Source organism: Columba livia, chromosome 4, assembly GCF_036013475.1.
Source record: "Columba livia isolate bColLiv1 breed racing homer chromosome 4, bColLiv1.pat.W.v2, whole genome shotgun sequence".
In the NCBI taxonomy this organism is placed as follows: domain Eukaryota; kingdom Metazoa; phylum Chordata; class Aves; order Columbiformes; family Columbidae; genus Columba; species Columba livia.
The window spans coordinates 38,515,545-38,587,633 of record NC_088605.1 but is presented as its reverse complement, the minus strand read 5'-3'; the positions used below and the strand labels follow the sequence as shown (position 1 = coordinate 38,587,633).

Below are 72,089 nucleotides of genomic sequence, written 5' to 3'. Positions count from 1 at the left end.
CTGTGAATTTTTTTAACCAAATTGTAGACAGATGGACAGGCAGATGCAAATATGAATGACTTACTGCTCATTTCATTTCAGACAGCAATGTAAGCATGTGTGTGTATGTGTATGTGATATACAAAGTTTATATGTAGGTCCACATATTGTGTCTGACTGGTGTTTGGCATGTAACTGTGAGACAAACAAGTGGGACAGAGAGCTTAATTGTTTTTCTATACTTTTATATAATGATTCACAAAAGTGTTTAGTTATAAAAAGCTAAATCCAAATGCTTTTCCTTTTGCTAAAGCAGCTGTTCATAGGAAAAGTGAAAACAAACAAACCCAGCAACTTTTCTTTGATTTTACTGCAGGATACATGCTCAGTTGCTCTTCTTGTGATGAATAAATAATACCCACGGTGCTGTGTAGCAGTGGACCTTGCCCCTTTTTGTAGTTAACCAGTGAAAAAGGCCGCATCTGCTTATTCTCAGACATTAATGCAGCTAAAGGAATAAGACATCAGAGGCCTGTGAATGAGAAGGTTTTTTTAAATTTACAAAGCATTTGCTCCTGAATCCACCTCAGCCAGTTTGGGAAAAGCGCTTTTGGCACCAAGTCACCCTTCAGGGAAAGACTGATAATGATCACTAAAGACATACTACGGGCTCCTGCCCCACTCACTTCAAAGGCCTTCTCTCTTAATCAACATTAAATCATCATTTTGCCTTGGATATAGGGACAGCTGTACACAATCTATTTGTTTTAAAACAGATTAGGAATGGGTTTTCTGCCAGAGTATAAGCTGCATGATAAATGTACTTTAAAGACATAACTAGGAAAAACATTGCTCCCTTCGTTAGCTAGATCCGATACTAGCTGAGAACACACAGCGTTGTCCCAGGATTGGATCCGTACTCAGTTGTTCAGCAATCCCCAAGAGCACTCAGGAAATACGACAAGTTAAAAAAATCAAGTGTCTGTTGATCTTAGCTGTGCATTCTGTTGAGTTGTTCATGAACAACAATAGTAAAAGTCATAGTAAGTAGTGTAGGATCTTCTAGACCTTCTGCTTTCTTCTTCCTTTTCTTTAACCTTAGAGGTGCCCTATTTCATCCACTGACAGTCTCACAAGGTGACAACAAAGGCTTTTTATTACCCAAATAAAAGCTGCTAGTCAGATACTTGTTAAATAATTAAGTAAAAGCCCTAAATTACATGAAAAAAAAATCCCTTCTGTTGATCCATACTAGAGATATTTTTGCACAGTTGCTAAGCGTCTCTCCACAAGATGCCTTTCTTAGGTGGTATAAATACCCAATTTAAAAAAAAAAAAAAAAACTAGAAACAAGGCATATTTCCAGAATAGGATAAGATGTATTGGAAAGCAGTGGTTCCAGAAAAATATCTGGGAGTCAAAATGAGTACCCAAATGAACATCACTCCCAGTACAACTTTGTGGTGAAATGAGCTACACTGTTTTTCAATGTGCAGAGACAATATTGATGTTGGAATACTGTAATGAGGTTTTTTTGTCCACTTTTTAAAGAGATAATGAAAAATTAAAATAAGTGTATAAAAATATTACAATGGATGTGTCTCACAATGAGAAACTTAGAATGTCCAATCTGTATCATTTAAAAAAACCAAACAAAATGGCAACAAAAAAAACCCAGCAAGTTTGATCAGCAAAGTGATTATATGACACTAGTTCCTTCATGGAGAGTACACAGTTTGTAATCCTTTACGTATTAGATAAACACAAAACGTATTTCAGAGAGTGAAACCTGAAGTGAGACAAATTCAAATAAAAAATGAGGTCCAGCTTCTAAGAGGGACAAGTAGAAAAATCTGTCAAAAGATCTGGACCCTTCTGCCCTTGTTCCTTCTCTTGCTGTCTCCAAGACAAAACCAGCCATTGTTTTGGTGGGTGTGCCTTCAACAAGCAGAAGCTGCTTTAATTCAAGTTGTAGTCTGTTCAGAAAGAGCTGACTAAAATGTAATGTATTCTCAATTAAGAGCGATCTAACTAGATGGAGTGACCTAACAGTCTATCTTGAGCTGACACTTTCCTCTCAGATTCTTGGTTCAAGTACAGATGCCACTGCATGCCTGGCATTTTCATGTGGCTTCCTTAACTGAGAATTAATTAGAGACTTGTGTGAGTGAATTGACATGCCCAGGGGTGGCAGGAGTTACACAAACTGTATACATGCAAGGCATAAGGACTTCTGTATCTACACAGAATGACAATAGTGCCCACCTATAAAGAGGATATTGTTCATTTCTGAAAACACTCGTTGTTGTTCAGCCCCTTTTCTAAATCCAAGAAAATAAATTACTAAGAACAAAATTTCAGATTTTTTAATGCTTTTATGATAAATCACAGATCTGCCTAACCACTTCACCTCTCTTTAAATATTCATTTCAAAGCAAAGAATGTCTGTTCTTGATGCACTTATGGCAAAGTTCAGACCATTCTACTCTAAAAGAACTCTAACTGATCAATATTTCTCTCTATTATATATGGCAGTGCTATTTTGTGATAAAGATAATATAAGAGAAGCCAGCTTGCCAGAAAAGTGGAACTCAGTGTAACAAGGCAGATACAGGACCACTGACTTCAGTTTTCACATTGTGTTCATCACATGGTGGATAGGAAGTAAATGAGAAACGCAGCCTAACTACTTTATGTCAGTGCTGTCACAAGGAATATTAGACTTCCAAGAGGCTGCTGCCAGGCATGGGAATAAAGGGAGAAAAAAGGATAACTAAATTCAATTTTAGCTAGCAAACAGTAGAAGGTAACAGGTAAGCAAAGGGAGATGAGGATATAAATGGAATACAAACCCAGTACATTTTTTTCTTTTTTTAAATAGCAATTAAAGATTGCAGTGAGAAAATGCTGGTACATCGGAGCAGAAGGCGTCACACTGCATGTGGAAAAACTGTTCCTGGCTGGAAAAAGGCTTCACTAAGTAGTGCAATGCAGAAGTAGTATTCTGAGTAAAGGGAGGCCAGTGCCTTGTTCTCCCAGAGAACCTATTTCTCAGTGGATGAGATGCATCAGATGATCTAACTAGCAAGCAGGATCCGAGGAAGGAAAAAGCATATAAAATGAATCGCATGCATTTGAAAAACAACAGAATGCAAATCAAGGCAACATAAATTAAAGAGAGAGGGAGAAAGTTACTTTAGGGGTTTTATCCCCCTCCCCCCTGCTCACAGGATACAAGCTATTTCCTTTGACTTTGCAATAGTAATTTCAGAATGCTACTTCTGGCACTGTCTGAGCTGCATGTATTTTCAGCACTTGGCAAGAAGACATTTAGAAGATAGAGGTTGTTCTTTTACTTGGGAAAGGGAGTTAGACTTCTTGCACTGTGACAGTAGATAATGCATTTCTCCACTGAGGTCACTATTGCATAAACAGCAAATTTGGCATTTCCTAATTTTTTGCTCCTTGACTTTGCAATCTAAATAACTTTCTTCTCTTCATTGAGTAATTATCCACATGGAGTCCATTTTTATTGTGTGCGTGCTCATGGCTAGCTTCAGGCACAGAGAGCACATATAGTCCAAGAATGGACTACATGTGCATAACACATTTCAAAGAAGTATAGTTTCTGAGAGGTAAATAACTCCTTACTAATGTACATTTTGCTGTGCCATATTGAGAAAATTAAGATGGAATTCTCCGACCACTGCCAATGCAAATTACTGATCTTTTATAATATGCACTGGATAGACCCAGTTCTGATTTCTCAACAAATTTTCACTACTAAATAACTCTACAAGGTAATTTGAGACACCTGGTAATTTGATATGACTGAAGAATTGTGTTCCTTTTTAAAGTACATAAAGCTGACTAAATATTCAAAAATTAATTTCCAATAATGTATGCCAGTGTATTATATTTCTAAGATAACTATATCCTATGTTATAAAAAATGCTAAGCAGCATGACCAACAATAACGGCAAGTGGAAAGGCTATGGCTTTGATTTATGAAAGCAGTTATAGGACATACGAATAGCCATACTGGATTAGATCAAAGCCCCAGTCTGTAACGGTGACCAGTAGCAGATGTTATGGCAGTATAAGAAAGAGATGGTAACCCCCCCTTTTCTGTGCAGTCAGACACCATAAGTTTATACCACCAGGCTTTCCTGCAGAGGGGCAGATACGCAAGAGGTAACTGGCCGATGTCTTTACCTATTTGTTGACAGAATTCTCCGTCTTCCAGAATTCTGTCTCATGTTGTGAAAGATTGCATTCTTTTGACGGAAGATGGAAAGAGGTTTTACAGATCACTGGTATTCACTAAGTAAAGAATATCATCCTCTTCAGAGGACCTATGACATACTGAATGCCAAGATCAAGCAAAAAACCCAAAATGTAAATCTGACTTCGTCCCTATTATATCTAGCGAAACCGCTGAGATCACTGGGCGTCTGCCATCTTTCAGTGTCAGTATATAAAACTCACAGACCCAGCCAGATAACTGACCCTTATTGAACTGACAAATTGTAACTTTGATTTTTAGTTTTATCTAGTATTAAAGTTAAAAGTAAGACTCAATTTAAGAAAAATAGAACATTCAAAACGTGTACATTTTTAAACACTGAATTATGTAATTTCTTCCTTGTAGAACACACATTGTACTGGGTCATAAGAAATACGTTTTTTAGTAGTTTATGTATATCAGGGTTTGCTCTGTCAGTAACTACACTTTTGAAAAATAAGTAGCCTTAAAAAAATTCAGTTTCATTCATAGTTCCACTTTAAAGTAGTGGCCGATGACTACCAACGTGCTGTATCACAAAGCTTGGGGACTCAAATATATACCTGTCGGACACAATGAAGAAAAAGGGAGGAATCAAAATCATGCCTAAACTGTACCTAGTTTGGATCTTGCTCCTCTACAGATCTGATGAAGAGAATCTGAGCATGCAGGCTTGTTCATATCCTGAACATTATTATGTAATGAGAAGATCAGAGCTTCAAACCGCAGTGGAAGCACTTGAATTCATCGATGTATCTGGGTACTAGCTTAGAGGGAATATCAGGTTTTGTATAGAAATAGTACAGCAAAGTGAGTTGCTGTTCAAGTCTTTCAGTTCACATGCCTCCCTAGGCGAGAAAGAGTTAAACATGAGTTAGAGATGTATGTGAAAATATATGGGTGAAATAGGATAAAAAAAAAGTCTCTTCTAGCTTGAGCCACTCCATCTGTTCCCTTAATTCAGTGGCAGACCTTGACTGGACCCTGGGATCTGCTAGTCCCGCACTTCATACAACTTCTCTCTGTAAATTAAGTTGTTGGCTTGTGTTGCCGAGGGTTTAGGAAGGTGAGTGATGACCTTGGTTTGAGTATGTTTGTATAGAAACATGTCACTGCTGCATGATGTCTTTCCTCCAGGGACATAGGGCCCAATACTAACCATTTGTTAAGAAAATACCAAAGCTAAACATATCCAGTGTATGAAAGGATCCAACACCCTTGCCAAGTGTAACTTTCACTCATCTTTGAAACATCAATGTACACTATATTTTAAAGGTTATTTTTAGCACTTGTCTTTTAAACTGTTTCCCATCTGATGTTAACATCTTGCATCTTAAAACTAATATGAGTTATTTTTATTATTAAAATAGAAAATCTCTTTAATATATTGTAGTATGGCAATATGTTCAATATATGTTTTTAAAAGGAGATCTAAAATAGTATTTATTTTCAAGAATGAGGACATGTAATTCCAGAGAAGCCACACAATGCTTTCAAGTACTATGTTTCTTTATATAGAAAGATTAAAAATAAAATTTTAAGGAGGATATAGCTCTTCTTTTTCCATCCTCCCTGCAGTATTTTCCCGGCAGTCATCTAAGTTCCTGAGTTCTGGTGCATGTGTGTTGATGTTTTGAGTATTGATTGTGGTTGTTCAATTGTGTGAGAAAGTTGTGTTGTTAAATGACAAGTTACCTGCAGCACTTATTTTGAAACTGGATAAGGCATTCAGTCAGATCAATAGTTTTCCTTAGTTTGTGAAGTCCACAAGAAAATGTGAGCAGATAAATTTGGATTAGAACTCTATTTTTGAAGCCAGGTAGTCTTAAAACTGAATTCCTAACTGTGGATTTAGATCCAAACTTTAGGCATCTGAGTCTGAATATGTTGGCCTTGTTTAATATTCCTATTCGGATTGATTAATGTACAGTCAGGATGTTTTTCCATACAGCCAGTCTATAAACGTTACCTTTCTAAAGTTCAGCCCATACTTACTTGTTATATCTTTAAATAATTTGTCTTCCTTCCCTAGACTCTTTAAATATTTCAGCCTATTTTAGGTTGTGAAACAGTTATGAAGTTATTGATTCAGTGCTAGAGTTTCTCGCAGGTATGAAGGGTAGCTGGTGTGGGGCGGGGAACGGCCTTTGTTTAAACAGGAAAGAACAAAATCTTAACACCACCAGAGTCAATGGGAGCTTTGCCACTGGCTTCCATGTGCCCTGGATTTTACCCAGGGAGCCAGCTTTGGTCTTAAGTAATGTAAATCAAGTGTGACTGCACCAAAGACTGTGAGGGTGCAAAATGCAGAACTGGTATGGGAAAGGAAATCAGACCGAAAACATTCAGAAGAACTATGAAAAGCTGGTCAGAGGAAAGTACCTATATTAGAGGAGGACATATTTTAATGTTTTCTCCCTTGCAAAATTTTCTCTAACAATGTGTTTCAGGAAAGATGGCCTGTCATCATGTGGAACCATTCCTTGTGGATGCGTCATAGGAAGTACATGATAAGAATGCTGTATCTGTTGGTTTTTTTCCTCTCCCACAATGAATGGCTAAAGACGTCACCTAAAACTGATCATGAACCGTTTTTAAATGTCTTTTTTCCTCTACATGTAAACTATCTTTTTGTCATGTCTGAACTTCTAAAAATTACTAAGCCCTGCTCACTCTAACATAAAGAGAAACCACCAACACATTTCAGTTGTTTCTCTATTGCAATTGTGCCCTTTAATTTCTTCTATTTAAAGAATTATATTAGTTAGAAATGACAATGTAAGGAATGCGCTCAAGCTTGTAGGCTGAAAATAGTCTTTATTTACAACCAGTTTCATATAATTTTTTTGAAGCTGTCATGCCATTACTTTTCATGTAAGTCAAAGAAGAAAATAAATGTATTTGAGTAGAAGAATGAGAAGGTCGTTTCATTCAAGAAAAAGCCTATGCTTTATTCAGGCCAGCCCTGAAGAACAGAATAAAAGATTGGACAGATATCTGGAGAAATATTCCAAATGTTTTCTGGGTGAGCAAACACTTTTAATTTAATAAATTAATACTCCATTAAATAAACAGAATAAAATGTTAAGTGCATTTTGTTTTACACTGAGCAGAAAGAGGAAAACAACAAACCCTTTTAACAGCAGCCAAGATATTATTCCCAAAATAACTTCAAGAGATGCAAAAGGCCTGTGTCTTAAGAAGGCCACAGCTAGACCTCCTTTGGCATAGGTGAAATGCTCTGTGGGAGCTGGGTGCAAACCACCTGTACCCACCTCCTTCAGGAATACAACTCCACTTTGTGACAATTGTTAGACTTTAGTGGAACGATCCCCAAACCTTTAAAACTCTCTTAATACCAGAAATGTCTCTGAATTCGATCTTTTCCATTGAAAAAAAAAAATGTACTGAAGGGGTTTATGTGAAACCCAAGGTGGTGCCAGACAAGCTCCGGAGGTGCATGCTGGGGCTGATTACCAAGACAGATTTTAGTTTTACTAGCATGTTAACCTGTGAGTTGCAGCAGTTGAGGAGGTGGGCTCTGGTCCAAGAAAGGTTTGTTTCTAAGCAGACAATTGGGTGGGTGAGGTAGTCACCTCTGAAGCTGCCTCAGCTTTTTCTGCGGCAGAAACTCCTCATTTAGCAGAGACTCTACACCTGCTTGGAGAGGGAAGGTGAATCTCTACTTTACATCATTCCAGTTGCTACACAGGTTGAACATCTTTGCATGGTAGCTGGAAAACAGCTGTTCCTGCTGCTTCTCTATTTCTTGCTCTGTTTCCTGCCACTGCCTCTTGCTGCCAGGTCTGAGGAAGAACGAGATTCTCCTGGGGCAATGGTTAAATATAAGGCATGAGGAACCACTTGAATATATTTCCCTTTGTTTCTATTTCTCTAAGAATTCTGGTAGATAACAAAAGGAAAGAAGCAAAGAGGACAACAGGCTCCATGAAGTAGTATTTTGAAAAGAGATGATAGTACAAAAGGTCAGCATTATCTTGCTCCTCTTCTTTCTCTGGGTTCTGCAAGTCTGGCATTACTACAACAGATTTTTTACAATATGTTAGCTTACCTCAGTTCAACAACAAAAGCTTCTTTTCCTTAGGGCTTGTTACTGTGTTCTCCAAGACAGGGGAAAGGTGAATGGGCTAAACAAAGTCTGTTTATATGTGACACTTTAAGTGAATTTACAACCCTGCCTGAAGACCCAAATGAGGTCTTGTGTACAAGAGCTCCCTGTGTGGCTAGTTGCCTATTTGTCAAATATTTGAATTTTTAAACTGATTGATGCAAATTTGAGAAAATATTGGTTTCACCTGTGTCTTTATATCTTGTGGGATTTTGCTACTCTTTCTCCTGAAAACCTAGCAGTAAAGTAACATCTCTTATAATTCAATTTATTTCTTCTTACATTCATCATTTGTATTGTAACCTTGTTGAATTATTTTTTGCCTTGGTTAGTACCAGCATCTGTAGGGGCTGTGCATTTCCATAGCCACAAGGCCTGAGCAACCAGAGGGACTAAATCAAAGACTAGTGCAGGAAGAATATCTTGAATATCTTTTTGCTGTGTGTTTCTTAATGCTGACTGTAGACAAATATGAGAAAAACAAGTTATATGCTGAACACTTCAGTTTTATTTAAATATTTGGGAGTAAAATGGTATACCTGTGTTCACTACGTCCTTTTATTTTTTTTGTTATTTAAGTGGATTTCTGACTTATACAATTATGTCACCTCCAGATCCTCACTAGAATTAATTGTTCTGGTAAAGAATCAAAAGTGTGACCCTGTACTGCTTGCACACAGGAAAAAAATGGTTTGAAATTTTAAACCAGATTTTCTCCAAAAGTATTTTTAGGTACATTTTTGAGGGAAAGTGTGCAGATGTCAGTCAGTGTTCATGTACATGCCTGTGACTGTATTTGTTTTATTAAGAGTTTAATATTGCTTCTCTGTATTTCAAAGCTGTTGGCAAAGATGTTAATGAAAAAGATATATTTCTATGTCAAGTACATGACTTTGTAAACAGAAAACAGGCTGAACTTTCAAAATCCAGATTTGGACTCATTTTTTTCAAAAGCTGATAATTTATTCTCCTTTGCCCCCTTTTAGATATGAAATTAATGTGTGAAACTGGTGCAATTAGTGTCTGAATTTGTTACATCATTTTCCCAACCCAGGGTGTCCAAATTTGTATTCTGATGGACTTCTTCTCTAACAGATGATGAGAATGTCTCCTGGCAGGCTTTCCGAGTTTTCATACACTATGTTTTCGTGATAATTTTCTGTCTCTGTTAAGATTAAAGAAAATCCCACAGCAGGAATACTTAAACAGGTACTCCTCTGCTCTTTTCCTTTAGAATAAAATCCAAGTTTAGTTTTAATTTTATTACTCTCTCCCTTCCCTGTCTGGCAATCCCCTGGAGTAAAGCTGGCATCTGGGGCCATTAACGTAACCCCAAGATCTCATTGCTGTGAAGCAGAGGGAGACAGAGCAGAGGGAATGAGCAAGAGCTGGGGAAGAAACTCCTGTGGAAGGGGAGAAATCAGGTCAGCTCCCTCTGAATTTGTTTTCCTCCTAGGCTGTCTTGGGGCACTACATATGCAGAAAACCCCCCACCTCTTGAAACAGGGAGGGGAAAAAAGTAGGTTAGATCAGACATGCTGGTTTCCATTACCAAACCAAAAGCAGCATTTGGTCCTGCCTGTGCAGTCCTGGAGCTTTCGGATAAAATATCTATGTTCAGTAGTTGAACCGTGATAAGAAAGACAAGGAGGGTTTTCATCTCTGAACGACAACAAACCTTTGAAATTATATGTAAAATCAACATTAAAGCGATGTTGAATTTTATAAACCTTCAGTTTGAAAATGGAATCACCAAATTTATACTCTCGTATTTTTATACAATCTGAACTCTGCTGTCTTAACTCTGTTATATATGTGTGTTAGGATGTGATTTTTACCTTTGCTAACTCACAAGCTGTGAAAATGAGCAGCGTAAAATTTATAACATGGTGGTGAGTTGCACAGATACAGACAAAGAATTTTCCAGCATGTAAACACTTGTGCTAAATTTGAAACAATGACCTCTCAGTTTAAAATATTTTTGGATACGTAACTTAAGATGTAAGTTAAAGATGAATTTTTTTTTAAGTCCCCTGTAATAGTCACAGAGATTTTAGAACTTGAGAACAAAATGCATAATGCAATCAGAAGCTAAGTCAGTAGTAATTTGTTTTAAGTCTGTTAATGCTTTCCAAACTCAGAAAGTAATAATTTCAGCCGTCTGATTTCTGTAGCGACAACAGGGTGCTAAAATTTATTAAGCACAACAGAAATTATCACAATACGTTCCAACCATGCTGAAATAATAATTGAAGATAATTTCTCCACTGTATCTTGTTAAATAATGATCTTGGGAGAAAATATGGAGATAAGTAAGAGAAATTAACTTCATACAATACTAAATCAGTTGTTTCTTATTAATCTTACAGAAAAATGTAATGAAAATTTAAGAGTTTTAATGACCAATAACAAATTTTCTTTGCTTCCTTTTGATTCAACACTTTCTTAGTTGAAATTGATAGCTTCTGAATAGCATAGTGTATGTAATAGCAGTTTATTTAAGGGGTTTCTAATGCCACCTAGTGGCTACCCTCTCCTCCCTGTCCCCCTCTCCCCCCGCCCCCGTCCCGTACTAGTTCTTGAAAGATTTTCAGTTGTCTGGAGCAAATAAATTTGTTTACTGACAAGTGTGGGAGTGATGCAAATGATTTATTTTTTTTACACATACAAAGAAGAAAGACATGAAGCTAAGTTTGCTCATTATATCGATTAAAATTATTTCAGTAACCAAGATCTCTCCCAGCTGACCTAAATTCAGATGCATATAGAACTTGGTAATGAACACTACTTAGAAAAAGAGAAGGTATACAAATGTGTTTTTTTTCTTGTTGTTCAAAGCAGTTGATACGTATTTGACATGAATCTGTCTTGCTTGAGTTTTAATCTTATCTAGTTCTCTCTGATTTCTGTCAAATTGATTTATTTTTACCAGTGGAGAAAACCTGCTTCTACTCTTACAAAAAGAGTGAGGAGTTCATGTTGGTCTTGACAAGGTAGGTTGAGAGAAATGGTAAGAAACATGAGTTGTTCAGTTCTTGTGAGTCCTTCTCAATAATGGTAAATAAAAACCAATTTTCTGAGCGTTTGGTGTTGCACATTCGCACCTTATCGTTAAAACAGAAATACTTCTTACTTATGCTGATATAAAATCCAAGGGCTCACTGAAGCTAGTGGATCTGCTCATGTTTATGGAGATAAGATTTCCTCTAAATAAAATGAGAACCAAGTCCACAAACTTGAATAAAGTCCAGAAGTTTTTCTTTGTACCTGGTCTCATGTGGATAATACAGTACTATAATATAGATTATAATACATAACACCTGCATTTAAGAGCTCCTTGTGTCAGAGTTTCACTTCTCCACAAAACAGTTTTTTAAAATATCCTTCCTTTCCGCCATGTAAGTTGTTTTTGTTTGTTTCTTTGTTTCATTATAGGGTAAAAGATGAGATTTTTTTATCTTGGAAGTTCTATTTTAATGACAAGTAAAAACTGTAAGCGTTAATTTTGCCTCCCCTCCTTCAACAAAAATGGTGTGTTCTGAGTGATAACCACTCCTCGTTTTAAAACAAACCACACAGTTTTGTCTTGGCAGACATTCAGCTCTAGAAGACTTATCTGCTTGTAAAGTTTTCCTTTGCATACATGGTTACTCAGTTTAAATACATTTTTAAAGTATGGAGTAAACTACAGAATGGAAAAAAGTGTGAAAGCTTTGATATATATTGTATCTTTACTATGTGTGTATGGAGTTAACTCTCTCTTTCCTGGTAAATGACTCCCCTAGGCTTGCTATGTCTTTTCAGAGTCACAAGAACTGCCCATCTGAAACTCAGTCTTCCTGCAATTGGAGCCTCTTTTGAGGACTGCTATGAGCCTGACATGGGACTTGGACACATGCATTGATTTTCCCATTCGGTCAAAGGCTTCCTGTATAATCTTGGCTAGTTCACTTAAGCTCAGATTTTCAAAGTTATTAAAATACTTTAAGAGCTAGCTTTAAAATACTCTTCTGCCTCAGTTTTCCACCCATAAGATAACATGCTACACAGTAGCACTTCTTTTCCCCATCTTGTGCTCATTTATGGATAGTATTTAGGAAGAGCAAAGCACTTACCTGGATTTTGTCTCTGCAAATCCCTCTGAAAGACTGCAAGTTCTTGGAGTTTCTATCTGTGTTTTCACATGAGGATCTACTTCAGTGAGGATGAGGAGACCCCATACTGGGTTTAGACTTGGAGTCGTGGCCACGTTTCAAGCAGTAAAATAAAACAGGAAACCAATGTGAATGGTCATTCTTCAAACTGATTATGGCTTATTCACACTGAAAATTCTAATTGCAGAATAAGCAATTACAATGATCGTACCCTGAAAAATGAACACAGCTGATGGAAGAGACAGTACACTATGGTGACTTTATCAAGGCTGTCTGCCAGTCCTGTATCCATGCTTGCTCGACAGCTCAAGAACAGGAGCTAAGCTGGTGTCCTTGGAAACAGCAGTATCTCTCCAGCAATCACTGATGGAAAGTAGACCCAGTGAGAACCAGCAGTGGCTTGCCATTTCAGTTTTCTTACTTAAATGCCATTGATCTGTCTACCTAGATATGTGTGTACATGTGCATATGTATATAGATAGAAACACTTTAATGAAAAAAAAAAAGAATGTCCAGATTTCCAGTTCACAAGGCAAATTTTCAGTGTCCTCTTGCATTATTTCTTGAAGTGTTTCAAAGTTCATAATTTCTATAGGCTTTAGTAATCACATACATTTAAAATTCTGGTTTTGTTCTTTTTTTTTTTTTTTTTTTTTTACTTCTTTTATTCTCTCTACAGGCAATTTTCCACTGCATGCCCTGCCTATGGTAATGCAATAACAATCTTTGAAGCACACTTAAAGTGGTTTATCTATACCATATTCCAGATTGAGTGTTATCATTTTTTGCTGAGTGAATTTAAAAAGGGGGTGGGGAGTGGTGGTATTATTATCTTTTAAGGGGAAACACAGATTCCAAATGTAAGGTTTTTTCTCAAATAGCACAAGAAAAAAAAAACCCTCCTGGGTTATACATTTAAACTCATCTGTTGTGTTTCATCATTATGAAACGTACAAATACCTTAATTTTAGGTGTGGTAGTAGCCAAGTGCATAATTTGCTTGATTAAAGGCAGGAGTTAATAGAAATTTGAAGTCACTTTACAACTCAGTAATGACTTAAGTTTCCTGAGTGTTCTATGCTGCCAGTTTAAGCTGTGGCTTACAGGGTTAGGCACTTTTGCCAGGCAGCTGGTATACTGCTCCCGCAGTGTGGTCACACTCCAGCCAAACGTAAACTTTTCCAGTGTGAGCATTGCAGTGGCCACCTTTAAGCTACAGAAGCCTAAGAAAAATTTCTGTAAGGACATAACATAAAAAAACCTCAACAGCTAATTGATAGGGTGAGAGGGTCACAGGGGAATGCTGGTCACTTGGATACCCGAGATTGTAAATATCTTTCTGAAATATTATAACATTTGTAGGGCTACAGTGAGTGAGCAAAGAAAGAGAATAAGGCACATTGGAAAAGATTGAAACAGTCAAGGTACAGAGAAGTAAGTGCTTCTAGTTGCTCTCTAACAGGGTCTGTGATTAATGATGTTTTCTTTTCCTGAGTTTCCGGGTTGCCAGGGATATAGATGGTCACCACAGCAGCCCTCTGGGATGCACTAAGGCAAGTTCAGGAGTTTTGCCTCTGCATAGGAAGAGAACTGGGTCCTGTTCAGATCCTGGCCAGAAAGCTGCCCCCAGTACTGTAACCAGTACCATACTGGGTACTGCAAAGATTTTCTTAATGGCTTAGGATATTTTGAAAAATGGGAAAGATTATTTTATTCAACGAAACTGGACATGATGCTGGAATTTCACTTCTCTGCTGTCATCTGGAGGTGTAAAATCAATACTACAGCCACTTCTGAGATGTCTGTGTTACCAGTTGGTGGTGTGCAGTTTATGTCCTAGGCAGCTCTGGGCAGCAGAGTCTTGCTGAAGTTCATTTGGGTTTAGCACATCTGCTCGCGACTGAGGAGTTGGGCACCTCCCTGTCCTGGATGCATCTGCTCTGCGTGAGCTATTCCCTGCTCTAACAGTGTATCGAGAGGAAGATGAAGACCGTGACCCAGAGACAGAAAAGTGTTATCAGGCTTCCGGCTTCTACCTTCACATCTTCTCTCAGTACTAATGAAGTAGTACATAAAGTCTAACATTGAGCAAAGTGCATAATTTGAGTGAGTAGGCACCTGAGCAATCCCTTCCCTCCTCAATGAGGCACAGCATGTGTTTAAATTCTATTAAAGCCTGTTGGACTTAAACACATCCTTAAAGTTTGGTGGAGTTGAAAGGCAGACGTGGAAAATTAAATTAAAGAAAGGCAAATCTCCCTGTTAGCTTAGCAAAGGGCTGACTGCACAGCCTCTGCGTGTGGATTCTAGCTGCAGTATTCTACTTACAAAAACATCCTGATACAGATAAGTAACATCTATTAGAGAGGACTGCCGCGATTCACAGGTAGTTTAGGATTTAGTTACATCCTAATTGTCTACATTCCCCAGATTTGCCAAAGTTGCATACTGGGCACAAATGTGTTTTTCCTCCCACAAATTTTGGGCCCAGTGCCAGTATTTGACAGAGAGAGAAATGTCAGTCTACTCTGGAGATAGTTTGCATTTGGAATGGATCTTTTCTGGAAACTGCAATCCCAGGCTCAAGAGAAAAAAAAAAAAACAAAAAACAACTTCTTAGAAAAAAAAAAATCCCCCAAATTAACACCACCACTTATTTTCCACTAGTTGACAATTCTGAAACCTCCTCTGGGAACCGCAAGTCATGCTGCTGAGCTGGGGAAAAAAAAGGCACCAGTGCTATCAGGCCCCTTGGGTGCTGTACTGCTTTGCTCTCCGATGGCATGCAGTTCATTTCCTGACCTCTGGAGAGATGGCAGGGGAAAAAAATAAAAAAGAAAGAAAACTCTTAATGTTAAGGAACGTACATGCAGTTCAACTTGAAATATAGGGAAGACAGTCTTTCAAAAGTTGTAGCTGTATTTAGCATCAGAGTTCATGAGATCCACATGTCCCATCCTCTTTTTCTACAAATCCCAGAGGAGAAAAAAACATTTATTATGATAGCCTGGAAGGAAAAAAAAAAATGCCTGTTCATCAATTTCCCCCTTTTTTAAGAGATAACCACTGACTGTACCCGCATGTTATCTTTATCCTGAGGCAGCAAATTTATCATAATTTATTCTGGTATATTCTAAATTTACCATGTTGATTACCACTGTATAAACAACGTCTGGCATTTGCCTCAGCCAAAGAATTGAGGCTGGCGCTGATTTGGAGTAGAGATCTGTGGAAGAGCTTCAATTTACTGAAGTGGCTGTAATATCAGTACAAACACCAGAGATAGATAGCTAAGGATACGGTGGTTTTAAAAGCAAAAAAAAATAAGGATTCTTCTCCTATGTAATGCTAATGAGCCACTTACCGAAACGTATCTGTTTGGAGAAGGAAGTCCAAATGACACAAGGTTAAAGAACATTAGAAAGTGGTCTGCAAGTATAGCTGACTGGACTCTCTCATGGAAAAGCTGCTCTTAAGGCTTCTTAGGGATCAGTGGGTAAGGGTTAAGAAAATCTTTCTGTAATTACTGCATACAAATATAAGTAATGTGAAAGCGTTCTTGTAAGGTTGGACTAAAACCAGTCCTAATCTTGGGGACTAAAATAGATTTAAAAGGAGGACAAGAAAAGGGCAGGGAGAGCCCTAACTAGAGATAAATTTCTGTTTACAGGAAAAAAAAAATTATTTGATCAATTAGCCAAACTATGCATTTACTGAAAAATAACTGATATCAAATACAAGCAAGTAGGTGGAGCAAATCTTGTTTCTGTTCTCTCAAGCAGTTTCAAGGTGACTTTTCCTCACAGCTCTTCAACCACTATTTTAATTTATGTGGCAAGTTCTGAAATTAAAGTCTAAATTTATGAGCAAAACTTATAAATAACATGATGAGTTCTTTATAAAATAGCATATTCAGGATTTAATTTATTTTAATCTTTCTTGACAACATGTTTCTCTGCTGTCCTGTGCAGCATACTTACTCCAGAACTCGACTTCTGCATTAAGGCTATGGGTGAACTGTGCCTGGCTTTAATGAGGCAGGAAAAGTCTAATTGATTTACCTGGCCAGAATTTCCCTCTGGTCTTTTTTTATTTCTGTGAGACATACCCAGACAAGGTACAATGTATATATATTAGTTTTATTAATAAAAAGTAAAAAAACCCCACTGATTACAATATTCAACAGCTTATTCCTGGTTCAATTATGGGTTTCCTACTGTGAAAAAAAAAAAAAAAAAAAAAAGAAGACACTAACTTGCCATTTCAGAGCTCTAGCATTAGATTATTAAAATGAAAAATTAGCTCCTGCTATGTGTGGAGTGCACACTGTCATGATCTGTGTGAACATGAGAGCTTTTGGGCAAGAAGTGTATGTACAAGCTTAGCAAATGCATTTTTGGAAGCATCTTGGAAAGTCTGTCTCTAATATTCCGTGGTTTTGTTTGGAATTTTTTTATCTTTGTTTAATAGTGTTAAGGAAATCCAGACGTGAGCTATGTTTCTGATTTTCTAAGTTAAGATAGAAAGATAATCTCAAATTGTTTTCCTCCAGCTTGGCACTTTCTACTGATTCTGCTGTACACTGCTCTTCTTCCCTTACAGAGAGTGCTTAAATTTAATATCAAAACATGATTCATTGTTAAACAACAGTGAATGAAATGGACAAGGTTATTTACAGTGTTATCAATGAATGTACTTTTCTCTGTTTTCATAGACACAATGCATCCCAAGGGGATGTGAGGATGCTAATGTAGCTTCTACATAAGAGACAGTGTCAGAAAATTCTATTTGCCCTTAGACCACAATTGTCCTGAAGCTCACGTGTACCTTCAATTACTTGAATTACACAAGTGGTTTCCTAAACTCATGTCATTGATTGCTTTGTGGATCAAACTGGACTGAACAAAATCTTGCAGGACTCAGTATTAGAATGTATTTTTCATGTCTCAGTACTCAGTTCTGTCATTTCAGCCTCTGTTCAGCATCTTTGATTCAAGCTACCCACAGGTAAGCAACACAGTGTATCTTCCAAATGAGAACAACAGGAAAACACAGGGAATTTAGTGTAAATAAATAAATAAGATAAATTTCAGCACAATTCCAAAGCATCTTTTATGGCTGTTAACATGTGAGTAGTAAACTCATGGGCTTGACCCAGCTAAGTGTAGGAGTGTGCACTGAGCTTTGAGCATGTCGCCTCACCTGTAACATTACGTACTTGAAAGTAAGCACTGTGTTTCAATGCTTTGATTTCTAAAGTATAAAGTGTACAAGGTAAGGTGACTTACACTTTAAATCCAGAGAAAGTTGTTAATTTTGGTCTTTTCTTTTTACAGGATTATATTCTGATATAGAGCACTCTGCATGACATTGCAGTACTATGAAATCTGATTTTTTTTTTTTCCAGTATCTGTCAACCAGAAAATGAGGTGATTATAAGATGAGGTGAAATTGTACGGTTTTTTACTTTGAATTATTTGCTGGTGTCCTGAAAGAAAGCTATAAAGCCCTATAATTGCAGGCCAATCAGCCTCCTAACTCTGTATGTATGCAAGGTAGGAAAGAAAACAAGAACATCAGGATTCTGCACCAGCAGTGGTTGACTCCTTGGTCCCTTGCAGCACAGATTTAAATGTTTCCTTGTGGAGCATGGCCAAAGATGTTTGGGACAGTCAAAGGCAGTCATGGTAGGTGTTCATTAATCAGTCTTGCAACCTCCTCTGGCAGCTTTACTGAAGTCTGTGCAGCAACAGCACTGACTGTCATCTTTAACCTGTGAGAAGCACAAATTAAAATGAGGGTGAATCTCTGCAAATGTAGCTTCTCTATCTGTCAAGCCAAATAAAAAATAAAGGATTTTCACTTGAAGTGACAGTACTCTGTGCTCAGCTGTTGTTGCAATGTTTGATAAGCCATATACTGTGATTCTTTTATCCTCCTTCTCTGTTCCTGAATCTTAAACTAGGTTTTCTGTAAAGCCAGAAGTCGCTGTGAAGAATCCTTCTGCATGTTCTTTTCTGTGTTCTGTTATGAGTGGTTTCTTTATACAGTCCAAGATATCCATTTCTTATAATGCTAAGTACATGTTCACAGGAATCGATTTTGACGGAGCAATTTGGAATGTTAAATTTCTCTTAATGCCATCAGAATCTTCTGGGACTTGAAGACAGAGACATTTATTCCTACTTGATAGCTTCTGAATAATACTCTCTTTGAATATTGTATTTAAGGTAACCAAAGGAAAACACAATACCCCCTTCTAAATTGTTTGGAGGGCTTTTTGGCTGGAAGACAGAGACTGAGCCTTTGCTAATGTGTTCTTTAAAGCCCAGTATTGTGAAACCCAATATTTTATTGGAGAGTTCATAACAAACACCCTCTGCCAGGAAAAAAAAGCTGTGCTAATCCGTTTTGTGGTATAGCAGTTTCTTCTGTGGCTTTAGCAGCTAAGCTGTGTTATCCGTACATCAGCTTGGAAAGCAGTTTGAGATCATTCAGAACAGTATGGTTAAAAACAATATACTTAAAAGAATTCAGGTATTTCCATTTCATGTACTGCCATTTTCCTAGTAATGCCATTAGGAAAGGATCAAAGTTCTTTCACAAAATACAGTCCAGCCTAAAAATACATGGACATTGTCCTGTAATGTAGTCATTATTATAAAAATGTGCTAACCTTCATACAAAAGAATTTACTCTCTTTCCCTTCACAGACTGCAAGCTAGGAGACAGGCTAAAAAAAGCAGAGAAAATGGGTATACGAGTAAATTTAAGACATAAAATAGTCATAGACCCACTGCTTTTGACAAGGATATGTAATAACTTGTTAGAGACACAGAGACTTTGCTAGCCACAGACCCACATAGCATTGTGTGAGATGCAAATGGTAATCACTGCTGCAGGGCAGAGAAGTGCTTTTTGCTGTCTTGGTCATGCTGCTTTTATGTACATTGCTCTTGGAGTTCAGGTGAGTTGCTCTGGCCCAACTTCTCATGCAGACTCCTGGTCACCATCGAGGGACGGCACTGCCCCTTCCCAGGAATGCACCAGCCAACATCTTCCCCATGTCATAATGGCTCAGGGAAAAAGGCAATACCACTGTGGAGTGATTGTGCATTTACTTTGGTATTATGTTCTAGGGAGGAGAGAAAGAGCAGCTACTTGAGGATAACTGAAGCCACAGCTTAGTGAAAGGTACTGAGGAACGTTTGGCAGAATGTATGTTGAATGAAATACACAGCAGAACAAGATGTTAGATGAAGAACTCCTTAACACATTGTTCAACTTGGGAGCAAAATAAATGTTCAAAGAATAGGTTATTTTCTGCATATTGAGTACAAGCCACCATGCCCTGATGCACTGTAGTGAAAATGGTGGAGCTGATAATATCAGCATTTTGGGGAAGAAATTGTTACCAGAAGCAGTGGACATGATCTCTGTTTACAACTAGATTTATGAGATCGGGAGCTGAGAGAAATATCACAGCTGTCTCCTAGGAGACTCCTTTACAGAATTCTGAAAACGCATGGAGCTGATTTGGACATCCAAATTCTACTCTGGGTACTTCTAGAACAAATGGAGGGGAGCAAAATCTGAAGATGCTGTAAATAGAACTGGCAGTCAAACAGCCTATATTTCCTGTGAAAATCACTCTTTACATGAAAGCTGAAGTTCCCCCACACCTGCTTTGCATTGTTGACTTATTTTCTTGGAAGCTTTTCTTTAAATTTGGTCACTGAAGTTTAAGCAGCTGAACTTCTCAACTGGCTTGCCAGGGCAGACACAGACTCTTGAAGGTAGGAGTCAGGTTTCCCAGAACAATATCACCGCATCTGTTTAGTTTTATCCATATATTGCAACATGTTTCCACTATGATGAGTCTAAACATGAAAAAAAAAAAATCTCAGTCTGTTTATATTTTCAGCATTTAATTTAAACAAGATATTATGATGTCTTTGTATCTAAAATAAACACTTGCTGCTTTGACACTGCAAAATGTGATGCTGTAAACTAACTGGATCTTTTCCAGCTCTACCTTGTGTGCCTTGGTTGGCCTAGAATGAGATTTTAACATTACTATTGGGACTTCATTTTCAAAGTAATAAACAATTAAACAGTAGCAATGTAGTGGTGAGGAATTTATTTTACTGTAAGACTTCAGCTGGCTCAGGTTTCTGTTTCCAATGATTTTACAAGCAAACACTAAATTCCTTCTTTTATTTTTTCCTTGGATGACTTACATTCGAAACAGGGGAGGAAAAGTTCAGTATCATAATTTTATATAAGAAATTAAATTTTATTAATGATCTAATTATTAGATTCTTTGTTAATCACACAAAACCAGGCTTTTTTAAATCAATGGTCTCTCTGCTGCTATTTTCATCATACTTTCTGTTTAATGGAAATATAAGACAGAGGCTACACACTATACAAAGACTCACTAAGCTGTAAGTTGTTTTAGTTTGCTTGCAGGCAGCAAAACTATGGCCTGCAATACTCATGGAACAAGTAATACAATAATGAATGAGAGGAAAGCTTGGAGGGACACTTGTTAGGAATACTCAGTACTGACTTTCACACTATTATATACAGGGAATAGGAAAACGTATATGAAGAGCTGTACTTATCCTATCATTTTGTGCATTCTTGGAGACTTAAGTTCAAGGGTGCTACACCCTTTCAACTCATATTTTGTCTCTCCTCATTCTCAAATGGAAGCTATATGTCCTCCAATATATTAAAATGCCTATAGGAAGATTCTGTACAGGTGCTGCATAGTGTCTATGCTCAAGAGATAATATTTGGTCTTCAGTCTTGTGCTGTGCTAAATTTAATTCTAACTTAATATCCAGTCAGAATAATGAATGGACTCATTAGTGGAGAGATTCCTTAACTTCAGAAACAACAAAGGGCAAACACATGAGCAAAAAGAAAGAAAAACAAATTTCATTGTACAGGGAAGAAAAACCTTACTATCTCAAAGGTTCATCCCATACGTTGGATACACTGTTTAGTTTCAGTGGAAATATTAGACAATACTGGGTAGAATGCTGGAAATCCTGAGAATAAGTGGGGTTTTCTTATTTGAAAGGCTAATTTATTTGCTCTGCACGAGTTTCAGCAGCATGGGCCAGGAGAAGGGGGTGGTGAACCAGCGGTGCTCCCAGACCTGCCGCATGGGGATCGCTGGCCTGAGCTGCAGAATGGGCTGAGATGGTGCCTTTATCTCAAGCAGGGGACACAGATATAGCTGCTTTCAGGTGTCCTCCCCTAGTTACGTGTAAACATTACCCAAGTTATTTTATCTCCTGCTCCAGCCCTTTCTTACACTTGATCAAGTGCCATGAAATTTTAGCACACTTCATTCTTGCACAGCTGTGATTAAGCAACACGTGTCCCTGTAAGCCAAGATCAAGACTGTCCCACAGGTTAAAATGGTGTAAAATAATCCAGGAAGCCCATTCCCTCCTCACTTCCAAGCAGGCTTTTTTTGTGCTGCTTTCCCAGACAATTTTCCAAAGCGTCCAACTGTAGTGTCACAATTTAAATCCTCCTGCAGTTGGTGTTCTTTCCAATGACTTTAAAGAGCTTTGGATCAGGCCCTAAGTAAACAATGAGAATTTCCTCCACCTTAATTTATGTTTACTTTCCAAACTAAGCAGTTATGTCTTTCATCTTTATTATTTATATTTTTTTCATGACTCTATTTGTTATTTTAAGGAAGTGGTAATATATACAGCATCTATATACACAGAGTGCAATATATGTATATATAAATACGTGTATATATATATGTGTATATATATAAACACTTCCTGAAGTCCAGTGGATTGTCTTGGTGAAGGGCTGAATATATGACTGTGAGACACTCTTTAGAGTTCATCCGGAATACATAGTTGTTCATTATTTAGTAGACTGGATTCAAAGGTGTATTTAATATTAATTTAATATTCTCTTTTTTACCAGTGCAGGCCATAAATGGCTTGGAAAAGGTGCACATTCAGGCAGAAAAAAAAAGGCCCTCTTCTAGTATCTGGCTTGCTGCTTAAGTCTGCAAAAATCAGGAAATACTAATATATGTTCAATAAAAAGTTAAAGAATAAAGCCAATTATCTCATCTACTACCCAATGCAAAGCTGATCCCAACTGTACATTTTCTAGTGTTCAGTCCCAAAACTAAGTACTTTTAATTCATTCTTGTGCATGTGTACATTTGTGCGAGGGCCTTTCACTACAAAATCACATAACACTACAGATATTAGCTTCTCCCTTCCAGTTTCCGAATTAACTGTTGTCTATGAATGATATCATCACTGGCATGCTGTCTGTAAGCTGTTTTTGCTATGACATGAAGTGCTTTGCATCATACTGTACATTCTGTCACACACTAGCTTTCATTTTCATTTGTGAGTGGAAGGATAAATATTGCCTTTGGAAAGAGTGGCAGCAAAGAGATTGCTGTGGCTGTCATGCCCTCACAAAGCATTCTGCAAGATGTTGGCCTGGTTGCAGCCCACCTCCCTGGAGGAATGGAAACAAAGTCCCTAAGTTAAGGTAACCTCAGCTGAGATAACCTTACTTTAACTTCACCTCAGTTATGTTACCTTTGAGCCTCACAACTAATACAAAGGCATCTCCAGAGGAGAATTTGGATTCTGGGTGCCCTTCCCCACTGCTGGTGGAGATGGTCACAGATACCTCAATGCCTGTGGTTAGGTGGTGTTTTGGCAAGGTGGACTTTATCAGAGTTTTATGGTACTGAGAGAGGAATTATTTCAGGAAAAAAATAGTATCTAGCCATTATCTATGTAAATAATTGTAGCCAGGACAACTATGAGGATTAGAAGAGGGACCGTTAAGGTGTTACATAAAATCTTAAGTATATAGACCCATTGGCTGTAACTTAATGCTTGCTTTCATTTCTATACTAACCTTAATTTTGGAATAAATTAGGCCCACTTGTTAGCCTTTCCCCTTCTTTAAATGATATGCTGAAGTAGTACACAAAGCTCTTTTCAAGATTTTTTTCAATTCATACATATTTTTTAATAACATTTTATTGAGAACTCCCAAGTATATATTTTCCTAGTGCTAGCAAAGCAAAAAAGAATAAGGACTGGAAAAGATATGGGTCGGTAGGACATGTGGAAAAATGGTTGTGGGAATATGCTCTTTGGATTTGAAATATGGGTCTTTGGGAAAGGAGAGCAGGGGAGGGAGAATGTTAGCAAGTGTACTGGCTCCCTAGAAAGGAAGAAGGATCAGAACATATGAACATGTAATGCTTCAGCCTCTGCAAATGTAAAAAAACAGTGGGAAGTGGGGGTGGAAAGATCATTCTTTCTGTTTATTTTAGCTTTTAACATGTAGTGTCTGGTCATATGATATTATCTTCATACAGATCCTAAGAATTCAAATTGGGTCACATGAAGTTTATTTCAAAAAGGAAGAAAACAAAAAAATTCCTCCCAGATTGTGAGAAAAGTGTTTAATTTTCAACAGAATCTAATGCATGATGCAGAAGAAGAAACAGAGAAACCCACCAGAAAACAAACAAATAAACAAACAAAACCACCAACAAAAAAACCTATTCTGAACCAAGTGTGCACAGCCGCCTTTCTTCAGACGTGCCTCTGTGCAGAACCAGCCTGAGAAAAAACTTCATCAAAATCCTATTTGCTTGGTTCCAGGCTGCTCTTTGATTTAAAAGTTAAATTAAATTAAAGGACACCTCTGCTCAAGTGTCCCATGTTTTAATGTTCCTCTTCAGCTATCACCGTGGTCTTTCTATGGACAGGCTTGACAGCATTTAAAGACAGTAACCAGTTGATTGTTTCTGTTTACGTATTAATTGACTGGGAAATACTGTTGTGGCTTATACAGCGGCTACCTGTTCTCATGATCCTGCTAGAATACAGACTTAAAGACATGCAGCTCTTGCTGCAGGCCAGAAGTGTGCTTTTGAAAGAGTTCTTGCTCTGTGGCTTAAAGGAGTTGCGTTGTACTTAAATATCTGGTATAGTAATCCAGCGAACATGTTGTCCACATCATGCTATGAAGTTCTGGCTGGCTATAAATATAAACACAATTCTTTATGCAAAGTAACTGAAAATTAACATAGACAGTGACTGACTTAGTAACAAAATCCAGACATGCAGTTTGAACAGCAAATTGATTTAATTCATCTGTTTCAAAGTATTTATTAATCTATTTTTGTTGTTTCTGTTACAAGCTCAGAAGCTGGTGTTTCCTTCAGATTCAATATGAGTATGTCCATTGCTGATTAACTGGTGAAAGTAAGCGCAGACACTCTAGAACAGTTATTTTACTTGAGATCCTTCTGACCACAGTGTAACTTACTTTTGTAGTCAATAGAGAAATGCAAATTCGAAATCATGCCCTACAATGACCATTTCTGTCATTAACTATAAAAGGTAACTTAGACAACAACTTTTGCTGTGGATGTATGTGTGAACACATAACAAGTATTTAAATCTGACCAGATGATTCCCATCCTTGTAAGTTAAATTATTAAAACACTATATAAAAATAAAATTTTCTGTTGTAACAAGGAATCTGAGTGGAGTTTTATGTATTATTTTAAAACTGAAGGACTGCAGATGATCTGAGTTAATGAGCTCCAGTCAGAAAGTATCCTAAGTCTACAGGATAGCAAAACAGGAAAAGCTAATTTGTCCTACCCCAAGAAAAGACTTCTTTGGTTTTCTGAATATACACCAGTTTTTGCACGAAATGAAGTTGGCTGATGGGTAGGGCCAATGCTTAAATGTCTCCTGTACTTTTATTTGAACTGTTTTGGGGGGCGTAGGTAACTGCATGTAACTCAGGTATGGGCCAGTAAACAAGACTTAATTCTTTTTTATTCTGTCTTGTGTACCAGTTCCCTTGCCGAATATAATGCCCAACATCATATGTGTGAAGTTAAGCAGCCAGAGGGAGCATGACAACAGTGGTAAGCCCACTGTTACTCATGTACAGTCTCGTAAAGCTGAGCTCTACAACTATACAGCCCTTCTGCAATTTATACCAAAGATAAAATGTCATGTGACTATATTACTGTGAGGGACACATTTTTAAACTAAAAGCCCAGACATGAAAATACCTTCACAGAAACCGGTAGACATTTCCAAATAAGAAACTTGATGTTCAGGTGCCTTTGCCCTAAATCATGTAGGGTTCTTCAAATTAATTACAGTATCCTCAGAGCTACTTTGACCAAGTCCAGAGACTGGGCACTTGGCTTTGTTTCCCTAAAGATAAAATTTGTCTCTTTTTTTTCTTTTTTTTTTTTTTTTTTTTTTTAAGGGGGGGAGTGGCTAAGTAGGATATGCTTCTTCCCTTTTCTTTTGATGCACTCTGAAAGAAAAGAAACAGGGAGAGGGGAGGTTGATGAGAACTGAAGCCAGAGAGCTGGTTCTGTGCTGCACGGCAGGCAGCACTACCGTGTGGCCGTGCTCCAGATTGGACGAGGCTGTTGTAGCTAAGGTGACTGTCTGTAGGAACTGTGCCTGCCTTGTCATAGACACTGGAAAGAGATGTGCACTCATGTGTACTGCTGAAATTGTTCAGCGCTGATTTTCAGAATCTATGTATTTAAAATCCGATTTTTCACAGTCTCTCAAAATTCATGACTGCTCCTGATCTGAATTGTTGGTTTTTCTATGAGGATAAAAATACCAATAATCTTACAGGTCTTAATAGAAAGGTGGCATGAAAAAAAAATCTGCAAAGCACCACATTAAACAGGATGTGAGAGAGAAAGGTGGAAATGGGTATAAAAACATGAAGTTCACAGCTTTGTATTCCAAGCAGGGCTTGGATAACGTGCCTCTGTGCAATACTTAAACATACAATGAATGCCCAAGGCATAAAAAAGCAGTATTATGATTTCAGCAATTAAGACAGGAGTCTTGTTGAAAATCTAATGCAGGATCATAGAATTAAAGCTGGATAAAAGTGCATTTGCACAGAGGCAACTGATGTGGGTAGGTTGCATGAATTTAGGTGACATTATTCTGCTATTTTCAAATGTAATCCATCAGCTTTAATATTTGTTAAATATCCTCTGGGGGATACAAGTTATGCCATGCTTTCCCATTTTGTTTAAAGTGTTGTGAAGATTCAGATTTGCTTTTAACTATAAAAGTTTGTTTAGATTTAGGAAAGTAAGAGGGCTTTCAGCAGAAGCTGGTATACATGATAAAACCCCCATCATTCCTTCACATCCTTTTTGGTTATAATGAAGCATTTTGAAGTTCTGTCATAGGTTCTCTAACACATAAGCACACAGAATCTTTGTTGAAATTGAAATGTGTGATACTATTATAAACACTCATAGAACAAATCTATAGACCTTCGAAATATTTAACGATCCCTGTACTTACTTGGCCAAAAATTTGGAATACTCTGGATTGCTTAAATCCCAGTTTTGCACAGACTAGGTTCTGAATCAGAGAGGTTTGATTCTAATAAAGAATAAACAGCAAAGTCTAAATCAGGAAAGCTTCTGAGTTTGTCTAAAAGTCAATTCCAACCACATCCTAACTCCATTTGAAAGAGGGATCCTCCCAGTTCCTCCTCTGTCAGTGTCCTTTGTTCCTACGGAGAGAAAACTGATGCACAGAATGCAGATGAGAGCTACATCCTTTTCCTTCCAGTCTTCCTTTTAGGATGAACAGGGGCACCTTACTGTCCTCACCCATGCACAAGTCTAAACATAGCCAATGTATCTATATCTGGTAGAGCTCTTGCAAAGGCAATTAGGCAAATTGTTTGTTTGTTTCCTGTTCACCAGAACAAATGACTAATATTCAGAGTGGACATGGGAGGTGCATTGCTCTTTATTTGTATTCCTGTAGTGCCTTTAAATTCCCAATATCAGCCATGATCTAAAGGTGTTTCTTGATCTACAGACACTGTTAAAAAAGATACTGTGTAAAACCACAGCACTTGAGCAATAAATATACTATGATCTTGAAAATGATGTGTGTTCTTTGAGGTTGCACATTTGAGGGTGTTGCCAAAGTTCTTTATAGAAATCTTGGCAATTTCTTTCATAATTTTAGGAATACTGTATCTGTATAGAGAAAATGTGCATGAAGTGCTTTCCTGGCTGTGGTTTTGGCACGTGATATGGGAAGTCCATGTAACACTACAGTTCCCTTGATCCTGTGTTCCAGTGAAGTCAATATAACTCTTTTATTGATTCCAGTGCCTCAGGATCTGGATCAGAGTTTTCAAAATTTAGCTTCAGAAAATTAAACATATACCCTTACAAATAAATCTTAGAGGGCTGTAGATAGAAGTATCTGTGTAAGTCCAGACTGTGTTTCACCTCTGTCAGTTTCATTTCCATGCACTGTGTACACAGCATAGTCCTTGGTATTTGCATAACGGCCTTTTAAATTTGCTGGTATCATTTCACTTTCTCGTAAACATGAGTTTCCTTGTGAAAGCAATCAATGAAAGTGAGATTACATTGCAGAATCTTAGCTGGTAAAGAGATAAGAAGAATGCTGCAAGACAGGCATCTTAATATCATTCCCAAAACAGAATGAAAATCTCAACTTCAGCAATGTCAACAAAAACATGTTTCTTTTCAGATTTAATTTCTATGCAAAACCATTAAATTAAAACCTTCCAGTGCAGTATCCTTCCATTCTTTGCATTTTTACTACCTAGAGATCAAACAGTTTGACACAGCAAAAATTCTAGTGAATTAGGAAGAAATGCTGATTGGTTTGTTGGCTGGTGGCCGGGGGAATGTTATGACCGAGTAATTATGTGTTCTGGACAGATGTATTAACCAGGCTTCAAGCTGGAGCCACTGGATATTATTTTAGTCATAAGGCTAGAGGAACTGAATCATTTTCAAAGGGCTGGCTGGCTGACACTGCTTTAGCGATGCCTGTTCCAATGATTCTTTGGCAACAACTTCCAACGCTGCACTTATGACACAGTAAACAAAAACTACATTAAAGGTTTGTTTTTTAATCATAAAGAAGTTGAACATTTCCACTGAGCTTTTTTTTTGCTATTTATCAAGAAGCACTGAAGGCTATTGTAAAGCTTCCATCCTTGTTTCTCTTACCAAAAAAGGGGACCTGTTTAGCAAAACTCTTTTAGATCTGACGGTAGTAAGAATACTTCAGAATTCATTATTTTTATCAATTCTTTGACTTCTTATCACTAAACCTGCTGTGTTGTATTTGTTCATTCACTCACTTTGTGAGGTAAGAATGGGTTGGGATTTTTTTTTTTTTATTGTTATTTATTTTTGAACTGAGAAGTAGAATGAGGGAGGTTTTCACTGCCAGCTCCAAGTTATGAGAGGGTGTGATTTCTCCTGCTCTGGTAAGTAATATTATTTTGCAAGATCCTGGAATATTATATTAGTAGGTGTAGAAAGAAGTTGGAAGGGAAAAGAAATCTGTATTAAATGCAGTCTTCACTGAAAAAAATTAACTTTTACATGTAAAAGGGCATAATGTGTACATGTATGAATATTTAATCTGTTCTAAATGTAATACTTGAGATATTTCAGTGGGCTTTTTCACCTGATAACCAGGCATTAAAAAGATCTTTGAGCTTTGAAGCAAAGCTGTTTTATTCATTTTTAAGCCACTTGATTCTTGCAACTAATTCACTAAAGCACATTGTCAGGGTTGAGGGTTTTTTGTGTGTTTTTTGGTAGTTCTAATTTGACTTCAGCCCTGGTTCTTTCTGAGGACACAACAGAGAACAAGAGCAGCCCTTCAGAATGAAGTGGGAAAAAGTCTGTTGTTTTGGTTTTCCTCTACAGTGATGGATTATGAATGTAAACTGTTGTGTAAGGTCATTTTGAACATTGCCCTGGAGGCAGTATGTCAAATGAAGCATAGCAAACAAGTCAAAGTTTCTCTTTCTTGGAACTGACATGGATTTAAATGAAGAAGGCTCTTTTCTGCCTTCAGATTCTGAGGACACAGTATGTGACTGGGAAAATATAGATATGTACCTAGAGCAGCTGGTTATAGTAGTCTTGAGAAGAAGTTTTATTTTTAGGTCTCCTATTTGCTCATTTTACTGTGGTAAATGGCAGTCTCTCTGTGCTCCATGTTCACCTTTTGTAAAACACAGGTGATAAAGTGTTGCAGCTGACAACAGCTACCATAGTGCTAAATGTCTGGGGTTTGTGCTTTGTTTGTTTTAGGAATGGTATGAATAAATGAATACTAAAAACCAATGAGAGAAAGAGCATGCTATGGCAAAATGCGAAAGAGTGAGATCCAAACTCTTTCAGAATTGTGCAGGCATAAGTTCTCCCATTCCCTGGTGATCCACAATGCCTTTTGACCCTTCTGTGCATGCTGGAGTGCCTTATAATTTGGAGACCCTGACCAATTACGAAGGAGCAATTTGGCCTTCATGTTTGCCTTCCAAGCTACAACCACTGGCAAAAGAGGGGTTTGTCTGCAAACTTCCTCTCCATATACCTCAGCAGCCAAAACTCCAGAGTCAGCTTGCTAAGACAGTGAACAAGGGAAAAGTGAGACCCTGAGTTTCTTTTATTTTTGTTTGTTTTAATCAGAGTAGTCCAGTGTTTCAGAAAAGCAAAAAGTTTCTCTCTGATAAAGGAAAAGAAATGTAAAGATATAAAAATTAGGGGTCTGTAGAAATACTTATTTTATCATTACTTTCTTTTCTTATTCATTTTAATAAACTGCAACTTGTCGCCAATGCAACACCACACATTGCAAACTTCTATGTATTTCCTGGCTTGATGGAAACTTAGCAAACAACAGACAAACAAATGCTTCTTTGACAGGGAACCACTGAAGGAAGAATCAATGGATACCTACATGTTTCTGTTTCATTGACTGTTCAGTAATAAACTGGGTCACTGCTCTAGTTTGGGTATTTCAAGAATCTTTCTTGTCCAGAGAAGACCTGAAAGAAAGTTGTGGTTTGTTATTGTGTTTGGGATATTTGGAGAGTTGTTTTGTTTGGTTTTACCTTTTCAGAAATTTGTAAAGGAGTCAGAAAAGCATACATTTTATTTCCTAAATAAGTCTTCATGCTCTACGTCTTTGTGTTCATCCATGTATGTACATCTGCATGGGTGTGTGCACAAATGATTCAGATTATAATCTGAGACCCATTCAATGGAAGATGAACAGACAAAAATTAAAGCCCCAAATGTCACTCCTAAATTTGTTCCAAACTCTTGATGTGTCTAGGAATCTGGCCAAGACATGGTCTGAAAATGTCTTCCAGAGCTGATCACTTCAGTGGGCAAAAACCAAAGCACCCCAAGTCAATAGGAAACTCTCTTTTTGCATTTGTCTGCATTGGAATGGGCCAAATGGATCCAACAGGTTGATGTGATGAGAAGCCAAGTGATCACATGTGCATAAATGAAATCCTGCTGTCGTACATGTCTGAATTATGCTCATTTAAAGCCCCAGAACACATATGAGTGCTCAACAGCCATTAATTCTTTATCCACCCTAATGAGCTTAAATTGTGAGCTGAGGTCCCTGAAAGATTTATGCAAGTTTCTTCTTTTCCTTAATTGGAAAAAGTTGATTTTTTTTTTTAAGTACTACTAATAAAAATTAGTCCTTCTGGTTTAGTCATGATTTCTTTTCTTGTACATCCGAGATGTTGACACTAAAGTATGCAGCTCAGACACTGAATTCTCATGAGGCAAATATGTTAATGGTTTATAGATTACAATAGCTATTATCCCATTTACTCTGGGAACAAGCTATGAGATGTAAAAAATGAATGGTATAATGGGTAAATCTACTGTAACCTAGACCAAAAGTTGTTTTCCAAAGATGAAAAGTGGAAGATCATGGGACTTCAGGCTGGCACTTTATTAAAAAAGTGTGCTGACAACTGTGTCAAGGAACGGTAATCCTTAGACTACAACTGTACGTTACACTACAAATTGCTATAAACGGAAATAAACAATCATGCTCAGGGAGACTGGCTTAGGTTAGGGCAAAATAACCCACTGAGAACAAAAACTAAGACCATGATGTTTTTTCCTTCTTTAATTTCTCAGAAGTGAGTTTATACTACTAAATCTGTGAAATCGAATTTAGAAATATTTTGCTTTAGATATATGGGGGCACATACAGAAATCGGATGGATTGATGCCTTCAAGCAATGAACAATTCATTATTTTGATGTGATTTCAAATGGTAAACGGTGCACTGGTATAATCCTAGGAGCTGGGAACAAACAGCATATTTAGGGACCTATCACCGAGAAGTGACATTTTGTTGCTTTTTTGGTGTTTGGAAATCAGTAGAAGGTAGGAACAACAACCTTGAAATAAAAGAGATCTTGCTCATCTGCAGATTGGTGCCATCTTAATCTTGAAACAAACAAACAAACAAACAAAGCCACATTCAATACTGTCCTTAGAAGCCAGAGCATTTTCAACTTGTGCACAACAAGCAGCTGAAGCCAAGTGCCTCCTCTGCTTGCCAAACTGTGTGTGCCGGCTGTAACACACAAAGTAGTTTGGCCCTTTGGCTGGTAGATTGCTTGTGAGTGGTTAGATTAAGCATGATTTAGGGTTGGATTTGCTTTTCCTTGATATTTTTGTATTGGGAGCTTTTCATTCTGGATTTTTTCTTTCTTTTTTTTCTTTCTTTTTTTTTTTTTTTTTTTTTGAGAATAAGAATATCTAGGAGGATTATGCTGCTTTTAAACACATCCTCAACAGATTCAGAGTCTGATTTACAATTTATGGGAGAGTACACTGAGAATAAATCCATTATCAATATGGTGCTACTTGGGTACTATATTCATAAGGCCACTGCACAAGCAGTTCTGTTTTCTTACAAACTAAATCACTTTTATACTGGCAAGACTACTGATACAAATATATTATGGATACAAAGAAAAGCACACTATGAATGAAGATATTTTGTTTTGTTTTCAAAATGAAGTAAAAAATACAAACCCCAGGGCTAGTGGGTTAGGGATGAGGATGTTTACAGGATAATTTGAGTGGGGACTAAAACAAAAGGAACATTTTCATCCTTTTTGATTAATAGATATTTGTACAGCACCATGAAGATGAGAGGCATGTTAAGTGTTATTAATATTCTTTCAAGATATTTATCAGATATTTATAATATTTATGTATTTATGACAACAAAAATGTTCCAATATAAAAGTGAATTATCCCAGAAAAAATGCCAAGCTTTTGATCTGCTTATACATCACATCACTGCAAACCTTTTCCTTTCAACCTAGAGTTACATTCAAAAGCAGAAAGATATACAGCTGACGTTTCAAACTGAACGACACTACGATAAACTAGGGTTTCTCTAGAAGATAAAATACATCATAAATCGGTGTAACACTTACCTCATTTTAAATATTACTGTCTCCTTTTATCAGGTAACACTATATAACCTCCCCTTACCTCCTTTCTTCCCATATTTTATTTGGTATATTAATTCTGAACATTGATCACAACCAGAATTTTTTTTTAATTAAAATCAAATATATGGCTTTAGAGGCTTAGGTTATCTGATAAAAATATTTTAATTAAAAAGATACCAACTCTTTTGATTCCCTGATGACTTGATAATAATTGAAATGTACAGTGTTAATTTTAATCTGCACTCAGTTGTTTAAAGAAATAATTTTTACCCTTCTTCAAAGTCAAAAATAAATAAGTAAAAAGAAGACGAAGAGGAATCTCTGGCCCAAGGGTTTTTTTTTTTTTTATTGCAGGTTGTCACAAAAATCACCCTTTATTAGAAATATATTTACTTATAAAGTTATTTTATTTTATTTTTCTAAGAATAAGGAAATACTTGTCTGACTACAGTAGCTGAGTTGTTTCTAGTTTCATGGCACTCTACCTCTCCAGGAACATTGTACCTCTTACAGAGTACTTGCTTTACAAAATGCTGGCTCCATCATGATCAACTGAGAAACAGATTTCACTGAAATGAGGATTTCCCCTGGGCCTTCCCCTGAGGAGTGTACACGTAACAAGGACAAATTTCAAACTGAGAAAACTGTTGGTATGTTGGGAACACTGTTGAGTAGCAGCTCTGCAGTGCCCTGTTAGAGGAAAGCAGTTTAAGGAGAGGATAGGAAACAACATTCTAATACTTCAAAAACAAATCAAGAGCATACAAAACTAGGAAAGAGAAAGTAAATGCTGATTTGTAATTTCTTAAAAAATTGTTTATTAATATTGTAACTCACTATCAGAACAACTTCTTTTTCAGGTATTTTTGAGAACTTCTGGGCCAAACTTCTCTTTGAAAATTGATGTTAGTACAAACTTTTTAAGATGGATCAGATGTTTACTAGTGGTTAATTATTATTTTATATGGCAACTCAGAGTAACATTAATTTGATAACTGGGACTGACAGAAAAGTATAGAACTTGACTGGCAGCTACTATATAACTGTATCTATATAATTTAATAAAAGTTGGAAATACCAGATACACATGCAGAGATTGCTGGAAAAGTTTTTTTTTTCCCTTTTAGGATTGTTGTACTTAATTAGATATTAATTCCAGGTGGGATGTCACCTGGAATTCTTTCATTTAGAATGATTGATTTTTAAGATCTAATCCATTTTTATAAATCACTGCATGAGCATGACTCAGTACAGATCAGTGATTTAATTCTATTGTGACTATTCTGACCTTAAATATTAAGCAAGCATGGAATACTCAGTAAAAACTTATGGACTACCCTTCTGAACAAAAGCACTTAGATTTCATTCTTTACAGAAAATTGAGATGTCTGTTTTTTCCAAATCTGATTATGATTAAGCAAAATCAACTGACTATAATAAAAATGAACTAAATTAAAATAAACTATCATATGTTTTTCTGGTTGTTTGGGTTTGTGTTTGGTTTGGTTTGTTTTGGTTGGTTGTTTGTGGCTGGTTTTTTTTTTTCCGTAACAATTTAGGTTAATCTACATGTGCACCCTCTCTAAGCCACTGATAAAATAAAAAATTCAGAAACTGAGAGAAGCTGTGCACACCATTAAATACTATGTAGAGGCAAAAACTGTCACTGTGCTACCACGGGAAAAATAGTACCAACTGTGCAGGGTAGCAGCCCAAGTACATTGCAAGCATCTATGCAGATGTCAGGTTATGGAGTGTTACTCCTTCCTTTTAATAAGCCTTCTGCCTAACCAAACACGTTATTTAGGCAGTTTGATGAGTATCACAGTTTTCAGAAGTGCAGGACACTTCCCACAAGCATTAGTGGGTATTGTTGGCCAAACTTCATTTGGGGGGCTACATAAGATCCTCAGAGTCCAACTGTGGGCATATACTTCTAATGCTTTCCTTCAGCAGCCTTAATCTGCAAAATTTCTTAATATATGCATAGTTGGCTAACGTCACATTGTCCTGAGCTTGCAGATATTCCGGGACTCAAGCTTATTTTTGTGAGGTCTGTAAATTGTGCCTAAATATTTTCTTGTTTTCATTTTGCACACATTGTTATGCCTTGATCCTGTAGCAGGAGAAGGTGTAGGCATATTACTTATTATTTTATATGCTATTTTTGCAAAAGTTTCATAATTTCATTTTTAATGTTTCCTGAATATGTAAGCATGTTTAGGGTATGAGAGAGGATGAAACTTGTTTTGGTAAATCAGTGAAATTAGGAATCAGAATTTTAGAAACAGGTAGGCAACTAGTTTTAATTCTTTGCCACTAAATTTAAAAATACTAGTGTCTGAAGTGGTGTCACTGTTTTCTCATCATTTATTATCATAACTGGACACTTTCGCCTTCCTAATATCTGTATAATTGCCATTAGGTAGTGACAATAACAGAATTAAAGAGGCATATAGATGTTTTAAATCACTAATTCTTGGTGAGTAGTATTCTCTCTTTAGGGTGAAATGCATTTCTTATTGACTCCCAAAAACATGTTCAGCTGCTGTTTTTTAGTCTCTTATTTCTGTCTTTCTTAGGTCTGTGGTAGGAAAAAATAAGTGAAGATCAGCATACAAAGCTCTTTTCCACTAGGTCTACAGTGTGATTTAGGAATAGGTTTGTGGCAACCAGACCTCCAGTAGTTTTTACTTGTCTTTCATCTCATGTCTATACTGTTTGTTCCATAAGATGGCAGGAACAGCCAATATGAAGAAATTTTGGCTGCATAAAAGTTATGTCAGCCTGGGCTTTTCTTGAGTATAGCTTAAAGCAACATACTTTTTATCTCCTTTGTTTTTTTTCCTTTTCTTTTTAATGAATCAATCTTTTATTATCTCCTTTCACAGAAGGGCAACATTTGTTTCTTTATTTTGTATATGATGTTACTACAATAGATAACAGGATATTGCAGTCTTTGTGGTGATTTAGAACCGGGGAGGGAGGGGGGGGGCTCTTTCTTTTTCCTATTTTTTTACGTGCTGTTTCTTTACCTCCTTTGCTTTTGGTTTTGCTCATGTTGGATTGACCTGCACGTGTTGTAGACAGTCAGTCTTCTGGCTTGCATGCACACACGCACATGTGGTGCATATACCAACAGCATCAACCGTGAGAGTCTGCATGCATTCCTGCAAATAAAACCTCTGTCTTTTGAAAATGTGGCTTATTGACATGTCTCAGCAAGGGAAAAAAAAAATAATAATAAAATCACAACCTCAAATTCAGCATACCCTGAGAAAGAAATGCTGAAAAGCAATGCTAATATGTTAATATCTGGGAGAGAGGTCTGTGTTCGTGACTGCTTTTATCTTCCCGTGTCTTTACAGGAGAAAGTTCAGTGCTGTGCGGGGTAGTCTTTCAGCTTTGAAAAATACACACACCCTTTGCAGTGGCTGTGCCCTGAATACGTGCTTAGTGCATATTTTGATGATTAATCCATATGTTTTGTTAAAAGCATTTTTGGTTTTCTGATGATATAGAAGCAGAAATAACCATATGGATAAAAGAAAAGTAATATTTCTAAAACTGATGTATTCATCAGTTAAAATGTCAGTGGAATTGTCTGCTACATGAGTATGCTAAACTTTATTCTTCATTTTTGTGAATAATTTCATTGTTTTGAAAAAAAAATTCACAACATTTCAGAGGAAAATCATATTAATTCCTTCGAGACCACATTTATTATTCTGGTTATATGTAGAGCAAAACTGTAAACTCACAAAGTTATGTATACTTAAATATTTTGTTCAGAAGTTAGTTGTATTAATGAAGTAGGGTTTTTTTAAGCAGGATAAAAAAAAAATAATTTTTAAGCATCATGAACTTTGCCACCAAGCTTTGCATTTTATGCAACACTTTAGCATTCTTTAAATAACTTTATTCACCAATCAGAGAAAGAAAGATCCGACTTCTAGCTGTGTTCTACTGCTAAAGGTATGAAAATTTGTTAAAAAGGAAGTATAGGATCAATTTACTGTTAAATGTACTACAGAAGTGAAATGTTAAAACGTTGCAATGGTATGTTGGAAGCATTTAATTTTGATAGGCATGATGTATAGCTAGGGAAGTAAGTGTACTCAAATAATTATGCTGTCTTTGAAAGACTAAGCAATTTAAAAGTAGATTATCCAATGAGACTGAAGTAGTAGTTGTCAAATTTTCAGGAAGTAATTAAACAAGCAGAGGGTCTCTCTTTTTTACTGGCCATTTCTGGGTTACATAGGGATTATGAAGAGAGACAAGAAAAATGACAGAGCAGGCTAAACAGCACATCAAACTCCCCTTGAAGAAAGCTTGGTTTTTTTCTTAGTGGTTTTCTGACTTACGAATTAGCTAGGTAATGCTTTGTGGTATTTTTGGTGCAGGTATTTGAGAAAATGTGCTCCTTGGAAAAGGAAGACAGCATAGACAGCTAGTTTTTTTGTTGTTTTGAAATACCTCCCAATTAAATCTATGTTGCCACAAAATACTATTTCCTTGTTTATGATTTGGGCTTTTTCTTCTTCTTCTCCTTCTTCTTCTTTTCTTTTATTTTTTTTCAGGGTTTTTGTTTAGACCTCAGCTCTCCTGGTTGTCTGCCATCTGGCACTCTGCCTTGTATTTCCAAAAGTAGGGCTGCGATTGTTTCTCCTGCTGCTGTTGGTGCTGCCTGAGCCTTCGCACAGCTCCCCATTGCTCCCAGGGAGCCCCGACCCTCCTCTGCTGTACACAGCCCAGCTTTGTAATGCTCCAATTTTTTTTTCAATTCGCCTGCTACAGCACATAATAGCTGCCTCCTCTGGTTTACTCAGCAAGATTATGTCTGGTAATGAGCAGCTATTCACCTATATCTTCATTCGGCTGAGATATTTTGGTGGTGCCCCTCAGAGCAGAGAGAAAAGGTGTGCGGCAGGATCCTACGCTCATGGTCCAGAGCAAGGATGGAGCTGCATCATCAAAAAAAACCCTCTGGCCAGTGGAAATTTGGAGGGCAGGGCTGTGCCTTTAACCCCACATATTTTCACTTGCCTTGCTTAGGGATGGACAAAATTGCTCCATTTTTTATGATTCATAAACCAAAATACTCCACGGAGAGGCTAGGTAACTCCATGAATTCTTCTCCAAATCTTAAATTTATTCTTGAATAAATTTATTATTTATATCTTCTCCAAATCTTAAATTGCAGTATGTCCTTTAAAAACAAACAAAAAACAATCAAACAAACAAACAAACAAGTTATTTGAGTCCTTACAGTTTTAAAAGGCACTGACTCTCTATTTTCCATTTCCTTGGTATCTGACTAGGCTGAGCAACAGTAACACAACCATGTGCTGTTCTTTTTATTTAGAGTAAATACAATTGCAGTTGATAAAGAACTTGATCTAGCAATTGCCAGAAGATGTCTTTTGGATAAGAAACCTCAGGGAATTTTTGCAGAGAATTTTATACTTTCTCAGTCCCGGGTGTGCTCAGGGTTTAGTTGTGATTAGGGTCAGAGTTAAATTCAAGGTATACAGGCAACTTTAGAATAAAAAAATACACAGTTATGGAATTTAAGTGATACAGACACAAACTGAAAGCAGAATGAATTATCTGAGTCCAGAACTGTGACTCATAAATCCTAAAGCTTTTATTGTACTTAATCCATAGCTGTGGCTTTTAGTCACACAAAATTTAGAGGTTTTGTAAATCCTTGTGTAATCATCCTAGGAACCAGCCCTTGAATATCTAGGTAGTTAGCATTGTATCAAATCAAGAGGTTTTCTGACTTCAGGAAGATGAGAAAAATGCTAATTTATCTACAGTATGTGTTCTGGAGCATCTCTGATAGTACAGTGCGCTCTGCTATTTCACTGCAGGAAAAGAAAATTTTGGTAGTTCTTTCTCGTTGTCACCTCCACTCCAGGGTCCTCTGGTACTTGGGGTAAAATGCCATGGTCAAGCTGTCCCAGGAATAAGAATAGCCAGCTTCAGGTTAGCTAAAATGTTTGAATACTTTAAGCCACGGCTATTTTGAATTCTGTAACAGGATAGAGTCCTGAACAGTAAACCTAGCTCAAGGCAAGGCAGACACTTATTTGGAATTGTGTATGCATCTCATAACAGTTGTTTTTAAGTTAAATAAAGCTGAAAGCTGAGGCTTTTTAGAATACAGAATCATTTTAATGGTATTTATTAATTTGAAGTATCTAGGTTTTGGCAGTAAGACAGTACTCATGGTGCTTTTTTAAAGAAGAAGAAGAAGAAAAAAAGACAACAAACACAAAAAGAAACCCCCAGTTCTTTACACAGTTACTCAATTTCAGCTGTGCCCTGTTTTGTCCAAATGTCATCTCACCATCAAAGACATACTCATAAATTTGTATACACTGAGCTGATCTTCAGGGAGGAAAATAAATAAAGCACAGCACAGCATTTTGAAATTTTGTATGTGTTACTCCTTTCCTTTCTTTTCTTGACAGGCACATGGTGACTTTCTAAAATCAGCCTAGCCACAACTTGTAAGATAGACAAACTAATAAGCATTGCCTGAGTAATAAGATGTACTGCTTCCACCACGGCGCTCACAAGCTGTTTGGCAGGGTTGTTGGCACAGGCGGGTGGAGGTGCTGCTCCTGGAAATCTGTGCAGACTGTACAGACCGGCTCATATCGTTCTGTGCCACCCTCACAGCTCTTCTTGCTCTATCACTGTAATGGTTCTACAGCCCTGGCTACTTCTACCCTCGTTTTGGTGACAACTCACTATCCGTCTCATGCCAACACCCTCAGACTTATTTCCAAAGTCTGTAAAAGCAGGAATGTAGGAATCTGATAATTGAGTGTCCAGCCACGAAAATGGCCTTGATGCATATTCTAAAATTTCCATGCCTCTTTCTCTGTATATTCCAGTAGAGCAGATGCAAGAGGAGAAATCACAGTGGTCCTGTCCCAGAAGGTGAGGAAGCAGCCCAGGTCACTGCAACAGTTTTCTCTGAGAAATGCCTCAGTAAAAAGTCACAGGTGGTAGAAAACTTTCCTGTCCTTGCATGAGCCTTTGGGAAACCACCCTCTGTGCCCTGTGCTCAGGTTGGCCATTGCACTGCACAAACCAGTAACCAACACCTGAGTCCACTTGGGCGGACTCAAGGTCCATCTGCCCAGACTCTCAGAAAAATAAGAAGGGAACCCGAGTATTTTGAATAGCCAGACTTTCACTATGATTGCCTACACTTGTCATTTTGCTCTTGACTTATTCCTGAAGCACAACAACTCTCCTGTGAGCAAACTGTTGATTTTCAGCTGCCTAAAGAGCCAATTCTTCCCCCACACCAGCTGGTGCTTCAGCCATTCTCTCACCTGGTGCTAGGACTAGTGTGGAAACCTTCCATATTGACAATAGAGCCAGAAAAGACTTCGCTTTCTTTCTTACCCTCTCATGCAATAGACTAATGCAGGGTTTCTCTCTAAGACATAAGGATTTACAGCTGTTTACCTTACTCATTCCCTTCTTTAAACTGCAGGACATAGACTCCTGATTAATGCTGCTGACTACTGAACAACTGCTGCTGTTCTCCTTTAGGAGGGCTGAAACTCACCAATGGGATCTCTTGGAGCAAAATTGCCTTTTTAAAAGTCTACAGTTGGCTGTGCAGCAAATAATCCAATAATATTTCCACAAGTAACCCGTAGAAGTGAACTTGTAAAAGAAGTGTAAACTTTCATTTTAAAAGTGAGAATTTGAGTAAGATTTTTTTATTATTATTTTGAAGCAATCACCTTGAATATTTTCACTTCCACACCTCACAAATGTTTACATCTTTTTTGAAAATAAATGAGCTTTACTTTCTTTTTCTGATCAGCTTTGTATTTCTACATGAAAACTGAGTTTTTGAAACACTATTCCTGGTAGTTGGAAAATGAGATGATAGGAAATTACGATAGTAGATGAGGGTGATAACTATTTCTTACGACTTTCTGCAGTCACCATTGCAATGGCCTACAGTAAGGTGAGATGACATTGCTCTTCTGTAGTTACACCATTTGATTAGGAGAGTATGCATGACACTAGAGAGTGCTGATGACACTAAACAGGCCCTTTTCAACCTCTCCATTCCCGGTAAAACCAGTTGCGCACATGCATATCAAGAATATTATACACCAGTTGTAAAGACACTTCTGACTGCATCTACGATATACAGGAGAGTTACCAGACAACATACTGGTATTTGTTAGAAATATGTATATGTGCACATTAATTCATTTTTAGGACAGGTCTGTTAACAGACAGGGTTTTTTTTGTTAATTGAGACAGCTGGATGGAACTGGTTGTGCTGTCTTTGGAGTCACCAGCCTGCTGGTTTTAACGGAAATGATGCTAGAATAATTGTCCAGAGAGAGACTGACTTGTGAAGAGACTGAATTGTTGCAAACTAGTTTGAGACTGTTGAGGAAATGTTCTCCTCGATGCTCTGGCAGGGGGTACTTTACTTGGAGGTCACATTTAAGAAAAGAAATGTTTTAGAGTTGCCCTGTATATGGTAGTAACACTGAAACCTGAAAACTGCAAATTATCAGTATATTTTCATGTAAACGTGATAGAATATCTGGAGTGGAGAATTCTGTATGACATTAAGTTGTAGTTATAATTGCAGTTGTTATTAATTATTGTGCATGTAGAAAGGATTCTGTGATTAGAGGAAGGAATAAGATATACAGTCTGAAAGCGTGCGTCCAGGACGTCCTTTGGTATTATGTACCCTCTCAAACTGGAAAGCAAGACACTAATTCTTCAAATGAGTGTAGTGTGAATAACTTCATAGTTCCAGTGAAAGGGTTTGGTTATGTGCATCATCCTCTGCATTTGGGGAATTATTTGATATGACTATAAATGCAGGGAGAAAAACTGGTGGATATATGTGAGAGACATCAAATAGCCTTCTCTTGACATTCATTTACAGTCCTTTATCACTATGTCAGAATTAGAAGGCTTTGGATTTTGCCCCAAATAATTAAGACAGAACTGATATCAGGGACCCCATTTTATCCTTTGGCTTCTATGCAGAGAAATGTGAGTACAAATACAATTAGTTTAAAAACAAAACCAAAAAAGCCTATCAAAGCAGATCTCATTGGTCTGTTTACCCAACTAGAGAGCTGCAATCTTTTTTTAGTTTCACTGCACTCCTCAAGAAGCACAGGCTATTTGCAGATTAAAAAAAAAAAAAATTTTTTTGAAGTTATATAAAGTAGTATAAAGTTATATTAACCTTCACCAGCTTTTATTTGCACATTTCTCTCTCATGTTTTGGGAACAACCCACTCTCACCTTTCCCTACAGCCACCACGTCCCCTCCAAATAAATAATCCCCAGCTGCCCATTCCCCGCAGCTGGTGAAACTTCCTTTGCCTCTCATCTTTGCTCCCTTGTTACTGGACTTCTCCTAATACTCTTCTAACCCCCCGCTTTTTTTTCTTCTTCGGGTGGGGAGCGCCTGGGCTGGAGCTAAAGGTGAAGGTAAATCTCCCGCCGACGGCGCGGGCAAAGGGAGCCCCTGAGGGCTCTGCCGCGCCCCTCGTGCTCTGGTTTTCCTCTCCCTGAAGCGCTGTGTACACAACGGGCTCGCTTCTGCCTTTCAATTAGGTAACCGAGATTTATTTACTTTTGCTCTTTCCACCGTCCCTACACGTATTTAGTGTTTGTAGCTCCTGTCAGCTTTGAGGTTGGCTTTGGGATTTTTTTTTTTTTTCCTCCTCCTGAAGAAGTTATTTATTTGTATTTCTCCGGAGGCAGTTTTAAATCAAATGTCTGCGCCAGGGAGAAGTCCGTCCAGCCTGACTCCTAAAACAAGCAGGCGGCTCCCCGCCGCTCGCTCTGGCCGCGGCGTGCGGGTGGCGGAGCGAGTTTTAACGAGCTGTCGGGGCAGATGGGGGCTCTGGCCAAGCTCCTGACCCTTGGCAGGGCTGGGGCTTCCCAGCGCTCTGGGGGATACCCGAGGAGCCCCAACTGGGTGAGCGGCTGCGTCCCAACACGTCGAGGCCGAGACCAGCCTCAGCACACACATACACCACCCCCCCGGAAAAAAAAAAAAAAAAAGAGCAAACACCAAAAAACCCCACCCAAACCACCAGGATATTGCTGGAAGAGGAGGATTTCCCCGTGTTTAAGGAGCTGGGGCAGGATGGGGTGACCTGGAGTGGTGGGGACAATGCTTGGCACTGGCGGATCCTCGGGGGCTTTCCCGAAGCCCCGTATATAGCAGAGGGTGGGGGTCGGCCCCGGGCACGGCTGCGAGACCAAGCCGTAGGAGAACGTGTGCGTGGAGTGAGCTGCCGCCTGTTACACGCCATTGTGTGTCATTCTAGGTGACAGAGGGAACGGCCACCGGAGGAGACGGGATCTCTGAGGAGAGCGGGGAGCAACGGCATCCCTTCCGGCCGCAACAGGTAAATCGATTTGATTACTACAGGGGAGTTTTGGCGGTGGTGGTATGGGGTTTTTGTTTAGAGTGGTTGTTTTTGTTTAGTTTGTTTTTTGTTTTTTTTTTTTTTTTTTTAGGAGGGGCGGGAGTTGGCTTTTTTCTTCTCTTTTTCCCCCTCTTTCGGCGTTTCCTGAAAAGCGGGGACGAGGCGGCTCTGGCACGCCGGGGACCCCCGCTTCCCTGTCCCCCGGCAGCCGTCTGTCCCACGCTGGGAGACGGACACCGCTGGCTCCGCGTCGAAGGTGAAACCAGGGGAGATGTGAAGTGCTTCGTCCGGCCGATGCTGCCTCCTCTCCCTGGCGGCCCCTCCGCCTCCCTCCCTCTTTCCGCGCAGCTTCACCTCCAGCCCTGCGGCCGCGGAGAGAAGGAGAGAGCTATTCGCGTTTCTTCCTTCATATGGAGGGACTAGGGGAAGTGGGAGTAAAGCCGAAGGTCTGTCTATTTTGCATTAAAAAGGGAGAAAATAAAAATTGTGTGGAACGGCAACCTGCTCCTCGCCCTGCTCGGAGGAGAGCCCGGCCCCGGGCGGCGCGGCGGGGCGTCCCGCGGCCCCCAGAGGGGCATGCGGGAGCTTTTATCGTCCATAAACAGTAAAACAGGAGCGGCCGGTAATAAGATCAGGAAAAGAGGCATTAGACGAAACAGTGCTCAGGCACCGCACGCGTAAACGCGTGCTCTCAAAGGCACTTTCGGTCGAGCCGCAGTAAAGGTTTTATTGGTAATTGAGAAGGTACTCGCACCCGCAGGTTTGGCATTAATGACCACTCCAGTGGGTAGAAATTACACTGCCGGGCTTGTGGAAGAGACCCACCGGGCAAAGGGGACTGCGCGGTAATAACAAGCATTTACGAAACAAGTTACCGCCAAATGAATGCTGCGATTTAGGCTTCGATTTGCCGGATAAACTTTTCAGTAACTATGAAATCAGGCCAATAACTTTTATACAGGAAAGAAAAATATTTAAAGTCACTAACTTCTCTAGTAGCTGAAAATTAACTTCTGACAACAAACGGGATTTTTTTTCCTCCTCGAATCAAAGAAGCTTCTATACTTAAATTTCACCCTGAAAGATCTACTATTTTAAAAATAACAACACCCTGCAGGGCAATTTTTCAGCTTTAGAGGAACCTTTTAAACTAAACCAAACCGAAGAGTGCCTGTGGGCAGAAGTGTGCACTCTGAACCGCTGAAAGTAGAGCATCCACGTTATTTTTGTTAGGATTTTCGCGTATACGGGGAGCACAGAAATGTTATTCTCCTCTGCAGATCCCGAAGCTCTTCCTACAAGATTTTCTTTTTGATCTGTTCGTTGTCAAATGAAGTAATTAATTAGTGGAAGGAATTACCCGCTCCGGTGCTGTGCCTTCAGGTAGCAAAGGCTGTGCATTTCGCATTTTCTGAACGTCCCCGGCCCATCTTCCTCCTCCATCAGCACCGGATCTTTTGGGGGTTTTAAAAATTGAACTTAGTTCGGTATTAGTTGGTTGTGAAGGGTGGGTTATGTCGCCATCTCTGTCCATTTAAAATTAATAGACTGGTTGCAGTGACTTGGCGCCTCCGGGTAAAGGCAGAGAGAAGGTTTAGTGGAGCAGTAGCCCTGCCTGCTTACCACCTCCCGGCCCGCCCCAGGCGCAGGGCTGGGATTCCGGGCGGGGGGGGGGTTGGGGTGGGGGGGGGGATGGGGTGGGGTGGGGTGGGGGGGTGTCACTTCTGAGAAAATCAGATGGGGCGTCAATAAGCGCCGCTTCCACTTCGGGAAGCTCCCTTCCGATCTCGGTGAAAATTTGCCAAGCGTATTTCCTCAGGTGGGCCCCTACACATTAATACTCTCTTTAATGCTGACGTTACTTGAAAACAAAACAAAACCAAAACAACCCAACCACCAACAACAAAAAAAAAACCCCAAACACAAAAACAAACCAACCAAACAACAACAAAAAACAAAGGCAAGGGTGCTTGTGACTAATGACTAATTATCCTTTGAATTTTAGCTTTTCTTGGACATGGTTCTAAACTCTTAAATTTTATCCATGCAGAAGAAAACTGTAAGGGTTGAAGTATAGATTCATAAAGATACATAAATGAACACATAGCTATAGCATGAGTGTCTGCGTATATATATAAGCAGTTTTATCACTTGTTCAGAGCACTTTACTTGCAAAAGAAAAGAGGCTGAGGAAACGGTTATTCCCTCATCAGATTGAAATCCATTTGTTATTTTTAAATGTCTAAATCCTTTCGTCAGGACTACAGTTTTATTTTAAATGATGAATTATAGGGATTCTGTTTGTTGCAAGAAAAAACTCAGATTCCCAAAACATTTTCTCTGCCTTCTCAACTCCAAAACAACAACCCAGAGCATTTGAGCATTTTTGGTTTTTATTTTGCTTTCATGATTCAACACTGTGATTTAACAAACGATTACAGGTTGGAAAACATTTGAAAATGGTAGAGTCATGTTATGACAAAGGTCTGACCAGGATTAATCTAGTGTTTGGAAAACAGTTGACACTCACAAGTATTCTCCCCCCCCCCCCTTTTTTCTTTTCTGCTTTAAAAATCCTTCGAAAAGAAATCACAAATCCTATCTCGGTTACACTAGGTAGAGTTCCTTCTCCCTTTCCGCTTGCAACCAGCCCGAAGGGGTAAATGAAAGATCATTTTATTATTCTCATTCTAATCGCTTTAATCCCCTTTATACCAGGAGCAAATGATGATAATGGGATCCACATGGACAAGACCCCCGGGAGGGGGAGGGTTAGGGAAGGGGGATATCCCTGTGCCCTGGCAGGTGGAGCCCGGTGGGGTGGGGTTCAGCTGGGGATGGGGGCTTTAAACTACATAAAGCATTGGAATAAGGCTCCCTAATCTGCAGGGATCTTTAATTCATTATTTTATTTTTGCTCCAGTGATGCAGCTGTAAAGTGACTCAGTTGTCACCCTGTGGTGACAAGGGACCCTCCTGAAACAGGTGAGGAAAAAACAAGACCCCGCTCATCGCACCCCGGCTCCCTTCCGCCATCCCCCGTCTCCCTGGAGCCTGAGCAAGGACAAACTGATTAATTTTCTTGGGTCGCCCTCGTAATCCCCATGGGCCGCTTCACTTTGCAGTGATCCGCGGCCACGCAAATCCCTCCAGCTGCAGGGGCTCCGCTGAAACCCAGGGAGGAGAAGGAGGAGGAGGAAGAAGGTCAGCTCATCAGCGGTATTAGTTATAACCACTGGCGTAATAATGCTCCCATCTGAGGCTGCAGGAATAGAGCCAACAGCAAGATCACCATGTGCTTGCTTTTGTTCGGGTGTTTGGAAATCTGTACAAATACAGGACCTGCCGGTTTTTATAAACATCTTTCGGGATGCAGTCAATCAATCATACTGGCAAGCAAGCAGACCAGGAGTCTAGGATATACACAAGGCATAAATATATCCACATAAACCCTGTCAACTTTGTGGTATTTACACTTTTTTTTTTTCCTTTCTATAAGCCTTTCTAAAAGAAACTGTGTCTAGAAAGATCCCGACAAAGTCAGGAAATCGCAATGAAAAAGTAGGAGGTATTGTTAGGAAGTTATGATATGTTGTATGTTTTAATACTAGCAAGGGAAATGTTAGAAAAGAGGAAGAAAATAAAGTGTCTAAGCAAGTTGAAGACTTAAAATCCTATTATACTTACAGTCAGGGACACAATTTTGAGAATATGTGGTTGAAAAACGTGAAACCTGGCCATTTTAAAATACAATGCAATAAACATATCTGGAAAATATATAGGTCTACCAGATTCTCTAGTCAGCAAAGTATTCTTTATGTTGCAGACATGTCTAGTCTTACTTTAATTTGAAACATATTTGTATCCAGGGATAGGTCCTTGCAAACACACTGTATGTTTTTTTTTTTTTTTTTTAATGATCTTTCAGCAATAAGAGCTCTACACAGCCTGGAGTTTGTGCCCTCTCTTTCTGACACAAAGTCTTTTGCTTGCAGAAGGACATATGTGAACAAGGAATCCACTGTATGAAGAGTACAACAGATCCAAAGCATCCCACTATTGCAGAGAGTTACATACCAAGGTAGGAGAAAATCAAGTTTCAGTACTTAAAAGAGTAGGCACATTCTGGGCTGGTGTAAATTAGGAGTTTCACTGAAACAGAGAAGTGGCAGGTGCTGCAGAAATGGTGGGTTGTTGTTCTCATATTGTCGTGATCTGAAACTGTGGCCACTTCTTCTGGATTGTGAACATCAAGAAAAGGCCTGGGCTGCTTTGGCCTGGTGGGGGAATGATGCTCAGAGAGCAGAGGCTGTGCTATGGCAGAGAGTATCAAGGGGAGCTTTTCCCACCTAGTGAAACCTGCTGAACAAGCTTGTAAAATTGAGGAGCAGAGTTTTGGGTTTGCTCAGGAAAGACCTTGTGACTGCTTTGCCTCTATGGAGCCATTGTCAAGCATATTTTCCTTTTCTTGCAATTACAGCATGTGTTGTGCAAGTTTGTCTAGCAAGAATAAACTTGGTATTAAACTCATTTTCACTCCATGGTTATCATCTGTTAAAACAAATTATGTAAGGGGCCTGAACCAAATACTGCTCATGCTAGGAGAGTGGTTTTTGGTGCTGCCCTTCCAAGCTCGTTGAGTCTTACAGACACAGGTAGTATGGAAAGTTGATTTCATTGGCTTCTCAGAAACTTAAAAGCACATGCTTAAAGATGTGTATCATCAGCAGAAGAATGGTTAGGTTATTCATCTGTTTACATCTAAGACACCCCCTGTAAAGACTTGTGTTTAAAATTGATTGGATCACTTGCTTGTTAAAAGGCCATTTTCATTTTTATGCAACAATTTACAGTTATCATAATGTAATTGTCAGCTTCATCAGTCAAAGCTTTGTATTTGTGAACCTGATGTATTATTTTCCATAGCAATGTATTATGGAGTCCTTTCACAGAAACTTGTCTTGATCTGTGGTAGATAAGACTGACATAATGAGGGATAAAAGTATTGATTGACAATTTCCAGTTAAAATAGTACATGAAATAAAGAACAATAATTAAAAGAGTAGGTAAAAATTCTGTAAATATTTAATAACTTTGATGTGATATTTTTGTAAGCACTGTAACACCAATTTCATGTTCTGTTCTTCTGGGGTGGTAATCGTAAGGTGACTCTTCTGCTCTCAGATATCAGTGGATCAGTTTGGGCTCACATGAAATTCAATCTTTATTCACAAAAATTTATGGCAACCACAGGAATGGTATCTTAATGGTATGGAAAAACTGTGAAAGCCCATTCTTTTTTTTTCTTTTTTTTTTTTTTTTTAACCTTCAAAGATTCTGTTTTTCCAAGATAAATGATTGTTAAGAATGATATAAGCAAGGTTAAATGCTTTTTGACTAAAGCACTACTTACAAGTAGTAACAGTAAGTAACAGTATTACTTGCACAACTTGTAGTAAGCATAAAGCCTCCAGAGAGACAAACTGCTTTTGTTTATCTTCTGTATTGTGAATAGGTTATCCAAAAAGATTTGAGAATGCTGCTATGTCAGAATTGATAACACAGTGACATTTATCAGCTTAAACAGTGTGCTGAGACCATGGGTTTGTCAGAAGGTGAGGCATTAAAGATACTTCTAAGCTTGTGTATTTCTTTCAAACCATAATGACATCCTGCCTCAACTCCCATGAGTAACTGATTTGCTTTTGACAGTCATGGGGTCAGAATTTCTCTAGGGTGTATCTTGTTAGGTGTGCTGTAAGGATAATGCAGATAAGCCTCTCCAAGTCTTATCTCATATCCTATGTAAAATTCTGCTTAGTTCAAGTACGTAGTGAATAACTTCTAAAATAGACTAAAGATTGTTAATTAGTATTAGTAGAATTAATTTGAGGACGATTTTGGAATAATCAGGAGGTTGAAGTTATTGACATAAAGCTGTATGACTGGCAACATGGGCTTCCTTATCTATTTCTTTTGTATAACAACTTGTTTGTAGAACAACTGTCTGCACCTAAAAAATATTGCCGCTCACTGAGAGTACATCTTAACTGCTCATTTGTTTTGTTTCTGTTATTTAACCGGTGTTAAGAAATTACAGAGAACGCTTTATATTTTAAAAATAATAGATTACACGCAGTCCATTTACTAATTTGGGGGGAACAGAAGAGTAGGCTGCAAAGGAAGACTCTGCTCAGCATCACTGTGGAGAGGAGCGACCTGTGTGACAGGGCAGGAAGGTTGTTGTGGTACCGCAGGAAAGAGGGAGGATGAGGTATGAATACAGCTGGGACCAGGTATCCCCTTACAGAAACCACTAATCTCACCTCTTCAAAACTTCTGTTTCAATCTGCGTTAAAAGTAATAAAATTTTAGTTTTAATGAAACCTTTAATGAAAAGTCTTATCAAAGAAACTGTCTTACCTTGGTTCTCCTCCCCATTTACTAATTTGTGTTTTAGAACCAGACCATAACTATTGATTTACGTTTAACAATTTAACTTAGCATTACTAGATATTATTCATTTAAAAGACTTCTCATACATTTCAGGGTCTTTATGATTTTAAATAAAATCTACTTTATAGAGGAAGTCAGTACAATGTTTATGTACCATTTAAATCTTCAAATCAGGCCTTTAACTGCAGTGATTTTCAGTGTATGTTATGTAGCACAATGTACATTGTGAACACTTAATACTAGGAAAAGGAAATATTATTTATTTTTATAAAGCTGAAAAAATAAAAAAAAATCAAAAGCTGATTACTAATCACGTGACTACTGTATTTTATTACATATCTAAATCTTATATATCAGGGAAAAAAGATTCAGGCATTTTAAATAATATTTTTACTGCAATAGATGAATGTTATTTATCTACTGTAAATGTTGCTGCTATGCCAGGGAAAAAACAAACAATTAAACAACAAAACTAGCTTTTGCTAGTACAAATCAGAAATGGTACCATCAGGCTTTAGACAGCACGGAACAGTAACAAATATTGATAGAAATTCCTGAGTGGAATACAGAAATAAGAAGTTACATTTAACGTGAAAAAATGCAGTGCATTAAAAAGCAAACTGAGATGCACTTCTAAAGCAGTTCTGTGATTTCCTTGCTTGTTTTGTCACGCAGGAGGCAAGTAAGCTTAAGAAGTTATCCAGTTATAAAAATAGATTTCAATTCAATTGCGCTACATGTAATTATGACAATAAGTTTGAATTCTGGATGTGAAGACAGGGAAACGACAGCTCTTTTAACATGTAAGAAATAGCTAAGACAGAAGTCATGCAAATAATACCTGTGGCATTGTGCCCATAAGGAGGATGTTCTGCCTGGTGTAGTAGAGCAGTACTAAGTGTTTTTTACCATCTACATCTCTGTGAAGCCTGTCAGGATTTTTGGCCTCTGAGTTAGTGGATAGAACTGATGTATAAAGGGGTCCAGAAGAGTGAACGAAAGGTCAGTTTGTTGATACAGAGTTATGTGGCTGCAGAAAGGCTTGTGCAGCACAGGCTGCTTTTGAAATGGAAGTATTTTTTCCAGTTTTTGTGTACTTTACGTGTAAGGAGAACACAATGCTCAAGCTGTAGCCCAACAGAATAAACTTCTACAAGGAAAGCAAAAAAAAGACAAATTGTAAATCACTTTCAATATCTACCTTACATTTCAAAAGAATTGCTCATTTTCTTATGGTTCCATATGAAAAGTATCACAGACTCGTTAGGTTTGAGCTGTTGGCATACGTGTGCACACAGATGCCTCTGCCTCGAGTCCAGCCAAGAGCTCCTTGCCACTCAGCAGCCTATTTGTGTGTGTAGGGCTCGGAGGACGAGATCTTCCTAATGGAATACAGCCAAAAATGAGACAGGTTGCATAGATGGTCTTTCTCCAGAAAAACTTACCTAAACAAGCTTTTATATCTTTCTTTTCTTTTTTTTTTCATTTTAAAGAATTTATCAGCTGCATATATTATAGAATTTTTCCTAAGGTTAATAGTAAAGGCTTTGCCTGCTCTGAAAACTTACATATATACTGGTATCCACTGTCAAAAACACACTATTGGAATAATGAATGAGGTTCACTTCCTCAGAATGTGTAAATGTCCCAACTTGGAGTTAAACTGTCAACAGCTGAAAGACAATACCATTGACATGTACCTGGCATTAGTTACGCAGGTTTATTTTTTCCTGGAAAGCCGTTTTGGGCGACAGAGTGGCGTCCGGGTTTCCCAGGTTGTTGTGCTGACAAACTGCAGTGGTGGTAAAGGCAGAGAGTCTGACAAAATCTCATTAATCATTTTAAATTAAATCCAACATTCCTCTCCAACACTGCCAAGAAGAAAGCCAACTTTTACAAATGAATACTCTCTCTGAAAAGAACTGGTATCCTGACCACGTTGCTTTCGCATAAATTTGCTTGATTTCTGTCATGTACACATACTCAGTAAGTAGTATTTTTAAGCTTAAAAAAACAACGCATTTGTTGGATTGCTAGAAATCTGAAAAGAGCTTTTTGGTTGTTTTTTATACTAGGTGCTATGAATGAACCACATATCTGAAAACTGGAGGCTCTTCATTCTTTCAATGAATTGTAGTCTCTTGCTTTTTTAAACTATAAACCAAATACAGAAAGTTTATTTTTAATGAAAGAAAATTTTACATAGGGAATGGAAATATTCTGTGTAAATATTTTCTAATCCATCTCTTCTCCAAGATTGTTTAAATGAATAAGACAGGAAAACTAAAAATTTACTGTCATCGCTAGCAAAAGCACTGAAGTGATGAAGGAGCAATGTGATCTCTTTGAAGCTTTTTACATACACATTAATTTCTGCAACTAATCCTAGCTATTTGGTTATGATTTAATTACACACATCATATGGTATGTCTTAACTTTTCACATCTGATAAATAATATTAGAAGATCACATAAAATTTTATCTTACTAAAAGCACTATTATGTGTAGTTTGTATATTATTTCTGTTTAAGGCAAAATGAAACCATAATGTGCCTATGGGAGACACAGGAAATCCTTTAAGTCTGTCCTTTGTCCATTTTAATAGTGCTTTTGAGATTAGAGTGGTAGACTTTACAATGGCAGAGAACAAGTCATCAGCCTTAATGTTTATTAGTTTTGATACTTACATGAAATATGTGAAAAGAAAAAAATCCCAATCCAATATAAGTCAAGTAAATCTGACTTTTCTAAATGCATAATATTTCGACATTTTAACATGATCAAGTAGGTATACCTCAATTTTGCCTAAGTACATAAAATAATACTTGTTTTCTAAAACCAGAACTATAAAAATATCAGATTGCACAATGACCACCTTACACAGAGAACAAAACTATTACCACTTCAAAAAAGAAAAATTCCTGTTGATAAATTTCTGTAAAGAACATTAATGAACTGCAGTATGCTGAAGAGGAAATAGTAACCCTTTATTTTCTTTTTCCAGTGTAAGGCATGGGAGGGAAAAGTTGAAGAGAACAAACTGATTTTTTTTTTTCCTGAATGCTGATTTCTTGCTCACTTCAAAATTGGCAAACTTGTCTCTAACTTAAAATTGTTTGGGCTTTTATATGTTGAAGCAGCTTTGATTTATTTTAAAAAGCCAAAGATGTATAAATCTGTTGTTTAGAGTAGGAGTGGAAAGTATTCAAGACAGAAATAGTTTTGAGAAAATGTATAATATCAGACACTGTCTATAACTAAACCACATGAATATGGAATATATGCTGTATTCCTTGAATAAATTCCATGTGAGCCTCAGAATTTAATATAGGCAAAAATGAGCTCTATTGTGTGACATGGCACATGGGCACAGGTACACTCATTTCCCCTGCACGAACAAAGACGAGTTGTTCTTCTGTCACATTTGTGTGCACTAAAGTTAGCAAAATTGCAGAAATAGCCATTCAGAACACCACTTCAGTGTCTTTCAGGACCAGAATAACCAGCATTTGCAGAGAAATGGGCTGCAGGCTCATGTCTTCCTTTAGTGCTGTATACAGGTAGCGTGAAGGAAACATCACACGGCCAAAGTTCAAAGGCCGTGCAGTGGTGGAATCACAATAGCTCAGGTATCACTTGGCAGTTTTAAGTATAATCTTGCTCATGTAATTAGGGTTGAGATCCTTTAAGTCTCCTGAAGTGCTTGATCAAGTAGCTATTTCCACATAATCTCATTTAGTGACACCTGGATCAATGATGTTATCTATTGCAATTTTCTTTTAAAATGTATGTATATGGAGACACCCATAGCACATCGAAGAAGACACTGCCCAAAAAAAACTTAGTTTTTAGAGGGCTTTTAGAGGGTGACTAAAAGAATTAAAACTTTATCTTTCTCACTTTGTCAAAGTATTATTACATGTACTTAACATCTACTTAAGATTTTTTTTTTTTTTTTGTTAAGACAGAAAATCGCCTAACTTCATGAAAAAATCTAGAATCTTAAAAAGTAAAAATTTACTTCTCTGCCACTCTGGAGAAGGATTCAAACTTCAGAAGAAAAAAGGACAGAAGGAATGTCTGTTGTAATTTTTTGTTGCTTGGTTACCTCTAAGGGAACTCACACTTGGCATGTTGTGTTTGCCGTTTTTCGTTTCACGCTAAGTTAGTAACAATGTGCAGCATGAGTTGGACACTAATACTGTTCAAAATCCTATTGTGAGGATCAGATGCTGTTATCTGTATGTGATTAGGTGTGGGGTTTTTTTCATTTGTGTTTTTTTTTTTTTCCTTGTCCCCTGGACGTCTGTCTTACAGAAACTTTAGCCATATCATCCTCTTTCTAATGTATCATCTTGGCTATTGTTACACTGGCCTTGAAGCTTTCTGAATCCTGTTAATGGACATATTCATCTATTTCAGAAAAAAACATGTTCTGTCTGCTTGGAGGCTTTGCTCTGTGTCTGTTTGAGGATGGGAACTGACGGTAACTGGAAACTAAGAGAAATGCAGATTAACAATTCATACTATTGTAGCAGTGCAAAATCAAAACCAGTATCACAAATGTAAATACCAGTCATAAAAGAATTAGTCCTCGCTTTGCATTTGGGGTTTGAGATGAAAACATTTCCTGATAAGTCCAGTTGTAATTTCAAAATTCACTGAATTCTTCTTTTTAAGTGTATAATTTCTGAAGAGTGTTTTCTAGAGAGCCATATTCTGCAGCCTTCATGTAAGATCACTTTGAGGTGCACAGAGATGCTTATCCTTTACTGTCTGTTGGTTTTACAGATTATGTTGTTTTCCCACTTGTATTTTTGGTTGTGGTCAGTTTGGTGGGGTTTTTTCTTTTTTTTTTTTTTTTTTTTTACAGGACCAGATACCTGCGCCTTAAACAAACCTCCCTAACATACTGCATACTCTTTATTCTGCACTGCAGAATGCATCCTTGAGCTTTCTGAAACACATGAAATGACACAGAATGAAATGAGAAGTTATTTTGAGAGAGGGGAGTGATATTGTAAAAACCTATCTGGAAGACAGCTGCAACACTGCTGGCTCCTGCTTTTGGCTGTGTATGCTACACAAATACGAATGTCTCTTACACTTGATTAAAGGTAAGAGAATTAAAAAAAAACAACTGTCTTCTGGGTACATTTTTGCATGTGGACCAGAGCTATAAACAAAATGTACTAAACACTTGAAACAGCAGCAGTAGCCATTTTTTTTCTTCCTGTCATTTATGTAGCCTTTATGTGGACTGTCACTGTCATCACTGTATCTATCTAAGACAAACCGTAACACCCCCAGGTGCCAAACAGAGAGCAGCAGTGTGGACAAACTGCGTGCCTGTGAAGAATATGACCTGCATTTAATTCCTGACTCTGCCATAGGCTTCCTACACTAAAAAAAGTCAGATTAATCTGTAAAACGGAACTAAGAATATCTTCCTACCTCATGGTGTGGTAAGGAAAAGGGATAAAGTAGTTGTTACCATGATGAATCCAGATGCTCATGATAGCTGAATATTATGTAAACAAACATAATCAGAAACAGATCTGATTTCAAGTACATGTTATGTCAATTTAAGGAAAGCACTGCTCTGTGAGTTATCTGAACAAAAACCAGGCAAATCCTCATTCAGTTCCTGCACATGCAAAGCAGTTGCACTGCTAATATTCTGCACACTTCAGAAAATGTAAGACACAACCTGACCAAAGCAGTTTTTCAAGTATTTTCATAAACCTAGAACTATTGAAAATCTAGCTACATGACTGATATAAACAAAGTAATTCAGTATCAGAGTCTGAAACTGCTCTCCAACCCCACACAGTCACTGCTCTAATCTTGCACAGTCAGTTTTTAACAGCTTTAGCAATGAGTCATCTGTTATACATTTCCCTAGGCATTTCCATCATTGACACTTCCAGACTGAGGGAAGCAGTTGAAAGGAGCAGCACGTTAACTAACCCACCACTTTCCCTGCTGAGACTTCTCCTTGCTTCCCAGGCTGAGGAGATGACTGTAGTTATCCTGTGTCTCCAGTAACTGGTGTCTGCCAGACAGGCCAGCTCTCGCTGTGTGAGCTGCACCGTTTCCTTGGGCTATCCCTACATGACATCAAGGCTCATCTAAAATAGAGAGGTTGTAATATTCTTCAAAATTGAGTGAGTAGCAGATTGATCATATACTAATTCAAATTAGTCAATGTAGTATTAAACATCAGCTTAGATATTTCACATGTTCTCTGTCATCTCCTAGAATAAATTTTTTTGCAGTATTCAGACCGATATTTCTCTAACTTACGTATCTGAGGTAGTCAGTATTGTAAAAAAAATGCAAAAGAAAGAAATACAACACTTAAGAGATAAAAGGAGAAATTTTAGTTAAAATATCTTACAATAAAATAATTATGATTATAAATCTCTTTAGTTAAATATATACACATTACATGGTATTCTAAAAAGAAAGAACTTATTAAAGTTTCAAGCGGATCTAATGCACAAATTCACCACTTCATCAGCTTAGACTGTAATGTCAGTTTAACATTCGTAAATGGCTGTGTCAGACTAAGGGCATTTTGTGCAAAACAAGAAATTATGAAAAAACAAATCTCCAAATCCTTCTGTTCCCATGGTAAATAGAAAAGCTAGTTTACACATACACACACTTACACACACAAACTTTGATTGTATACAGAGGTTAGAATGACCAGCACTAAAATAACCCCCATCTCTACAAAATAATTACTTCTTGAATTGATGTAATTTTTGAAAATTACAAATTCTAAGTGCTAGCAAATTGTGCTTTTAGGCAGCCACATGGCCAATAAGGTAGATGTTGTCATAAAGGTGCCCTACAAAATCTTCACTAATGTTCTGTGCAGCTCGTCGTGTATTTCGGATGAATTCCCTCTTTGACATTTTGTTCTTCACGTGAGGACTTGTTAGATCAATGGAAAGTAGAATCAAAGAGTAACACAGTACATAAACTGCATCTAGACAAGAGAGAATAAATAAAAAAATTAAAGAGGAAACTGATCATTAAAAAATATTGTTCCCTGTCCAAGAACCGTGCAGTCTACATCATCTGGGCTTACAATTACATATGCATATATATATATATATACACATATATAACAACTCAAAAGGGTATTCCAGTGAAATAAACTCTAATAGAACAATTTTCAAAGTAATAATGTCAGCACACTGCCAAATGAGCATTTACAAACCTCTTAATATTTCTACATTATCCAAAAGTCACAAAGGGCTTTATGGACATTCATTTAAACAGATTCTTGAAGTTTTTGTAAACTAAGACCAACATCCTGCTAAAGCTTATCTTTAAATATGTAAGCAGTCCCACTGCTGAAACCAATTAGAAATGCTTGTTAACTTGAGTGAGGCCCAAGATTCCCTCTCATTTCTGTGGGCCTACCCACAGGGCAAAATGTTAAGTGTGTAAGTCTTTGCAAGAGGGAACTTAGAGATACTACAGAGTGTAAGCACAGACAAAAGTGAAGGAAAGATAACACAAAAATAAAATTTGCTTATCTGCTAGGTCTAAGAAAACTTTTTTTTTCCAACCCAAGTGGGATGATGCCTGTATACTGAACCCACCCCCAAGCCATGTTTGTACTTTCAGAAATGCCTGTTTAGGTGCTGATTTTAAAACTATCAAAAACAGTAGCACCATCTAGAAATATAAAGAATGATGCACTGAATTGAAGCTCTTTGTTGCTTACCAGGGCTAAGGCCAAGTTCTCTCATCAAATCAGGGTTACAAGCACAGAATCTGTGAGAGAACTTTGTTATGAGAGTCTCAAGGTACTCCCCACGCTCCTCAGGAGCATGAATGTGTCTGAAGAACTCTCTCAGTGCATTTGGCAAGAATTGGTTTCTGAAGTTGTGCAGCGTCACAAGGTCATCCAAAACATCTCGCCTAGTAGAAAAAAATCCCACATAATTAGAGAAGATTATTTTAACTCTTTAAATATGAGAATGTAGATTTTAAAAATAAAAATGAAAGCTTTAGAACAGTTCATGAGCTTAGTTTTTTGTGGACTGGCACAAAATATTATAAACACATGTTCTTCAGACACTTCCAATAGTAGCCAAATACTACAAAAATATACATTAATCAGAATTCTAAGTTTCTTTATATGCATATTCAATCACAGTCTACACAGAGGCTTTGCTTCCTTTCAACTGTCTGAGCCACTAAAAAAGACCGTAAAGGGAATAGATTCATGTGTGTCATACATTTTGGTTCCTAAGTAGAAGTTGTTACATGAGTGTCTTGTTAAAACTAGGCTTAAGTTAGAGAAAATTTGCTCACAAAACCCTTTTAAATTCCAAGTCCATCAGGGTGCAATGCTCTCAAGCATTTTCACTGAACCATCTAAAGCATTCAGACTCGCCTACATAAACGGATGTGCAATAGACATCTGAAGGAAATTTGGAAGCAAATTTGAATTGAACCAAATAATATTCTGATATTTTTATTCTTTCTATTAAACATTTCAGTACTAAGAGGGAAGTTTCAACATTAGAAACCTAGTTTTTATTTTTAGTGCCTGATTACACTCTGTTTACAAAGGGAAGATGAATAGCAGTAGGGGTTGCTAATATTAACTTGCAATCATCCATTAAATGGTTTTACATTTTTCTCTATTGCCAAAAAACCTGACAATCTGAAGTTTTACAGCACAGGACTGCCAGCAGTGATAACATTACAGAATGACTCCTTTTATTCCTTTAGTAATACAGACTGAGGAGGATGAGAAGCAGGAGAGGATTCCTGCTAGAAGCGCTGCTGTCCCTCTGCTCTTCCTTCCTATTTAGGTCCAGTTATTATTCTCCTCCTCTTTCAAATTTGCTTGAATTTGTTGGTGCTCCTCTTTCCTGATACTGCACTACCCCAACCTGAAGGTGTCCTGGAGGGCAAGAGAAAGCATTGTGGAGGCGGGAAAGCATGCTGCAGCGGGAATAGTGTTCCCCACTGCAGCTCATACTGTCTCCAAGAGGATGCTCAGTTGCATCTTAGGAGGTGGATGTGACTTCCATTTGAGAAATATACCAGACAACCCAACTATGGTTAGATGATCCAACATTAGTTAAAAGGTTATCATCACTTCAAAAACTGATAACGGCATTTTCTGATTAACACCCATACTAGATAGAAAAAAAAAGAAACCTCGAGTCTAAAAAACAGCAAAATACAAAGTCTGAATGTCATACAGCACAAAGATTATCCTATGCAGTTTAAATGCTCACTATAACTTCAAAACAATTTATGCCCAGAATTGCAAAAATGCAGAAAAAGCACAGGATGCAAGATTTACTAGTTATAGGTCATATTTTCATGAGTTCTTATAAAGTATTACAGTCGCATAAATACTTAAGCTGAATAAGTGTTCAGGTTTAGCAGCAGCATTACTTAGTTGCATTTTCTTGCATTTTTACGTCTTTAAAATTCCATCAGTACAAGCAAAAGGTTGTTGGATGGTGCTGTACGTCGAAAAAGAATAGGAAAAATCTCAAGAGAAATTGAAATTACCTTTCATCAAGGTAGATTCTCAGCTTCTTCCAATTTAGTGTTCTTGTGCAAAAGATAAACTTAGCTATTTCTTTCGGTGAATCATCTAGTATGCCCTTGGACATGAAGTAGTTGACTCCCTGAGATAAAATAGATGTATGTATAAATATGTTTAATCTTCAAGAAGTGTTTAGAAACAAGTATTGTACTTGGAATGTAGGAACATAATCCCATTAAGTAATTAGTTTTGTTTTTCAGAATGATTTCTCTTCCTCTAAATCACATTTCAACATGCAAAATACACTTCAAAATTATAAATCAAAAGCAAATAAACAATTTCTTGTTATTGTTGAGATTTCACAGTAAGAAATTTAAAATTATGAACCCCATAATGACCACAATGATTCCTTAATATTTTATTTTCAATGTAGACTAGTATTTAGGTCTTCATACTTTTATAATTTTATTTAAAATTCTGTGGGGACCATAACTTTTAATTTCCTAACTTTTGTAAATAAGAAAATCTTAACCACAAGGTGTTTACTCTTCAATATCTTTCATTAAAACATTAATTTTAACGTTCTCACATGTATATGATATATCACATTCAAATAGATGCATTAAATGCATTTGTTTAAATGTGTAACAATGCAAATAAACACAAGCACACTGATTTCAAACCATAGGTAAATATCAACATATATAAATATGCATACACACAAAAAAGAACACTGTGCCTAACATTAAAAAAAACCAAAACCACCACAACCAAAAAAAGCCCAAACAACTTAAAAAGATAGAACAATTGTGTATATTTTATATTTGCGTTAAAATTCTCCACATTTTCCACACTTTGCCAAGCACATACATTTTTTATATAATACACATGCCAACTCTAATTTAAAAATAGTTCAGTGATATTCTGGATTCTTTCTGTTCATTAAAATATCCCAAATCATAAAAATATTTTTCTTATGATCTCAGAAATCAAAACCAACCTAATGCATTTAAAAAATGTTCACACTTTTCAATAACAAAAAACTAAACCTGATAGTAACTAACTAACTAATTTCAATTCCCTTTGGCAGGGCCTGGGAGTGGTTCTGTTCATTTGTTACAGAGAAGTTACTTACATACAGTATCTCTTGACTATACCATAATGTTGAAACAATGTAAAATGTATAGGACAGTGCATTTCTGTACCACTTTTAAATACTACTTAAATATTTTTTCATAAATCTTATCAGACTTCACAATATTTTGCAAGTCTGCCATTTTAGTTTAAAAAGACATAGTGGCAACCTGTCATTCAGTGTAAAAACTAACTTGCCAGTGCTCTTTGATCTTGCTTACAAAAAGAAATAAAGGACTAAGCGCAGGTTTGGAAAGTTGTTTTATGAAGCGGATTAGTAAAGCAAAGTCTCAGTTATATCAAGCAAAAAAGAAATTAAAATATATGCTTAAGATATTGATAACACCAGTGAAAAGTCAACACATACTTGTAGTATCATCTAGCTGTTTTTACCACTCCATAATTTTTGCTTATGTATCTATAGAAAAAAGCAGTTAATCAGGATACTTGGTTGGTTGGTTGGTTTTGTTTAACACATGTTTTACGAAAAAAAAAAAAAAAATATACAGGTAAGACAACTGCCAAAATAAAACTCCAGCAGTTTTAGGTCCTGATTTTAAGAATCGTTATTTAGGACAGTAATGAAACATGTATTGCGCTATAAGCTTGCATTTAAGCCTAAAGTTTGTCCATAATATGGATGGACAATGTAAGGTTAAGTGCTTTCTTGAATTAGAGTTAAATAGGAAACTAAAAATGTGAGATCAAAATGAACATCAACTGTGTATTAATTCCTCAAGTATTTTTGCAAGTTATACAAGACCAGCAGCAGAACATCACCACTGCATATATTCTGCCTTAATAACACTTATGCATTTGCTTCAGTAATAACTATTTGCTTAATGTAATATAAACTGAAGTCTGGTACTATCCCTGCTGCAATTATTTAGCAACCACTTGTGTGACATAGCCAGAAAATATCTGGCGTGTCATAGATGAGGCAGGATGAAAATAACACCTTCTTTAAGACAGACAATGGGTTGGTTTCTCTGTGACAGTAAATGTCAGAACTAATCTCTTTCATGCACTAGATTTGAGCTCAAGGTAGGATCTTCCAACTGATAGGGCACCAACCAAGTCTTTGTAAAGCATCTTTACTCCCTGTCTCTGGTTCCGTCTCTCACCCACCACACATAATGCTTGATAATATCTTTCTCTGTGATTGCATTCTCATTTTCCTCACGTTCTTCACAAATAATCAGGGTATAAACAATATATACTTCAGCACGTGCCATCACTTTTAGCCGCTTTTTATTTCTTCCTAAGCAACCAGAAAGACTTTGCAACAACAGAAACCTGATTCCTTTTTATTCTCAAATTTTAGCTCACAGCAAATGAAATTTATTTACATGTTTTACAGCATGTCATTTAATCTGCTTTTTGTAACACTGTAAACACTGCCTTCAATTCCTCTCAGAACCCACACTTCAAATAATCCACTTTTGGTAGCTAAAATGATTGCTTGTTGCAGGTATATTAGCTGAAATAAGTAGTTCTACACACTATTAAAATCTATGCTGGAACTATTTATCAGCCTTCTGGTGATTCTCCTAGGAAACAATTGACTGAAGTCAGGTAGGCAGATCTGTGCAACGATCTACCAGGTCTGTGTAACGCTTAGGAAACAATGCAGGATGAGCACACACAGTATGTTCTTCTAATTCTGATTTAGTGGAAGAGTAGTTAGGTGAACAGTACAACAACCAAGATTTCCAGTAGCTCTGTACCTGCCTAACTTACATGAGCAGCCTGCTTGTCACTACCACGTTCTTTCCTCACATTAGAGAATCTGGAGAGATGCCTTCAGGATACCTTGCCTTTGCCCCAAGAATATTAACACTGAATTTCAAACAGCTCTGGATAAAATCTTAATGTATGAAAGAGTAATGCAGAGTTTTCAAAAGGTTTCAGCTGTCTGGTTCATTCCAACTTTTTAGACAAATCACACGAAATTACCTCTCTCTACAACATACACATACTTTTAATATTCTTAAGGACAGATAAATCAATGCATCTCAAAATTGGCTTGCTTAGCAGATCACTATGAAATAGGATAATTTTTCAAAAAATTTGCTTAGAAATATACAGCACAGTAAATGTTTCATCATCTACAGACTATCTATGATCAAAAGTCCAGTAAGGTAGCTTTCAGTAAGCGGCTAACAATGCATTTATAATCAAGAAATTGTCAGGAAACTGACCTCCCTGGCAAAAACTAAGGGCAGTTGGTAATGAATAAGACAATCAGAAAGTGGAAAGCCAGGCTTAGTATAAGCACTGTCTTACTGTATTTTATTGTTATGCTACATAAAGGAAATCCTGACCTCATTAAAGTCTAAGTGTTTCAGTAGAGTCCAGAGTCCAATAGATCAATAAAAATAAAGGCTATTGAACAGAATCAGTTAGGATCATTATAATCAAGAATGAAACAAAAAGTAGATTCTCTTTCCTGACCAAAGGGCTCTCTTCTCCACCTTCAGTTCCAATTTTAACTACAAAGCATAACTCCAGGTAATAAACTTGACAAAATATTTTGTAGGGATTTAGAAACAGTATACAAAACAGTGGGAAATAACTTCTGGTTGCTTACAAATTCTGAGTCATAAACATATAAGATATGAAATGAGCACTGCATGAGGAACATTTCACATACACCCCTTAGAATAAAATATAGCAGAGACCATGCAGGCAGATTAAACAACACAATATTAATATTCAAGTGTTAGCGCTAACTCTAAACCACCCCCTCTCCCCAAATAAACAAAAACCAAGTTCCAAAATCTTGGCTACAATGGTGCTGCCATATGAAAAACAAAACAAAACCAACACACAAAAAAATAATGAGAAACCAAACATGCACTGGAGTATTTTTTTCATATTACATGTAATGTGATTAGACACACCCTTTCAGCAGAATGTGAACACCTGCTATGAATTACACAAGCTCATGCACACAATCAATACATTAAATTACAGCAGATATCACAACACCATGCACACAACAATGGCTAACCAGAGAATCCTACCACAAAGTGTGTAGATGCTCTTCCCTACCCCGTGAGCCACCGCTAGCTCTGGAGCTGTTGCTGTGGAGCCTGGTTACCCATTTTCATGACATGGGCGGTGTCCTTTGGAGAATCTTGCTCCTGTGGCTGTAAGTATTCCTATTTTTATAGTAATTTGATCAGGTCTGTTATCAAATGTAAAGCAGAGTTTGGCAGGAAATTCGGAGGTGCAATTTGTAATAGTGGAATGTCATAAAATTTCAGTCACAGTGTCCTTATAATAATAATTCTGCCAATATCACAGTTGTAAACAATAAAAGTAATAGTATTTGTGAATTCTCCTGAAACTCAGGCCCTGAATGATTCCTACCAGGCTATGGTGCTCCACAGGGAGAGAGGAACAGAAGCCCTTAGGAGATACCCTGAGGTTCTCATCTCTCACTAGGCCTGAAGCAGACTGTTGGTACTACTATCGTACAATATAACCAAAACGAACCCAGAAGAAGTAACTGTAGCATAATACATTTAATATCTAATTTAGGTATACTATAAGGTAGCTCTACTTTGCAGGTCTTAATTTATTCTAAAAGTAATGAATGCCTTATTCAGTGCCTTTTGTGAAGGTTCCAAATGCTTCAAACCTACCAAGATTACTTTAAATTAGGTTGGAATATAACAGCATATTATAAACTAAGACAGTACAAAATTATGTTAAAACAAATTGAAAGACAAAAATTTGGATGAACAAAGCTATTACCCATTAAAACTTGATATATTCTTAAAAACACATTTAAGTTACCTAAATATTGCATTTCATCTGAAAATCTTTACATTTATTACTAAATTCAGTAAAATCCTGCTTGAAATCAATGCTAATCACTCAAGTGGCAAAGTGCTGATAAGATGTCTCAAGACTGTGTATTACAGTTCAAAGCAGAGCCCTACCAGGGTAATTACAAAATTCTGTAATTTGTGACTAATAAAAGTAGTGGGTTTCTTTATCAAGCAGATTACGAGATAAAGCAAGAATTTAAATCAAGTAACATTATTGTAATGATTCATACAACTGCTTTATTAATTTCACTCTGTGGTCACAACTTCAGGTTTTCTGTTTCATATCAGCAGAGCGAACTATTGGCTCTTAGAGGCATTTCTTTTCACGTATCTTAATCCTCTTCCTACTTTGGATTTATTAAATTACCACTTTCTTGTGTATGTATATACGCAGGAAGTTAATACTATTTCTTGTTCAGGGCTGTGTACCTTCTTTCCCTAGGACACATAAAGCAGGAGTTTGGTTTTGTACACAAGAATCTCTTTGTCACTTGGGTGTTAATTGCATATCTCCCAGGCAAAAGCTGTCTACTCTCAAACTTGTTTCTTCTTTGGAAGGTGACAGAGCAAAAGCAGAAACTGACTTTTCCAGTTAGTTACACGAATTAATAAATGGAAACCTTTTACTTTGACATGGGATATTTTTAGAACATATGTTGTTATATACTACAAAGATTATGCATAACAAATATCCACAGAAATCAAGTCAAACTCATCTTTAGAATATTTCAGCAGTACATCTTCTTCATAATGTTTCGAGATTTGCTCCTTGATAGTAGAAATATTTTAAAATCCCTTACAAGAAACCATAATTGTCATGGAAGTAATTGGTGTTAATTTACACCCAATCCTGCCTTAACTGAAGTAGGATCAAACCCATACTCTGCAGAAGCATTTTAATTTATATAAGCATATTACTATCCTTTTTAAATTCACCATTGTCTCCTCAGTTAGGATCTCTGCCTCATTCCTAACTCAATACGTGGTTATGAATTTCTGGCATCCATAGTTCAGGCTTAAGGGGCAAGCCATATAAACGATGTGTACAGGTACTATATGCAAACAAAAAAGATCACGATAGGGCTGTAACTTAGTATTAATCACTCCTACAGCAAAACAAGCACTTACTAAAACTTGGCTTTTAGTATGGTTGTAATTATAAAGCAACAATCACAATTATTTTAACTGTTTATTACTGTCAGCAACAGTTCACTTACCTCATCAGGGTTGGCATTAAAGGTGAGACTGCCCTCATCTAGCTGCATATACAATTTTCTAAAAGAAAATCCTAGAGGCGGATTCTTATTGTATATAGAACAGTGACCCCAAGTGGATTTGCACAACCTATGAAAACAGAATTAGTCTATTATAAAAATTTCTTTTTGTATTTCACATATTTTACAAAAGCAAAATGTAATGAACACTGCAAAGCCAAACACTACAGAAGTTAGAAGCAGGTTGCTTGTAACACTTAGTTTTGAAGCCTTTTGCATGTGTGTAGCTAAAGTCTTCATTTATATGATTGTTGTTTTCTTCTCACACAGGTTTTGGTGTCTTTGAGTGCAATTTCAAAACATATCCCAGTAAGTGGCATCATGATGACATCCACACAGCTGAGACCTCTGGCACTCCTAGTATCTGAACACTGGCTAACTGTGACAAGTTGCTCTCCTACAGCAGTATCACAGTTTTAAAAAAATTGTGTTTCTTGTGTCCCAGTTGTGCAGTGAGTGAGACACCACATCTGCACAAAATTATGCCATTAACTCACTGTTTTCACCATCTGTCCTTTTCCATTTTACCATCCTTTCCGCATTCTTGACTACTCTTAACCATGTGATCCAGCCCCATCCTTCTATATCTTCCATCACTTCTAAGTTTCTTTCCCTTTTATCCCACCCTCACTCCATATCTCAGTTTCATTGATTTCTGTCTATGATCTCAGCATACTTGATGACACCATCTGAAATTCCCTTGAAATCTCAGGCTCTAGGTGTTCTGATTGTTATCTAGATTCCTTACTGAACTGGTAGCTTCGACACATCTCTTTCGCAAATAATGGGCACAATGCTTAGGACTCAGAAGGCAGCCACTGAGGACATGGGAAAACTTTGTTTTCAGTTCAGGAACCTGGGTCTTACTTGGACTGAGTTCAGAACTGCAGTCACAGGACTTGCCAAAAACCTAAATTCAAACACATCCAGTACAGGTGGAATATTGAAGACCAAGATGTCTACAGAATTATGCAATTTGAGATTTTTATTAATTTACTAAGCCAGGACACATTTTCACTACCAAAGTGTGTGCTTTGGACTGAGTATTATTTGAGAAGATTTCACTAAAAATGATTGAACTATTTCCCAGGATGAACTCTTGAGGAAAACAGGTATTTTTCCCCCTGTATGTTAGGAATATAGACTGCATACATTTAAGAAGCTCTAGTATCTTCAAGCTTTAGTCCAGGGAATTTATTTCTATTTAGCCTGGTTTTGATACAAAGAACTGAGAGCAATACAATGCATACTTACTCAACTGTCAAGCTATTTCAAATAAATAAATTTAGCTTAGCAGGATCTTCACTAGAATTCCTGTTTCCTGCCAAGACAACAGTCCCCAACAGCAGAACAATTGTGACTAAGAAGATATAATTGCATTATCCTAGTTCTGAGTTCATAAAGCATGATAGGAACGGAAGCTGCTTAATTCAAATGCAGAGGAACAAAGAAATAGGAGGAAGAGATGTAGAACACAAGGAAAGGAACAGGACCTGAACAATATCCCAACTATTACAGTAGTACTAAATAATGTCTCTTAATGGGTAAGACTATGTTGTGAAAGAAGATACAAGTTCTGCTGACTATCTACACTAATGATCTCATGAGTCCTTCCTAGTGTCATAAAACATCAAATATCAAAGAAAATTATTTTAATTAAATGTTGATCTTATAGTATTTTATTTGATAGAATGTTCCTTTATTTATTTTCTGGACATACAAACTCTGCCTATGTTATATAAATATGTTTTAGCAGTTAAGACTGCAGAAATTCCACCTGGCACATTTGCAGAACTGACCTTTTCTTTCCCCTTTTCATCACCATCTTCCAAAAAACATACACTTAAGTTGCTGTAAGACAGGTACAGTAGATGACTTCCCATTCCTTAGTACTTGGAGCTTGAGCTGAATAGGTTTGTTTGCTCAAGCTAGATACTTGTTTGAAGCTCAGAGAAGTAATTGTACAAATATTTGAGATATGCTTTCAGCTAATACAAAAGTGAAGACAATTCCTTGTTTTTTTCCCCATGATATATCAAACAACAGGTGTGTAATACACACGTACACTTGTACCAAGCACACTTGTGTAAGCACTAATCTCCACTAATACCTGACAGTAATTAGAAATCCAGAATAACACATTTTTAAACTATATTCATGTTTCCCTTATGTTAAATCTCATTTAACTCAGGAAACCTTTATTAAGGTTAGAATGACAGAAAGCAAATGTTGAGAAATTTAAAATCTAATAGCTATTTTCATTATGTCCTGGTGATACTTTTTGTTTGTTTGCTTACCCTTGCCAGAGAAGCTCATCATTAGCAAGATCCTGCCAGACACATGAAGCTAGACAGAGATCAGTTGCATTCAGGTATGACAAAATGGTAAAACTAAGCTCTGGTGGCAGCATTTCCAGGTTAATGAATCCTTCTTGTTCTTTAGATTTTCTTGTCTTCAACAGGTGGTAGATATCAATGCCTCCTTGAGCTTGTTTGCGATGGTTTGTATTGGAAACATTGTTAGTAGCTATCCTCCTACCATGTTCTCTGGTAAGATAGCTTTGTCCACTGTATCCTTGGTGTTGCAGTTGCTGGCTCCTTGCAACTCTCCAGAGTCCTTGACCCATCTGCGAGCCTGCTGGACATAAAATCTAAATTAAATGTTGACAACTCTTTATAAATATTTGTAAGATAGACTCAGCACACACTAGAAAAATGAAATTGTAGGGCTGATCTGAATACAAAAAAGAAGAGTTTTGTCAAAGTTATGCTGATGATGTAATCTGCCTCTAATGGAGCAACTGAATAAACACTGAAAAGAAAAACCATAAAAAATATAAGTTTATTTTTTAAAAACCTTTCTATGCTTGAAGAGCTATGAAATTAACAATAAGCTTCTGCAAACAGCACCAAACATTATCTATATCCTATGGAACTTAAGAAGCCTTAACCATCATAACATTTGGAATTATCATCTTCAGACTTCCTTTAAAATTTAATATAGATACCTTATTTAGAGTTAATGAAGTTCTATGAAATATAAGAAGAAATAAAAATGTCCTCAGTAGTGGGCAGCACACAAAACGAGGCTGTGACTGACATTAACACAAAGCTTAACAACGTCAATGATAATCCATTAAGGATTTAGTTTCTTGTTTCTGAACAGCCAAAATATCTTTTCAAGTTTTCTTGCACAGTAGCATAAAACCTTCATGATAAGGCTTTTTTATCTTACTTATCACCCTGTTTGCTATTTTTTGTCAAACTTTGCTACAGATGGTAATAAAAATAACAGACCCTGAATGATAGTCAGTTACCAAGATTTCTCAATACCTCAGCTCAAACTTCAGTAACCACCTGTATTTACCAAGAGGGAGAAAATTAAAGTATGATATACCATTCAGTACGGGAATGTCGTCTTAATCACATCACAAGTGGTGTATATTCGGCGATCTATCTTATTTTTCAACCTTTACTATGATGACAGATCATTAAAGTGATCATATGAGGCATCTGCAGATTCCTGATGGTGACTTTCAAAAAAAGAAACACTTATAGCCTGGTCTGGCAGGATCTCATAGGTATTTGAAATTATTTATATTTTGTTATCATAGGGATTAAAAATGGGGCTTTGACTGTTAAAGGTTGGACACAAATGCAAACTATCCTACATAATCAGAAAGAAACAAGCCATGGATGCGATGAGTGATTATGGGAAGAAAACTTGAGAAACTGGAGAAATTACACAAAGAAAGCATAACCAAGACGAAACAGACAAAAGACAGGTTCAGATAGCTGGTGAAGCAGTCATACATATACGCATCCATTAAGGGAATATTTAAGAATTCATTTCTAAGTAAGGTACCGGTTATGAGGAAACTGTAGTCTCATTTTTTCAATTTAGTAATACATTAGTTTTCACATAAATTAATAATTACTTTTATTCTATCCTGAACTATTATATATTTGGCTTAATTCTTTTATTATACAGGGGCAGGTTAAACCATGATCAACTGCTATAAATGATCAGGAAAATTAAAAAAAAAAAAAAAGTTTAGTAAGTCATCCCATAAATAGGATATACAATTGGCTGCAAAAATGTACGTATAATGAAGGTATTCTTATTTTCTTGAGAGTAGCATAAAAGTTTTAAAAGTCCTTAGGGCTATCAGTAAAACAACTTCACAAGAGGAAACTATACCACAATCTGACATTTAAAAGGTGGTAACACAAGGATGAGCAGTCCGATGAAACTGGGCCTTGATAACTCACGCTGGTGTTTGCAACTAATTTATGAAACTTCTAGCTGAAAATAGAACATATTTTTTCATGCAATAAAGAACTCTGCCTTTATTTTTCATTGCCTAGCTAGACTAAAATAAGAGGTAGCAACTTTTAAAAAAGAGACATTCCCATATCTACAGTTGCTCAGTGACATATTTTTCTGGTTTTAAGCAATAAATCTCTCCAAGGAGAAGGATGTTACCAACCTTCACGCGAAAGGAGGATCACCACATCCTGTTACAATAAAATCAAGAGCTATTAAATGAATAAGCGATAGGTGTGTCAGAATTGCCATTCTGGACCACAAGCATAAACCCATCGAGTTGCCTGCTGCTCCTGTTACCAGCGCTGAGCAGGCAGAGCATACGGTGAAGTGCAGTGAAGAATCAAGCTAAAAGCCAGTTTGTGTGGGTAGGCAGGAACAGCCAAGGGCTGGAAGGAGGATAGGAGGCTTTCCTAAGGGATGGAAAGAGCAGATAAAGAATATTTCTGAGCAAATACAACATTTCAAAAAGGGCTACCATCACCACACTAGATGATTCAATTAAGGTAGAGTTCCCATTTTGATAGGCATTGTATATGAGCTTGTAAGTTAATTAAGTACAGTACTTTGTAAACAGATCTCTAAATATCTTGGGAGGCATCAACCAATTCTTGACCTTAGCCCTGCGAGTAAATTGAACACTGCCAACAAAGCATTACACTTTCAAATATGCAGATGCCAAATTTAGAGGTTGCGTTCACTCTTGGAAGATATTAGATGATCTGAATGACTGAATAATAATTTAACTCAATTATGTAAAAAAAAAAATGGTTTTGAAAGAGGTAAATGTACACATACACCTGTAGATGTAACTCAATTATAATCTGCACACTTTTTCAGTGTAGCTCTTCATGTAAAAACAAAAATAAAATCTGGCTGAAAATATAACATCGATTCCAAACAAATGATAAAACAGCCAAACAGCAAAATAATAGTTTTAGGGACAGAGAGAAACAGGAGTGAGTGCTTGTAGTTGTTCGTCATTATTTCAAGTCCTTAATCACTGAAGCAATAGAAATCAGCAAGAGAAAAATATGACAACATTGAAATATTAAACCTCATATTTTACAAAAGTTTTAATGAAAGAACCTCTTCTATGTAAACTCTGTATGTTAAGTAGAGAGAAAGGAAAGTTCTGTTAAATGGAGAAATCTATTTCTTAAGATAACTTTTTGTAAGACAAATTAAGGACTTTATTTTGTTAGCATTTTTGCCATCTTTTCTGACATTAATTTATATCATAACAAAGCCACATTTGTATACACATTTGTTAAGTCCCAACTGTCAAAAAATCTTCTGAAAATATTAATTATTTGGATATAGTTTAAATAAAAGGAAAAAATTAGTAACAGGAAATTGAAGGCTCTGAAGATCATTAGGAGTCATAGTGACAAGTTTCATAATCATAACACACCAGAAAGATGACAGAGAAAGACCAGCAGCATTATCAGAAACAGTTCATATAAATGCTGTGCCCAGTCAATTATCAAGCTAATTTTATACTATCAGATAAGTATCTGGCAATTTTATAACAGTTTTCAAACCTCTTCAAAGTCAGATTATCTTTCTGTCCTATATGCGTTACTTGTAAAGAATTTAGTAGTGAACAGAGAGGACCAAATGTTCCTACTTAGCCCTAAATCAAATATCCAAATTTTAGTTGCTAGCTTAATATATTTTTGAAATATTCACCTAGAAGTCCCTGTTCACAAAATACATACTGTTAAGGAATACTGAGCTAACAAGAATACCAACAGTTCTTGTTGGTGCGCACAGGGTTTTTCTTCCCACACAAGAGCTAATTGCTATATGTCACCAACAATGTAATTGCTTCTAGTTTACTTAACACTAGAAGTGGCTCCAAGACAGAAAAAAAAATACTATGTCATTCTAGAAACTAGTATCCTTATAATGTCCTCGCATACTTAGACAGAAGGTATCATTGCAGAAATAATTTTAGAAGTCTTTTATAATGATAAAAAATAAATAGATTTTCTATTTTAAGTACCAACTGAAGAAATCTCCACGAAAAAATGAAGTGAGACAAAATTCAAACCATTCTAGACCCAGAAATCCACAAGTTTTAATACATGTATAGATATC

General features: G+C 37.2%; 1 protein-coding gene and 1 long non-coding RNA gene across 3 annotated transcripts; one reads left to right on the top strand and one right to left on the bottom strand.

The window, feature by feature from the left end:
- The first annotated feature begins 42,297 nt into the window (after nt 1–42,297).
- On the top strand, nt 42,298–68,962 carry LOC110365033 (uncharacterized). 2 transcript variants are annotated; one of them, XR_010472258.1, is made up of 6 exons: nt 42,298–42,598; nt 43,321–43,401; nt 46,346–46,407; nt 47,418–47,503; nt 54,752–54,995; nt 65,931–68,962. It is a non-coding gene; the product is annotated as an uncharacterized LOC110365033 (long non-coding RNA). The 2 variants fall into 2 exon arrangements; XR_010472259.1 differs by lacking the exon at nt 42,298–42,598 and adding an exon at nt 42,762–42,965.
- On the bottom strand, nt 56,239–68,286 carry FBXO8 (F-box protein 8). Its single transcript, XM_005510905.3, has 5 exons — nt 67,958–68,286; nt 65,604–65,730; nt 59,437–59,555; nt 57,623–57,819; nt 56,239–56,875 (listed from the first exon to the last, which is right to left on the bottom strand). The coding sequence occupies exons 1-5, from the start codon at nt 68,284–68,286 to the stop codon at nt 56,688–56,690; spliced, it is 960 nt and encodes a 319-aa protein (XP_005510962.2). The 3' UTR covers nt 56,239–56,687.
- Nucleotides 68,963–72,089: the final 3,127 nt, after the last annotated feature.

What these genes read in the sequence shown, in the direction of transcription:
- FBXO8 (XM_005510905.3), bottom strand. Translation starts at nt 68,286, where the DNA reads ATGGGTCAAGGACTCTGGAGAGTTGCAAGGAGCCAGCAACTGCAACAC. An exon ending in GATGAGCTTCTCTGGCAAGG is followed by an intron (nt 65,731 to 67,957) that starts GTAAGCAAACAA and finishes CTGTTTTCATAG; the next exon opens with GTTGTGCAAATCCACTTGGG. An exon ending in AGAATCTACCTTGATGAAAG is followed by an intron (nt 57,820 to 59,436) that starts GTAATTTCAATT and finishes TTTTTCTACTAG; the next exon opens with GCGAGATGTTTTGGATGACC.